This window comes from Girardinichthys multiradiatus, chromosome 18 (genome assembly GCF_021462225.1).
Source record: "Girardinichthys multiradiatus isolate DD_20200921_A chromosome 18, DD_fGirMul_XY1, whole genome shotgun sequence".
In the NCBI taxonomy this organism is placed as follows: domain Eukaryota; kingdom Metazoa; phylum Chordata; class Actinopteri; order Cyprinodontiformes; family Goodeidae; genus Girardinichthys; species Girardinichthys multiradiatus.
This window is the reverse complement of record NC_061810.1, coordinates 5,719,169-5,791,257: the sequence shown is the minus strand read 5'-3', so window position 1 is coordinate 5,791,257 and position 72,089 is coordinate 5,719,169. Positions and strand designations below refer to the sequence as shown.

General features: G+C 41.0%; 2 protein-coding genes across 7 annotated transcripts; both read right to left on the bottom strand.

Annotated features, from left to right (window-relative positions):
• Positions 1-3,462: 3,462 nt before the first annotated feature.
• Positions 3,463-28,842, bottom strand: zbtb44 (zinc finger and BTB domain containing 44). 5 transcript variants are annotated; one of them, XM_047391486.1, is made up of 6 exons: positions 28,756-28,842; positions 23,726-24,824; positions 21,504-21,588; positions 17,456-17,607; positions 14,063-14,363; positions 3,463-9,004 (listed from the first exon to the last, which is right to left on the bottom strand). In XM_047391486.1, the coding sequence occupies exons 2-6, from the start codon at positions 24,786-24,788 to the stop codon at positions 8,599-8,601; spliced, it is 2,007 nt and encodes a 668-aa protein (XP_047247442.1). In that variant the 5' UTR covers positions 24,789-24,824; positions 28,756-28,842; the 3' UTR covers positions 3,463-8,598. The 5 variants fall into 5 exon arrangements, with proteins under 5 accessions (XP_047247442.1, XP_047247441.1, XP_047247445.1 ...); XM_047391485.1 differs by having other exon boundaries at positions 28,533-28,819; XM_047391489.1 differs by lacking the exon at positions 28,756-28,842 and adding an exon at positions 23,036-23,128 and having other exon boundaries at positions 23,726-23,765.
• A 5,263-nt stretch (positions 28,843-34,105) lies between these two features.
• LOC124884317 (A disintegrin and metalloproteinase with thrombospondin motifs 8-like) lies at positions 34,106-69,532 on the bottom strand. 2 transcript variants are annotated; one of them, XM_047392181.1, is made up of 9 exons: positions 68,601-69,532; positions 64,970-65,209; positions 47,100-47,232; positions 46,767-46,934; positions 45,680-45,972; positions 44,091-44,277; positions 37,827-37,999; positions 37,211-37,389; positions 34,106-36,920 (listed from the first exon to the last, which is right to left on the bottom strand). In XM_047392181.1, the coding sequence occupies exons 1-9, from the start codon at positions 69,372-69,374 to the stop codon at positions 36,182-36,184; spliced, it is 2,886 nt and encodes a 961-aa protein (XP_047248137.1). In that variant the 5' UTR covers positions 69,375-69,532; the 3' UTR covers positions 34,106-36,181. The 2 variants fall into 2 exon arrangements, with proteins under 2 accessions (XP_047248137.1, XP_047248138.1); XM_047392182.1 differs by having other exon boundaries at positions 37,211-37,386.
• Between the last annotated feature and the right edge of the window lie 2,557 nt (positions 69,533-72,089).

The window sequence follows — 72,089 nt, the reverse complement described above, 5'->3', positions numbered from 1 at the left end:
GCAAGTGAGACAACATTGGAAATAACTGCAGAACCTGATTTGTGTTTGAACTGTTTTGATCCTGTGAAGCTTCCTGAGTTATCAGAAATATTAGCTTCATCTAAACCTTCAACTTGTATGTTAGACCCAATCCCAACCAAATTATTTAACAAAGTGTTCCTTCTGATTACCAGCTCCATTTTAGATATGATTAATCTATCCTTAGTAAATGGATATGTACCACAAGCTTTTAAGGTTGCTGTAATTAAACCTTTACTTAAGAAACCTTCGCTTGATCGAGATGACTTAAAAAATTACAGACCTATATCCAATCTTCCATTCTTATCTAAAATTCTTGAGAAAATAGTTGCTAATCAAATGTGTGAGCATTTACACAGCAATGACCTGTTTGAAGAGTTTCAGTCAGGCTTCAGAGCTCATCATAGCACTGAAACAGCTCTGCTGAAAGTCACTAATGATGTTCTTATGGCCTCAGATAATGGACTTGTGTCTGTTCTGGTTCTGTTAGATCTCAGTGCTGCATTTGATACAGTCGACCATAATATTCTCTTAGAAAGGATGGAATATTCTGTAGGGATCAGGGGAACAGCGCTAGGCTGGTTTAAATCTTATTTGTCTGAGAGATTCCAGTTTGTTCATGTAAATAATAAATCATCTTTAAACTCCAGGGTTAATTGTGGAGTACCACAGGGTTCAGTACTTGGGCCAATTCTCTTTACTATATACAGGGGTTGGACAATGAAACTGAAACACCTGTCATTTTAGTGTGGGAGGTTTCATGGCTAAATTGGACCAGCCTGGTAGCCAGTCTTCATTGATTGCACATTGCACCAGTAAGAGCAGAGTGTGAAGGTTCAATTAGCAGGGTAAGAGCACAGTTTTGCTCAAAATATTGAAATGCAAACATTATGGGTGACATACCAGAGGACAAATTGTTGGTGCACGTCTTGCTGGCGCATCTGTGACCAAGACAGCAAGTCTTTGTGATGTATCAAGAGCCACGGTATCCAGGGTAATGTCAGCATACCACCAAGAAGGACGAACCACATCCAACAGGATTAACTGTGGACGCAAGAGGAAGCTGTCTGAAAGGGATGTTCGGGTGCTAACCCGGATTGTATCCAAAAAACATAAAACATAAAAAGCCGAAATCACGGCAGAATTAAATGTGCACCTCAACTCAACCTCAACTCTCCTGTTTCCACCAGAACTGTCTGTCGAGAGCTCTACAGGGTCAATATACACGGCCGGGCTGCTATAGCCAATCCTTTGGTCAGTCATGCCAATGCCAAACGTTGGTTTCAATGGGGCAAGGTGCGCAAATCTTGGGCTGTGGACAATGTGAAACATGTATTGTTCTCTGATGAGTCCACCTTTACTGTTTTCCCCACATCCGGGAGAGTTACGGTGTGGCGAAGCCCCAAAGAAGCATACCACCCAGACTGTTGCATGCCCAGAGTGAAGCATGGGGGTGGATCAGAGATGGTTTGGGCTGCCGTATCATGGCATTCCCTTGGCCCAATACTTGTGCTAGATGGGCGCGTCACTGCCAAGGACTACCGAACCATTCTTGAGGACCATGTGCATCCAATGGTTCAAACATTGGATCCTGAAGGCGGTGCAGTGTATTAGGATGACAATGCGCCAATACACACAGCAAGACTGGTGAGGTGAAAGATTGGTTTGATGAACATGAAAGTGAAGTCGAACATCTCCCATGGCCTGCACAGTCACCAGATCTAAATATTATTGAGCCACTTTGGGGTGTTTTGGAGGAGCGAGTCGGGAAATGTTTTCCTCCACCAGTATCACGTAGTGACCTGGCCACTATCCTGCAAGAAGAATGGCTTAAAATCCCTCTGACCACTGTGCAGGACTTGTATATGTCATTCCCAAGACGAATTGACGCTGCATTGGCCGCGAAAGGAGGCCCTACACCATACTAATAAATTATTGGGGTCTAAAACCAGGTGTTTCAGTTTCATTGTCCAACCCTTGTAAACCAGCCTAGAGTGCAGATTATTCCATGTGTGGCCATTTAGCTCAAAGTAACCAAACCTTTCAAAGTTAATGCCAATAGAAACTCCACATTTTAAGCTAGTTTTTAGCTCAAATGCCACCAACAAATAATGGCATGAAGCAAAAATATAAATATAACTTTGACATAAAATTATCTAAAAGCACCATATAAAGGGCTAAAAGAAACAATGAAAAACTTTTGTTACTGACAGCTGTTTTTAGGGCACATAAAATATACATTATTTCCATTTAAATCGATTACCAAAGTAATCTTGTGATTGGTTACAAAGGGGAAATTTCAGATTTTATTTTTATTTTTCAACATGAAAGAACAATTAGTCACATTAAACAGCGCCTAGAAAAAAATCTTCATACCACATAAACATTTTCACATTTAGTCAATTTCCAATCAGAAACTTGTGTGTGACTTTTGGGGTTTTATGTGATAGACTAATAAGAAGCAATGCATAAATGGAGTTCAAACGAAAATTCAGAATGAAAGACTCACCCTCACCGTCTCCATTGTCCAATGACTCTTCTGTGCGTCTCCCGGCCTTTCAATCAGCATCCCGTCCGTCTGATTCTCCATCCAATCAGCTTTCGACGACTTGTTTTTAAAGGACCTTCGGCTGTGTTCCGCCTCGCTTGTCAGCTGAGCTCATCCCTCCTCCACCCTACCTCCACCATCTTCCTTCACATCTACTCTGGCTTCCTCGCTCCTGGCCACCAATCCACCACCAGTGTCGGATCAGGGGGAAGACATATTTAAATCTAAGCCTTACAAATGTTCATCTTAGCATGTCATTCACAGCATTCATGTCTTCCTCCCAGGTCCGAGCACCAAAGATATAATTATGCAATTTCTCATCATTAAAACTTTTCTAATTGCCAACCCTTTTCTTTGTGTCTTTTCAGATTAAATTGTTAAGTGAAAGGGAAATGCTTCATGCCGTCAATGACTCACTGCAATCAGTTGGGTTTTCTTAGATCAATAGTTCCCATTCTTGGACTTTTAGAAATAAAGTCCTGCAAGTTTTAGGTATTTCCCTGTTGTCTGGATTAAAGAAATGGGTGATTACCAGGCTGCTGCAGCCCTTGCTGGCAGCGGACAAGAATCTTAAGGAACATGACTGAGAACCACTGACTTACAAATCTTTTACCAATTTCAGCAGAATAATAAACCAAACTTGACTGCATTGTTAATAGGTCAGATCTAATTAGAATGCATGTATTTGACTTGAATCTGTGCTTATGTTTAGATTTAATTGACTCTATATTTATGTTTGGAAATTGGATGTGTTTTTGTAAAGCGCCTTTTGGGCTGAATTGTAGACCTGTAAGGCTGGTACAAACACACCCCAAAAAGACTTGCAGCTGTAATTGCAGCAAAACAGGGCAACAGTTTGTTTTCTGCTGGACTAAAGAAATCTTCAGGAAAACTCGTTTTTTATTCTGACTCAGGTCGTTTTATTTACATGTTATACTTATACAAAAACAGCTCTTTTTGTAAGAACAACAGGACTGCAAAGCCAGAACAATAGCAAAGATCTGAAACAACCATAAATTCTTTAGTATAGAGTGATCTTGCTGGGTTTTCTCACTGCCAACCATGAAATATGATCCAGTTAAAACACCTAATACAGTCTAGCATGATCTGAAACATCTGTGTACAGGCTCTCCAAACTACTGTTGAGATACGGTATCAAATACACAAAATACATAATCTGCAAGAAAGCAGATTAAAACCAAGTATTCTACTGTATAAAGAATATCCAACATGAGTGTGTATACTGTACATTTATATATTAATATATATACAAACACTGCGGACAGTCACAAAAAGAAGACTATCAAGGCCCCCTCATTCAAACATTAAGTGGCCTATTCACATTTAACAAGAATATCCAAAGATGTCTTAAAACAGCAACTAGAATACAAAAATCACTAAAAATATATGTTATGTGGAGCTTTTACTGGGTCTTCCTATTGTTAAATAAACCCTGTGGACTGGAGCATGTATACAACATCTAGTGTACACTGAAAAGGCATGTCCTATATGTAATCAAGAGATTTTAAAATACTGTACATAAAAAGGGATAATGTACAGAATAGAAGAGGGCATGCTGTCCACATCAGAGCTACGCTGAATGGAAAGTCATAAGGCCTAGAGACTAACCATCTCATCTCAAGACATGCTCTCTGTCACTTCACAGAACGATATCAACATGCAGACTTTTGAAACAAACACTTAGAAGCTGAACAGAACCAGTTGTTTGGTGAGAAAGTCTTGCTCCATGTTTCACAGATCAAAACAGGGGCTCCTACCTGTGTGGCACACCTTCAGTCACATTTGATTGAAACAAAATCCTAAACTCCTTTGTACAATATGCATGTTTAGATATATTTATTTTTCTAACTTACCGTTCCAAAGATAAGATTAAAGTTTGAAACAACACCGGTCCATTTATTGCACACCATCGGTTCACAAAAATATTTTGGGCACTTTTGCGTTTCAACAAACAGCAGCATTTCATTGTAGAAAACAAAAACTCAAAAAACATTAGAATACAGACACCAAGCACAACAGATGAAAAGCATGACATACAAGAGGAGAATACAAAAGTTCTTTTTTACATTGTGACATTGTGCAACTAGAGAAAATAGGTCCATTTACTAAGGCTGGCCTCTTAAATGCACAACATCATACAGTGTTTTAGGGGCCACAACAAGAGGACCCCTGTGCTAAACAGCATGAACTACTTAGAATGATTATCTTTTTTTTCTATCATGTGCAGTAACTGATTGCCATGGCAAATCCCCAATGAGACAGAGAACATTTGGTCCTGTTTTAAAAAGTTTGATTTGTACCCAGATAAAAAGGGCAAATGGCACATTTTTTAAAAAGTGACTGTGAGGATGGCACAAGGTACCGCCAGCCTATAATATAACAGCTGTGACTGGTTTCAGGATGTGTCCAAATAATAGCATTTTGAAGTCAACATCTACAATCAACTCTGTATGTGAGCACCTACGGTATGACCCAAATGTTGACTGTATGGACTAGTTCACTGGGGCGGGAAGTAAAATATTACAAGAAACAGAGTCACTGTGAGTAGCGTTCAACTCATGGATCATCACCATGGGTATCATTATCTTCTCAAGACACAGGCATCACTACATATGTGCAGGACAGCATCCATATCATTACACCACAGAAAAACAGAAATTTGACCCAAACAGCACAGCTATGTAACATAATGGCAGAAATGTGAAGAACAGCCTGCTGCCAAGCTGGGTTCATCAGTTGCTGCTGCTTCATATACGTATGTACTCAGTATTTGCACTCATACGTTAGCAAGTTCTAGTTGCTTCATGAATAGGGACGCACAGGGTCAGAAACTCAAAAATCCAATCTTTTACTGGTCAGTGAACACACCCTACCTAAGTGCTACCAGGCTGCAGTAAAAGCAACACCCTCTGTTGCCGAGGAAAAAAAGACTGAAGAGGAGTCGTCTCTGACGTTGATTCAGGCGAGAGAGAGCAGGAACTCCAGCAGATAACAGAAAGGCTTAACAGAACAGAGCAAAGTTATACCTGCTGTCCTGGAACATGCTCAATTTGGAAATGTTGGCCAATGTTTTTTTTTGTTTTTTTTTATAAAATCCTGTTGAACAGTGAGACACCACCTCTAAAAAAGGCTTGCTTACAGGAGGAGCTGTAGAAAAACAATATTTTAAATGCTGTTCTTATATACAACTCTTCAAAAGAAATAGGAATCTACTAAAATCTGTCTCAGTGGGCTAAAGTTTTACAAAAACTGCAAACCAAAACTCAGACAAACTTCTGCTCGGTGCATTTCTATTCCTAAAGCAATGTCACATCAGTATTACTCCACAGCCTTGGGACAACCAACATCCTCAGGTCTGATCACTTCTTGTTTACAGTAAATGCCCAAACAATCACTTCAGCAGCCTTACATGTGCCAGGTTAGTGCAATCAAATACTGCAACTCCTGCCAAATATCCATTTGCAATGACAAAGGTTAGAATTGCCCTTTTATGCTACATATTATCACAGTCAATGCCTAAAAAAATAATCTGATTACAACCAGAATAGAGAACATCATCACTCTGCTTTTTTTCCATAATGCAAAAAAGTTGACTGATTGAAATTCTCTACTTGAACTTTTAAGACAACATTTGATTGGTGTTCTTAAAGTGTCCAAAATGAAGCTTTGCCAGGTCATACCCTTATTTTGTTCCCAAATATTGCCTTTTCATCCCTTCCAACTTTTATTTCTTACACATAACTAGATATTTTTTACAAATGTACTTAATCATTGCATATCACTATCTTTATTTCTGGTTAGTTACCTTTTTCAAGGAAATGCTGGAAATATATAATCTGAGAAATCCTCAAATCTGATCTATAATTTAACATAGATGTATTTGAAGGTCTGAAGATTTTATATTACACCCCATCTCCACTGTCATTCTGATCCCTGTTTAGACCGCTTTAATCTTGTAAAATATCACATTTTGACCCCTGATCAAACCAAAATTTAAAACCGCTTTAAAACCACATTTACTTATAGCTGGACCATAAGCAGATAACAGTAGCTAACTGGTGCACGGTTGGGACCATAGAAAGTGGCCCCTATTTGAGCACAAAGAAACCATAAATGCAGAAGCATAAAATGACAAAGGGCAGAGTGACCAGCACCAGTAAAATGGTACTGCTTAAAGACATTGTAATGTTTGTGTGAAGCTAAATAAAAACCTCAAAACAGTCATGTTTTACCAAAGTGAAAGCAATACTCCAATGGGCATGCACTATGTTAAAACATTAGCAATGTACCTATTGATAATCAAGCAATTGAAAACCATGTAAAATATCCAAAACTTCAACACAAACTGACAATAAGAAACTAATTCACCAAGCAGGCCGAGCTGCAGCTGGGGTGAAATAATAAATGACCACATTTTTAAGATAATTTGGTAATATAACAACTGCTGTTGTACACAGGCATGGGCCAGTTACTGGTACCAGTAATTATACCAAGGTTTTAAAAAGTTAGCTAACATTTCCATCATACTGCTTCTATGGTTCCTTTAAATGAGACTCCACAGACGACAACATTCAGAGTGAGCAACAGTATGGAATATCACGGAGCAGATGTGCACTGACATTCAGCTGGCTAAAAGAAGGCTAATGCATTTTTCCCTCACTTTTGACTTTAAAAACTACAACTCTTAGGTTACCAGCAGCAAGTCTGGAAAGGATAGAACTGCAGGCTAAAAAGTCAAACAAGTAATATCAGCTCGTTAGACTCGTGTTGATCTGTAAAGAGCAGAAAAACTGACAAACAGCTAAATAACATCCTCCACCATAACCACTACAATTAGTGGCTGTTTATCAAATAAAGGTATGTTTCTCTATGTGTCAAAATTGAACTATGACAATGAATGTTACAGACAAAATATAACGGTAATAATCCGCGTTCTATTATTTCAGCAGTCGTAGGAATAATGGCTGCCTTTCTATCTCAAGAAAACCAACTTGATCATGTCACAGATATTTGGTTTAAATTTTCTGAGTAAATATAACATTTTTACACAAGGTCCTTATCGTAAGAATCTCATACTGGCCCATGCCTTTTTATGAAACAACCTCGAACTGTCCATCCTTTTGTTTAAGTCTGCACTTTTCTGACACTGGATTAGCGTTTTAAAAGAACCAGGGTGGGATTTCCCAACAGCGTTCAGTGACAAATAAAACTGAGGAACAGCTCAAAAAATGTTCACACTGCACAGATACCTTTAGGGAATAATCTGTCAATATAGTTCAAGTTTTAAACATTTAAAAAGGAAATGCACTGTGTTCATACTGGTCATTGAAATGCACATACACACCTTATACATCGTAGAACAACACTCAACATACACAGCATTCATATAGAAGTACAGTACAAACTACTGCAGTAAAGATTAATATTAACATATTATAATTTGCCAATAGCAACGGCACCAGATGAATAACACAGTCTCTGCCTAGCATTAATATTACAAATTTAATACAAGGACTATTTTTAGCTCAGTTTGCAAAGACTTGATTTGTCACTTTTCTTCTTCTACGTGACTTTGCTAAAGTGTGAACTCTCAGGCACTTTCTAAAAGTAGAGCAAGGCTTGGAATGAACGGACCTCCAACTGGCTGACACTTAAACGACTACAACTGGTGTTGCAATCAAGTCATATGGGAAACTAACAAGCTCACTACTAAAACTACTAATAAAAATACTGCGAACTCACAGTTTCAGGTAACTAAAATGCTGAGAAACCCAGACTCTCCAGCCAATTAAATCTAGTGTGAAACTCAAATAAGTGCTGCAGTTTTGCATGTAGAACAATGCCATGAGGTTACCAGCATCTTCAGAAAACACCATTGCACTGCCATGGTTCCACATGATAAGGGTTGCAATGCAGATCTCCAAGTGGGTTCTTTCAGGCATGAAATCAACATATATTCCCATATGACCTGAGTGCAAGATAGGACATGAGGGGCAGGCAGAAGACTTGAATCACTCTAAGGTAATGGAAGCCACCTCCTTAGCCTGAGTGTGCTGCTGCTCCTCTTCAAACACCTCTGGAGAACTGCCTCTGATGCTGTCGTTCATCTTGTTCTCCTCTGTCATGGCTGCCGTCTCGTCGGCGTCTGTCTTATTGGAGGTTGGGGTTTCCAGGGGGTCCAGGGGGTTGGGTGAAAGGAAGCCAGAGGAACTTTCACAGTTCTGTGTGGAAGAGGAGACCTGGGAGATGACTGGCATCTGGACTGAGGAAGAGGACGAGGCAGTAGTGGTGGTGGCGACGTTGGAGGTGCTGCCCGGGTAGACCGGGTGATGTTGGGACTCCTCCAGCTCATATGGAACTCCCAGCGCCTCCTCCTCCTCCTGCACCTGGCTCAGGTAGTCGGGCACGAGGAAATCACTGCAAGGATCAAGAAAACATGTGACTTCGCCATCCTTTCATTTCTAACCTCGATACAACAAATGCAGTTAAAAAAATTCCCACATTAAAACAAAGGAGAATACGATTTGTTTAAAATGAAATCCAGTCCATAATCAGAAGACAACATTTGCAAGACTCCAATTGTTTCCAGAGAACACACTGATTACACTGTTTCACAGTTTTACTGATTAGTACTGTCAGGTCCAGTCTGTACATTTACTCCAAGAAACATGACAGCTGTGGGCATTAACCTAAAGAGATGTGAACCAGGCCTGCACAAATACTTTAAATTATATCAAGTGTGTCATGAATGCACACTTTCCATATTAAATAGTATGTTCAGCCAGTTGACAGATGATAATAATCCCAACAATTAACCCCAACCACACAAGTCAGATATTTGGGTTTACAAACACCAGCAGTCACAGTTTATGGCTATTATAACAGGATTACTAATCTTTATTACCATGGTTTTTTACCCTAATAGCAATTTCAATATTGCCCTTCTCTACTTTGGTCCTATCATCACAATATTCCCCCAATAATGTGCAGAGATAATGGGACTAAACTTTTAATGAATTAGTAATTATCTATCATCAATTACCAACACATGAGGTTTTGGAGATTGTCAGAAAGCAGAAGGAATACTTTTTAAGTTCCCTTTTTCTTTGGCCAAAATTCATTAGACAATGTTGCCTTTCTTTAAAATCCAAAACTCACGAGACAGCGTGTGGCATGCTGGTACAGCAGAGGCTATTAGTGGCAGAGCTGGGGACCTTTGCTGCATGTCTTCCTCTCCTTCTCTCCCTTTGCCTGATTACTGTGGATAAAAAGCCACCATCTGAAGAATCCCAAAACAAAACAAAAAAAACCAAAAAAAACAAAGCCACCTTGGTCTTCACCAGCACCCGTTTACTGGTTTTTGCTTTCATTGTGACAAGAAGCTGAAGACACCAAAATGCAAGCATCAGAAATTAATCTGAAAACCTGCGTTTGTTCAGTTTGAGGACAACAGCTGTGGTCGTTTGACAAACAAACTTTGTGTCATTGTTCTTATGTTTGGAATGAAATTCAACAGAGACCATTTAAAGGCAGCTGGTGTCCCATTGGAAAACACGTAAAACTGTGGTCCATGGCACATGTGGAATATGTTTACACTGTGGTAAACCGGGACTTAAATGCTGCTGCACACATGGAGGCATGAGAACTGCTTCATCAGCCCATGTGACGTTTTACCAACTCCCCTTTTCCATTAGTAGCTAATCTATTTGGGTTGGGCCGGGTCAGTTGAACATGCTTTGATTCATTTTCTATTACAATTGAGCACTCATCTCAATGGTGGAGGAATCGTTAATAGAACCGGAGAGGGAAGCCATGTACTAGTATCAAATGAAAGGATACGAACTGGAGAACGTGTGAGGGTAAGCTAACGCTACCCAATGCTAGCTTGCTACTGCTCATATGCACAATAAGAAAAGCGTAAAACAATTTAACAGTTGAAGATATTGGGGACTGAATTATGCTGTGACTAGTGACACCTCCCCCTAAGCAATCAGTGACCGACTGTCTTCTGACATCACGTTTTCAGTGCATCTCGGAATGGTGAAACCACAAGCAAGCAGGTATTGAAAATAGAAACAAGTCCACATAACCTATACTAATGGAAAAGCTGGCAGCGCAAGTCGACCCACATCGAACCGCTCTTAGTAGGGACTAGTGGAAAAGGGGCATTACTGTACTCCAGTTTGCACATAATGTCTGGTTCAAGACGCTACATCCATTCGTTGGTTCCACAGTTTTGGGACTTTTTAATCAAAATGCATCCATCTAACATTTATAAACTCTTATTTACTTGGATTTCATTAGATTCCATGAATATGCAGTCAGCTGTAAAACGCAGCAATAAGCATCGCATCATAATCTGATGCATATAAATTTACACTCTGACTCGCATCGCTTGTCTAGATCAAGCAGCTTCAATCCCTAGTTTTAAAACAGAAACTCCTGAATGTATTTGCACATACCTACACACACTTATTAGAATTCAACCCTGAAGCTTTACATGTACACCTGTTCACATGTTGTACAACTGTCCGTTCTGGCTTAGAACACACCTGAGACTGGTCTGACTATCAGCATCTCCAGGGCGATAAACACATCATTTTTTATGTGAACACTGAGAATGGGAGTTAAGAGTCTGATTGAGCAGCCAGAGAATTTTCCACACTTATGATCTCAGACACAGACCTACTATAAAACATTTGAGCAGTCAATGGTCCATATGAGTCGATTAAGAAGTGGAAAAGAAGAGTGTGTGTGTGGGGGGGTTGACTCCATAAAGACGTGTTCTGACTTTGATGAGGATTTGGGAGTTAAGCTGTAGGTTATGGAATGGATAAACTATTCCTGTGGAAACAAACTAATAGGACAAAAGGAGGAAAATTGTGTTGCACAGAGTTCAGAGTTTAAATTAGTTCCGAACAGTCTGAAATAATTTTATTCCCCAAAACCCTCTCAGTGACGACATAAAAATGAAAAGCTTATATTTTGGGGAAAATATATCAGTTCATTTGCTTGAGACTTAAATACAGGATTTACAACCCACTTGTGCTGGTGAATAGATATAAATTTAGTTTATATAGAACATACAGTCATCCGGCTGGTTCAAGCAATTAGTAAATACTAACAAAACGGGGAAAGCTGGAGGCCTGGCTAATTCCAAAAGATGATAAAACCAGATCCTGTAAATCTCGGTTAACACATTTAGTTTGTCTAAGTTAAACCTGCTGTTTGAAAATGTAAATTTCTTATTGTAATGGTTTTGTTCTGGACTTTCTAGGGTAGGAGGAGTACGGCGAGTTGTGGCAGAACCTGAGACCAGTATCTTCAAGTCAATGGAAAACCTCTCCAACAAAATCTATTTTATAAAACCTGAGCTGCACTTGTACTTCCCTCTTCTGTGTTTTATTATTGTAATGAATCAGTGATTTTTAATAGAAGCCAGTAACAAGAGCTGTTGTTTATATGACCTACTTTTTATTGACGTTCATCAGTTTGTGTTTTTGACAGTCACCTGATAGTTTGACCACAACAGTTTTTTGGGGATTTTTTGTCATAGACAAACACAAAACGGAATATAACTGTGAGAGGAAGGTAAGACGTGGTTTTCTAACATGTTTATAAATTAAAATCTGAAAAGCGTGGTGTGCTTGTGTATACAGCCGTCATGAGTCAATTCTTTGTAGAACCACTTTTTCCTGCATTTACAGCTGAAAGTCTTTTGGGGAATGCGTTCATCTGCTTATTCTTTTTTACATAAATCGCTCAAGTTTAGTCAGATTAAACGGAAGTGTCAGTAAACAAATATTTTCAACTCTTACCACAACTTCTTCATACGATTTTAGGTCTGTACTTTGACTAGGTCATCCTTATGCTAAACTAGGGCTACACGATATCATGAAACTGCAATATTATTGCTGAATATTGCCATGAAGATATCAATCATGTTTACTGTTCCCCAGCATTTTCTGTGAGCTTCAGCATTTCAGCCACTAAAAACATACACACAGTGTCCATCAGGGGCAGTTACAGACAAACTCGCCAAACAATGAATGGAACCTGACATAGTATTTCCTATCACATACTGCATTCAACTAGTTCTAGGCGATTGGTATTTTGCAACCCCCAACTTTGTCACGTCAACTGCAAAGGTAGCTCTGGCTGTATATTTAAGGCCGTTCTCCTTCTGGAAGATGAACCTCCACCCCAGTCTTAAGTTTTTCAAATCGTCTAACAGCCCACCTGTGCTGTGGATCTCTGCAGCTCTTCCAGAGTTACCATGGGTGTCTTTTAAGCTTCTCTGATCAAGGCTGACCTTGTCCAGCCTGTAAGTGGAAGTGGGCGGCCCTAATTTAGTAGGTTTGCAGCTGTGTCATGCTCTTTCTATGATGATGGATTGATCAGAGATCTGACAGACATTCAAAGCTTGGAATATTGTTTGAGAACCTAACTCTGCTTTGACATTTTCTACATCTTTCTCTCTGACCTGTCTGCTGTGTTCCTTGGTCTCCAGGAAGCCGTTTGTTCACTAATTTTCTCTGAAAACTTTTCAGTCCTTCACAGAACAGCTGGATTTATATTGAGATTAGATGGCCCGTTTACTAAACAGGCGATGTCAGAAGGAAACTGGTTGCACTGGATTTTATTTGGGAGTATCAAACCTAAGCAAAGTGGACTCAGAAGATATTTATGCAACACTTGCCAGATATTTATTTGCAAAAATGTGAAAATCGTGTGTTGGTTTTTCTCCACTACATAATTGTGCACCACATTGTGTTGATCTACCACATACAATCCCATATTAAATACATAGTTTTGTGGTCGCTAGCGCTTACCTTTTCTCTCTGTGAATCCCTCATTTTTAACGGCCCCAACTTTTAGATTTTATAGCTTTTTACTTTAATTAGCTGATTTCTTAATCTATATAAATGTACTGCTTCTAAGGTTGACCCGAAACATTTCTTTGTTTGGTTACCAAGTTCTTTATTAGCAACTGTGTAAAACTGTGTGAAATTCAAAAACCTTGATCTGAGAGTGATCCATGAGAGCATTAGGAGAGCTTGTCCGTACCAGTTACAGTATGAGATTGGCAATAATGTATCATTTATGTTACACTTGGAAAACAATTCTCAGTATAATAATTAAGTCACTTTGCAAGAAGAAAGATAAATACTAAATTATTAACTGTCGTAAATAATTTTAGCCACCACAGCTATTTATGACGTAAATTGTATTGTTTCTCCAATATGAAATCAAAAGGTCTTTTTTCCTGGACGTAAAACTAATATTGAACAAGAGTCATGAAACCTCCACAGTTAAAGCAAATACTGCAAATCACCTGTCAATATCTCAGAAACACAACCAACGTGAGGACAACGGTCCAAAGAACTTCAGACATCAGAATGTAAACTGGAGTTATTTTCTGAAGCAGGTGAGATCTGAGTAAATGAGGGGGGCCAGCGCCCCCAGACTCCTCACCTGCTCTGGAAGTAGTTTGCTAGCTCGGATGCCTCATGGTTCAGACTCCTCAGGTGTACAATTAAATTGCCAGAGTTGGTGAACATGGCGCCGCATGTTTTGCACTCATAAATCCGCGGCTTGCGGATTATGTGTCGGGAGACCCTCATGTGGTGCTTATATTCACCGAAGGACGTGAATGTGGCGCTACAAATCTGGCACCGGAAACAGCGTTTACCTTCGTGCTTCAGCCGATGCATCTTTAGGGAGTAGGCCCGTGTGAACTTTTTCCCACAGCGGTCACACTGGAAAGGTTTAATGCCTGGAGGAACAGGACAAAACGTGATGGAACCAAACCAAAGTCAAACAAAGATTTATTTTAAATCTGCCCGTCCTGAAAAGAAATACAACACAACTAAGTTTAAATGTCTTAACCCAACTCCTTCAGAAAAGTTCTTCAGTTAAAAGTTAATTTTCTTTTCTTTTCCTTTTGGAACTTACGGGCCTTTCTTTTTCACATTTTTATGAAAGCAGGCAGATGCTGTAAACATCGGCTAAAAACATACAAAGCGGAAACATGCCCCGAACTTAATAAAAATCTTTAGATTTTATGTGAACTTTTTTTCATTATCAGACAAAACATCTCAATGAACACATGCTATATTTTCTAAATGAAACTGTTAAATATTTTATTAAGACACATCTTTCAGTGCACTGAAGCTTCAAAAGTTTTACAGTGCTATGAAAAGGTATTTGCCCCCGTAAGGATTTCCTGTTTAGGCTTATTTATCCAACTCAAACATTTAATATCAGATACAAAAAACCCAGGTAAATAAAAAATAAATATTATATTATAAAGGAAGCTAAAGCTACCCATACATATGTGAAAGGTTAACTGTCCTCTAAGCCTAATTACTGATTGTGCCGACCTTGGCGGCAATAACTGCCATGGAGTTTGTAATAACTGGTAATGAGTCTTTTACATTGCTGTGGAGAGATTTAAGCCCACTCTTCTCCTTTTTGGTCAGCACTGGTTTTCACTTCTCCATGTATGCCATTTTTGCCCAGTTCTTTCTCGTTAAATCATGAACACTGACCTTAGCTGAGGTAAGTCAGGCATGCAGAGCTTTACAGATGTTGTTCTGGGGTTTTTTTGACCTCCAGGATGAGTTGTTGATGTGCTCTTGAATTGATTTTGGTAGCTCCATTCCTCCTGGGAAGGATCAGCACAGTTCCATGCTATCTCCAGTTGTGGATTATGGGTCTTTGTCTGGTTCACTGGAGTCCCAAAGCCTTAGAAATGGCTTTGTTACCCTTCCAGACCGACAGGTTTTTATTTCTCATCTGTTCTGATCTTGATGTGGTCAGACATGATGTATCTACGCGATTTCTTGACTCTAAAGGTCAGGCAGTGATCAGGACTGGGTGCGGCTTCCGACTGAAACTCAGGTTTCCAAAAGTGAAGTTAATCTCAGATAATTAATGATTTAACAAGTGAGGGAGGGGAGGGTGGTACTTTTCACACAGTGCCAAGTTGATTTGAATAGCCTTTTTATCTTAAGAAATGAAAGTCATTTGATGGTTCTGAAGGCTTCCGGTTTATAATACAATATGTGGAAAAGAATAATGGTATGTTTAGTGTTCTCTATCCACTACTGGTTCCAACACATCAAAATCTCAGCAAATCTTTGGCCGTGACCTAATGTTGCCGCTGCAGCAGTAGTACCAGCTGAAGTTACAGGTCCTTCTCCAAATATTAGCATATTGTGATAAAGTTCATTATTTTCCATAATGTCATGATGAAAATTTAACATTCATATATTTTAGATTCATTGCACACTAACTGAAATATTTCAGGTCTTTTATTGTCTTAATACGGATGATTTTGGCATACAGCTCATGAAAACCCAAAATTCCTATCTCACAAAATTAGCATATCATTAAAAGGGTCTCTAAACGAGCTATGAACCTAATCATCTGAATCAACGAGTTAACTCTAAACACCTGCAAAAGATTCCTGAGGCCTTTAAAACTCCCAGCCTGGTTCATCACTCAAAACCCCAATCATGGGTAAGACTGCCGACCTGACTGCTGTCCAGAAGGCCACTATTGACACCCTCAAGCAAGAGGGTAAGACACAGAAAGACATTTCTGAACGAATAGGCTGTTCCCAGAGTGCTGTATCAAGGTACCTCAGTGGGAAGTCTGTGGGAAGGAAAAAGTGTGGCAGAAAACGCTGCACAACGAGAAGAGGTGACCGGACCCTGAGGAAGATTGTGGAGAAGGGCCGATTCCAGACCTTGGAGGACCTGCGGAAGCAGTGGACTCAGTCTGGAGTAGAAACATCCAGAGCCACCGTGCACAGGCGTGTGCAGGAAATGGGCTACAGGTGCCGCATTCCCCAGGTCAAGCCACTTTTGAACCAGAAACAGCGGCAGAAGTGCCTGACCTGGGCTACAGAGAAGCAGCACTGGACTGTTGCTCAGTGGTCCAAAGTACTTTTTTCGGATGAAAGCAAATTCTGCATGTCATTCGGAAATCAAGGTGCCAGAGTCTGGAGGAAGACTGGGGAGAAGGAAATGCCAAAATGCCAGAAGTCCAGTGTCAAGTACCCACAGTCAGTGATGGTCTGGGGTGCCGTGTCAGCTGCTGGTGTTGGTCCACTGTGTTTTATCAAGGGCAGGGTCAATGCAGCTAGCTATCAGGAGATTTTGGAGCACTTCATGCTTCCATCTGCTGAAAAGCTTTATGGAGATGAAGATTTAATTTTTCAGCACGACCTGGCACCTGCTCACAGTGCCAAAACCACTGGTAAATGGTTTACTGACCATGGTATCACTGTGCTCAATTGGCCTGCCAACTCTCCTGACCTGAACCCCATAGAGAATCTGTGGGATATTGTGAAGAGAACGTTGAGAGACTCAAGACCCAACACTCTGGATGAGCTAAAGGCCGCTATCGAAGCATCCTGGGCCTCCATAAGACCTCAGCAGTGCCACAGGCTGATTGCCTCCATGCCACGCCGCATTGAAGCAGTAATTTCTGCAAAAGGATTCCCGACCAAGTATTGAGTGCATAACTGTACATGATTATTTGAAGGTTGATGTTTTTTGTATTAAAAACACTTTTCTTTTATTGGTCGGATGAAATATGCTAATTTTGTGAGATAGGAATTTTGGGTTTTCATGAGTTGTATGCCAAAATCATCCGTATTAAGACAATAAAAGACCTGAAATATTTCAGTTAGTGTGCAATGAATCTAAAATATATGAATGTTAAATTTTCATCATGACATTATGGAAAATAATGAACTTTATCACAATATGCTAATATTTGGAGAAGGACCTGTATATGGGACATACAGTCATACCTTCTAACAAACACATGTAGGTTTTATTTTTCAGTTCCACCTACCGGAGTGTATGAGCATGTGCTGTTTCAGGTTTTGAATGCGTGTGAATCGGACTCCGCAGGTTGGACATTGAAAAGGCCGGTCGGGCCCGTTGGTGCCGGGTCGAGCCGATGGGCTTATATAGAGGTGGTATGGATACTGAATACCTTCCAGTCTGAAACAGATAGAAGGAATACCAGAGATAAGCACTATTTGATGGACACATATATCATTCTGTGTACACACGTTTACGTCATCATGGTCATGAAGGTCATATTCAGTTTTGGCTTCTAGGGATTTATTTGATCTTTGTAAAGTGGACAACTTTAATGATCTTTAATAACAAGAATTAGGTGCACACATTTAAAGTTGTTGTTGATGTTCTTCCAGTTATGCTTACAGACTTAAGTAAATCCATACACCCCCACTAAGACCTGGTTAAATGTCACAAAGCAAGATGTACCTTGTATCTTTTTGTAGCCTTCAGCAGACATCTAAACCTATTTTCACAGAATATTTCACCATTCCTTTAGGCAAACTTGTAAACATTGTGAAATTGATTGGTTTCTTGTCACTTTAAGAATTCATTTTTAAGCATCAGTTTTCAATAAGACTGAGATCTTAAGAAGCTTAATGTTAGTCGCCTTTTCCCACTGTCCTGCTGGCGAAGCCAAAGGTGTCCAAGCCAAAACTTTCTAGCTGCTGTTTTGAAGTGAAGTTGAAAAATAAGGAGATAGCCTCCCTCTTATTACATCCACCATATGCAATTCGCCAGTACCACTAGGAGGAAAACAACCCCACAGCATGATGCAACCCAGTTGGTACAGTGTGTGAAGACCTCACCTCAACCGTCCTAAACATACATCTCGTCATTGGGGTCAAACAGCTCAATCTTCATCTCATTTAACCATAAAAAAAACTTTCCTCCTCCAGGCTGAATCTAAAAGGGTTCATTTTGAAGCAGCAGTTCCTGCTCACAGCAAGATGATGTAAAACTATGCTCTATCCAGCTACTGTGGAAAGGGACGTTGCTTTTATTAGCAGTTTCCGGTTGGTGGTTGGCTTGAACCTTGGTGGCACCTGGACATCCTAACCGATTTCCTGTCATCTGAGGGTGACAGTTTGGATCTTGTTAAAGGTCTCTGCAAAGTCTTTGCAAATCCAAATAAGTTGCAGTTATGTGTGAATCTGCAGTTGTTTAGAATTGGCCCCACAATGCTCCTAGTGGGCACAACACAGTCAGGCGTACTCGACTCTAACTGATGTCTGCGCAAAGCTCAATTTTTAGGGCCGCGTACACGGCATCACACAATTAACTGCTCGGCGGGAAAAAGTCTCCACATCAAACTGTTTTATATGTGACACACTGCTTCAAGCAACCAGTCCCGAGTACGCAGTGTTACTGCCACTCTCTGCGGCGCACTGACAGGTGGATTTGCCTTTATCGTCCCTAGTCTGGTATAAAGCTACGAGGCAAATTATTCTGCCTCCCGTCTGATGACACCATGGCAGAAAGTGTGGGTAATGTAGGACAACACAAATGTAGGAAATTGGTATGCTCAACTATGAAACCTCAAACATCCGTGGACAGTCCACACTGCTGCATTTAACTTGCACAAGTATACAGTTCTTCATCTGATCTTCAGCAAGTTCCTTGAAATTTACAATTTTTCTGAGTTTACCTCAACCCAATGAGAGCTGTCAACTAGGTTGGCAAAAAGCACTTGTTGGGGTAGCAGAATCAGAGCCAGGGACTTAAAAAAGCTCGACAAGCTGATAAAGAAGGCTGGTTCTGTTCTGGGGACTCCTCAAGAACTTCTGGAGATTGTTGTACAAAGAAGGATTTTTCATAAAATGAAGAACATTATGGAGAACCCTGAGCATCCTCTTCATCAGACTGTCCTACAACAACAGAATGTCTTCAGTCAGAGGCTTCGAGATCCACTGTAAGACAGACCACTACAGGAGATCCTTCCTGCCCACAGCCATCAGCATCTACAACGGCTCTTTGAGGAAACCTGCGTAGTATAAGGTACATCATTGAATTTCCTCTTGGGATTAATAAAGCATTTTTTTAAGTGAACTGAATGGCTCAAATGATTTGATTAAAAACAAATCCTCAAGGCAAAATTCCTGTTCAACTGCTTTATTTTTTTTCTGCACGAGGTCACTTGTCTCACAGCGGAGGTTATTGCTGTTTGCACATCATGCTCATTTTTATGTCAACTGTGATTAAGAGATGGGAGATAATAAGACGAAACCCTGGGGGGAAAGACCAAAAACTTTACAGGTGCAAACTTCCACCACACTAAACTGAGTTAGCTTAGCATAACAGCACAACGTCAACAATAACTTTGTAGACGTATTTCTGTTGTTCATTCATTACTAACCTTTATATATACACGTGAGGCCTATGAGACACAAGGTCTCATTTTCAGATGAGACTTGTATAAACTATAATACAATATAAAATCCTTGTTTTTGCAGTCTAATATCATACAATAATATAGATAGATGAATTATTCAAACATACTCAGTTTTGTCAAAATCGGTTTTTAATTTGACCCATTCTTATCTGGCCCAACTGTGTGACATCTCTGGCAGCAGCGCTGCAGAAACAGAGAAACTCAGCCGCTCCCCTACCTGCTGCTGGAAGCTTTAATCTCTGCTAGCATGGCGAGTACAGCCAGAAATAAAACATATGCTACCCTCTTTAGCCGACAAGCCAAAAACAAAAGCGTTGTTGGGAGGTACCTTTGTTGTGAGTAAGACAGACTAGGAAAAAAACAAAAACAAATGCATGCACTGTTGCTACAAACTAATACTACTACATTGTTAATTGAGAGCAGCTTTAAAAAGGTCAGTAAACTCCTGTATCTGCAACAGTGTAGTAAACCTCCCGGATGACAAAGGCTAACACTATGATGCGATTCCCAGGTGTTCCACAACAAATCATTTTATGCAAGAAAATGTTGATCAGCTGACGGCTCAGTTGGCTACTAAAATAACAGCTGTGCTGGAGCCAGACTGAAACTGACAAATTGAGCAGAAAGAATTAAGAACCTGTAGCAACCCAACCTGCTACCGACCAGAAGAACGGAAATTATACATGGCTACTACTGAATACATTTGCATGGACCAGATCCTTGTTAAAACTTTAGAAATTATGCTTTCTATGCATTAGTTCCATGTTTGTTTTGAAAAACTATTTATTTTGGTAGAGAATAATCCTTTATTTATCCCTCAGTATTAACATTTATTTGTATCAGCATCAAACTGACAGGCAGATGGATGCATACAGTGTTTCTCTAAAAATCAGCTATTATAATTAAATACAATAATTACATGACTGAATCAAAGGTACATCCTTCCATAAAGGATATTAACACTTATACTAAATGATATCTGGTCTGCTGTTTTGCCAGCCAGGGAATTGACACGGCTAAAACTGTTCCTTCCTTATTCGTCTTTCCCTAATTAAAGAAGTTAAACACTGTCATATTATAATTAATCATGTTTTTTTTTCTTAACTACAAAGAACCCTGCTCCTTGAAAACCTGTTGGCACAGTATCGAAACTGGCATTGAATATTTTTCTTAGTATCGTGACAACCCTATTACTTGACTACTAAAATTTACTAAAATATCTTTTTATGCTATAAAAACAAAGTAGCAGCTAAAGCCATTAATGATGAGGAATCCACACAGTTACAAGTTTCTTCTCCTAATTCTTCCCAAATGACGTCAAGCCTTACACTGTTTAAAAAATACTTGACTCTAAGTGGTAGGTGACGATGACAACATGCGTCAGTTGTATTATGTCTGACGTTGATGATCCTCTTGACTATAAGTCAGTTCTCATAAAATAAATCACACATCTCAAGATTTTGACAAAATAAAAAGGGAAAAAAAATCACCAACATTTAGATTACAGTGCATCATCTCAACAGGCCTAGATTTATTACCTAAAGAGGCATGATCCAGATATGCTGTAATGAGGTTCCTGTCTATATGTTCTTTATGACTTGTTCACTGCAAGTTCAGACAAAGGCTTTAAAGCAAGTCATGATACCTCTCATCATCCTCTGCGTGTCCTCCAGCATTAGAGGTGCTTTGCATTGAAGGCAAGCTTTCTGACACTCCTTCATCCATTGATCCTGAGAAGAGAAAGAAACAAAATGAATCATGGATCATGGCTAAATTGCATGAATAAATCTTAAAGCACATAATATCAGATGGGAATAGGTCAGATTGGTCTATGCATTTGGTTGTGAACTCCTTTTTAACTGAGTCTGCTTATTAACAATGCACTCAGCTACCTTAACATTTAGGAAAACATATGAATAAAGTTTCCAGTTTCATTTATTATTTATGACAAGACAGAAAATCCTTTCAAATACTGCCGGGTCAATTTACCAAAATAAATTCCCAGTGAGACCAGAACAAATAAAGCTGTGGGTGGGTAGGCAGCTCTGGAAGCAGGCTAAGACAGGTCAGATTAGATGTTTTAAAAATAAACTTTGTTTTAAACTCCCTCAGGATGCAGCATCTATTACAACAGTGACAGATTTTGTCAGAAACTGCAACACAAAAGTGATTATTATATTTGAACTATTTATTGATAAAAAGCCTAAAGCTCCAATGAATTGTAAAGCAGGAATGTGGTGCCTAAGTTTATTGCGGATGTTGTCTTATCCACACAGGTAATAATTACATTTTTGGCCTTAAGTGAGTTCCAACTCATACAAAAACCCTTGTAGCCATTAAACCAACCTCGACATAAAGCTGGGTAAAAACACTTTTCAGAAATGATAGAGCAGTTTTTTACATTTTCTAAAGCTCAGACCTGGTTTTAAACATAGCCCATACGCTTTCAAAAAGGTTGAGGTCGGAGCTTTGGGAAGGCTAAAAGCCTGCTTTACACATTCCAAAACTAATTCTGATGCATGTTATGGATCTTGGTCACGTTGGAACGTCCATCTGTCCAAGTTTTAACCGTCTAGTACTTTCTGTAGGTAGAAGAATTTGGAGGGAAATTCTCTGCCCTCATTATTGCATGCAACCTGGACAAGGAGCCAGTAAAGACTGGTGGTAAAACAGACCCTAAGCATGATGATGCCACCACCATGCCTGACAGATGGTACAGTAGGGCTGCAACTAACGATTATTTTGCTAATCGGTTAATCTGTTGACTATTTTTTTCAATTAATAGGAAAACAAAAAGGTGCTTAATAGATTTCTTTTTACAGAATTTCAACCAGGTGAAGCTAAAACTATGCCAGGAGTTCTGGATAGAGCATATTTACAGACAAAGAAGGTTTTTCATTTTAAATGCAAAATGTATATTATTATTATTATTTGTACAGGTTTGTCTTAATTACTGCTCTGAGTGGGTTGCTCTTTCAGCAAATGGCCCGTTTTAGAGTCTGTATACTCCAGTTAACGATTATTGAATTGCTAAATTAGTTGATGATTATTTCAAGAATCTATTAATCAAGATTAATCAGATTAATAGTTTCAGGCCTATGGTAAAGTATTTTAGGTTTGAAAGAATCACCTTGACTCCTCCAAACATACATCTTAACATGCCATTATGGAGCTTACACTTCTCTCTTAGTTGTCACCCTTCTCAGTCCATGCTGAAGTGGACAGTGTCATTGGAGTTCCAGCATCTTCCAGTTAATGATTTACCTTCATCTGAGGGTGACAGTTTAGATCTGATGAGTGAAACTTCAACACAGTTGGGTTTTCCTGGATGATGTAGTATAATGGACCCAAAACGGGGTTTAAAACAGACAAAGTAGGCTAGCCTCTGGAATGACCTTTAACCTTATTGAAAATGTGTTGACTATCAGGCCTGTGGCAGGAAGCCAACCATTTTAAATGAACTCTACAGCTTCTAATAAAAAAAATATCCAGCCAGAATTATGTCAGAAGCTTGTTGATGGCTACAAAAAATGTGTGATATTGCTGCTACTTTGTTCAAATATTAGTGGGGGTGCATGTATATATTTGCATCTATATGTAGGATTCTGACCCTTTAAGGTGTAGAGAAATAGCTACAATAAATTTAAATTGCACCCCGGTCTTCTTTTGAAATTTATTGAAGCCGTTTGTTATATGATCTGGCCACCCAAAAAAGTTAGTTTAAATCCATCTTTAAAAGCTCCCAGTGATTATGGCAGTCATGCAGATGATGCCTGCATATAAACTTCTAAAGGGCACTGTAAATAGATTAGTGGAACAATAACAGTATTCAACATTTAAAGGAGTTTCTAAGTACTATAGTCACACCTATAGAAGAGGACTGTGGACTGATAAGCAGTTCTTCCTGGACCTGTTCACTCCCTGGTACCGTCTGCTGGTCACTCATTGAGCTCTGAGAGGCGCTGACTGGCTGGGATGATGCCTCCTGAACCTCCTCATCACTGAGACGCTCTACCTTTACCCTCACATCTTCCTCCTCTGTTGCCACCGGTGAGGATGCTACCTTGGAGCTCTCACATGTCAGGAAGTCACTGAGCCGCCGAGCGACCACGCCTTCTGAGGTCCCTGGGGCGCCCTGCTCCAAACAGCGGGGGCTCTCTGGCAGCTTGGATTTGTCTGAGTGAAACCTGCGGTCAATTCCAAAAGGGAAAGTCCAAGGAAAGGCCAGGGAAGACTCCACAGGCTGGGCTGGGCCATCTGAGAATGATGGGGACGGGTTGGTGATCTGAGGGGAGGTGGTAACCATCTGTGTAGTGCATTTGAGAGGACTCTCTGGTGACGCCATTGTGACAAAGCTTTTCCGTTTCCGTCGTGATTCACGGCAGATAGGAACGTTTCTCTCCATCACGCTGCAGTCAGATGATACAGGGGACACACTGCCGTCCAACGGTGTCAGGGCACAGTTTGACGAGGCACTCTCAGGTGCTGCTTCATGTGGTTTATCTGCTGCTAGGTTGTTGCTGTTGTTGTTGGTTGAGCTCCATAGAATACTTGACTTCATAAACTCTGAACACGTGCTAGCCACAGCAAACATCTGCATGTAACTTGCAGCTGCCAGGACATCGATGATATTCTCTGTGCTGATGGAAAGGGTAGAGGTGTAGGCATATTCCAAAAGTGGGGCAAACCCACTAACTGTCACATGATGAAGGTCCAAAACAAACTTTTCCTCCTCCTCTGGTCGGCCCACGAGCTTGGAGCGGAAGAATTCACTGCAGCAGGCCAAGACCACTTTGTGTGCCAGGAAGAGCTTGTCTTGGACCCGGATAGTCACGTCACACAAGTGACCCTCATTGCGCAAAGCATTTAGCTTGTCGAGCATCTCCTGGCTGTGGGAGGTTGAGCTGTGGGTGAAGGTTTTCACCCCCATTTTGGAGTCCACCTTACTGTGTACAGAAAGTCTATCCTGCAACAAAATGGCAAAAACAGATGACTTTAGATTGCAAAATGGAAGGCTTGCACCTCAACAGTCTGAGATGCATCGTTCACTGAAAAAATGTCCTGAAATTAAATGAATTTAATCTTTTTTATTTGGGGACGTACAAACTATTTGTGGTGACCGAGATCAGACATTTACTATTTGACTAGTTCACCAGAGGGAACAATCCCTTTTTTGAGACATGCACCGTGAAAACACCAGGGGTCTCGTGTACAAAAGTGTGCACAGCTTTCATAATAAAAGTTGGCGGTAGGAAGAAATTCTGAGACTTGTGGTGCACCAAAAAATTCAGATATACAAAACCGTGCGCAGACATGTCACCGCACACATAGCCTTCATACATCCCAATTTGCAGTAAATTGGGCACAGCTGCACACGGCACTTTGACCGCCCGGTCCCCGCCCATAAATACATATGCAAACTAGTATAAATAGCCGGAAGGCACCCACCACGTGTCCAAATAACCATGGCAACAGTGCTGTGGCAGTCCCAGGGAGACGTACACACCATGCCGAATCTTTGTAGTGAATTACAGCAAACCAACATCTACTTCAACTAGATCAGCGACTCAAACCTGACTGGAAATAAAATGTCTGTCGGCTCGAACCCGTTTAGTTCTACAATGTCTGCATCAAATCCAAACAGAGCTGTCTAAGCTGCTGCACTGAGCTCAATTACTGCAGTGAACTGTGATTTTTGATTCCCAGAACGTGGATGTCACTTATCCAAGCTCTGACACATCCCATAACAACAGTCTTCAGTGTGGAAGTTAATGCTAAGTTAAGCAGATTTGCGCTTCCCATTTTTAGCATCACATCCGTAATCATGATGTATATGATTTGTAAAATCCTGTTTAATTGCACAGCTGTGTAACACTGACTGCTCTCTCTTAAACACATGGTGAAACATTTCCTCTGGTTTTTTTTAATAAACTATTAATGATAGATTACAGCTGCTTATGTAGTAACAATAAATGAAAGCAAAATAAAATTATCTGACACAGCAGTGAATCAGAGCTTTAGTCTCTCCAATATTAAGTTGGACACAGCTTATTTATTTTGAGGGGATCTTGGAAAAAAAAAAATGTATATTTTGTGATATGGCATATTTCCACATTTGAAGGTGTGCAAGGAAGAAAAAAATAGCAGTAATCACCTGTAGTTCCTGTTAGTGTACTTACATGTACTGATTTCACTGTATTTGTCGATTTATAGTGATGCAATGAGCAGCAACTTTGCATACTGATTCTGTTTGAATTTTTAGGATATTTTTTATTTTACAACAAATATCTAGTGAACTCAAACTAATTCTATCCATCTATCTATCTATAGACAGATAAAATAGTTTGACAGAGATATATGAATCAACCAAAATAAGAATTACAACTTTACAACTGTAGTTGGTGCATCTGTATTTGTTTGTGAAAAAGGTGTGCACAGAGGGAAATACAAAGGTGTTCTCTGAGGGGAAGCAGCATTAGGAGGCAGGCTCCCCAGCCTGAAAAAAGGCTGGGGAGCTTGGAGAACAAAATGCTAAGTTATGTAAGAACAATCAAAGCAGATGCTCAGCGAAGCGAGCCAGACCCATGTGGAGGCCGGTGTGCTACAGGACGCTCAGCAGCTGGCTGTGAGACATGTGGACTCTCTGAGGCATGAGATTTTCCATCAGGCAAAAGCTCAAGCGAGGGGGCTCTCGCAGGGAGAGAGCGCCAGCCACCACACACACAGAGCAGAGGAAAATACTCTGTGTTGGTCCTGTAGAGGCAAAGTCAATTACAGAACAGGGCTGCAGCGGTACAGCAAGACAGAGTCTTGTATAAACCAGCAAACAGAACTAACAGAAAACAGCTTTTGTCAAGAAAAGGCTCTTTCACAGGCTGGGGTGGTTTCTTTCTGAAAACTATGCAATATCTAAACTCTTCCAGGCAAACTTTGATTTTCTTTTACTTGTGTGTTATCTTCTCTTTTCTTAGCAGGTATTGCTAACTATGTCCTTCCATGTTTGTTTATGTTGCAGTCTTTCCTGCTCAAGCCGACCCAGTGAAGGCAGATGTCTGCCCCACGTAAGCCCGGTTCTGTTCAAAGAAAGCTGTCCTGTCTGCTGGCCCCCGTTGCCCTGGGCATGCTTAAGTAACAATTGGATGCATTATGTTGATTTTGTTTGTTGGACTTATTTTAAAAAAAAAAGTATTTTATTGACACAAACATGACCAAGCGAACAAAAACAGGCCAGCCCCAGAGGACGGCCAGTGTGGCGCCAGTCTCGGAGTTAAAAGTGAACATACAATCAGCTGTAGCCTAGTAAACAATCAGTTCAAACTTGCATCAGAGCAGATCTGTAAACAACACGCAACCTGAAATATCACCACGACCAAATTCCTAAAGACACAGGAGAAAGTAACTACTGCTTCAGCAAGTCTATTTCTGCCTACTTGGTCATAAATGTTTTATAATAAAAGAAAATGACAAAATACAGATCGGAGTGAAAACCAAAGAATCTCAGATGGCACAAAAACATACTGGTTAAAATAAACTACAAATAATCAACAGAGACTTTCAGCCTTCAGTGTCCTTGATCTTTAGCAACTTGTATCATCTGAGGTTTAACTTGATCAGCCATGATAGCTGACCAGCTGATTGCTATAAGTCAAATATCCAAACTTTTTAAACAAGTGAATGCACCATTTGTAAGGCTAATGGTAGCAATTACAACAACACTCTTCCAAGTGGAGGTTATAGCTTTTAGAAGAGAAAGCACAGCTAGCTGGTGTCAGTATCAGTGAACTGTGACCGATTTATGATCTTCGGCTTTTGTGAAGTGATTTGCTTTTAAGAGCTATAATTACCTGAGTTTAAATATTTTTGGCCTATCTGGTGTGCCGGTGGTTATAGAGAGTTCATGCATTTGAACTCTCTTGGCCAATAGTCAATTTGAGAAGTTAACCCTAGATCTTAAGCTTAAATTAAACGTGAACATTCTTGGCCATTTCAGCTAGTCTTTGTTTTGATGTCTTACATTAGAAATGACGAGAACATCTCAACAACGGGTGATTTTAATCTTAAAATGTTTTTTGCTGAAAAAAGTAGGTGGGGCCCTGGGCTTGAACCCATTGCAGTTTTTATTAGGAGCCCCAGGAACACGTTAAAGACACGTTAAGGAAAGCTGGCGGCAGCTGCAGGTGTGCAGGGCAGGAAGGGGGGATTAGATGCTCAACACATACTTGGTCTAATAATAAAGGGTAGCAACCATTGACTCACGAACTGAAACTGAAGTGTCAGGTCAAACTAGAACTCAACAGCTTTTCTGAATCCCCCTACCAAAATAAAACAGCTGGCTTCCGTGATTAGTTCTACTTATTCGATTTCTGGTGTTTATTAAGTCCTAATGTAAGAAGAATTACGACAAACAAATGCACAACGCTAAGTTATTTCATCCTTAGTTACAAACAATGACATTACCCTATTTCGAAGCCACCTGTTTCCGCTTTGACGGTGTCCAACCGTTTGTTTTGATGCTACAGCTAACAGCCGTTAGCTACTATGCTAACACTATCTGACCAAATATAACGGTTGGTTAGCTCAGGTCATCCTCGCAAAGCAAACGCAACTAAGAAGCCAGAAAGCGTTTCACATGGGTTCTCCTTATCGGGAAATTACTGTAAAAAAGCGAATTTACCTTCGGGGTACAGGCCTGGGAAAACAGCCGGGGCCTCTGGATGCTGATGGCTCAGCTGAGAAAAAGCAGTCGGAGACAGCGGTGCGCCCTGCTGCTGCGCCGCTTCACCCGCTCACATTCCCCACTCCTATGAGGCAGTTGTTCGCCTGCCAGCCGCCTCAGCTCACAGTTTAACTACCGCTCCAACAGATTCACATCACAACAAAAAGGTCCTAAAATTTACCGAGGTGCTGTTTCCATTCCTTTGTGGTCCCCACTGTCCTCTCTGTGCTGTATTTTTACCCCCACAATGCAACGCGCATCCCTCAATGTGTCGTACTGGAAGAAACAGGAAGTGTCACATTTGGTGACACATGCGTCACCTCGGAAACCTCAAATTCCACTTCATTCCTAGTCAGAAAGGTCTCTGCATGGGCCCAGATCGGAAGATGAGTTGAACGTTTTGTAACACCGTCTTCCTTTCGACACAGTTACCATTTGTTTTTTTCAGTATTTTCCTAACCTGTAATTCAGAAACGGCGGTAAATGTCGTAAAGAAAACCAAAATACCGCAAAATAAACGTAAATACATGTAAGCGTTACATTTCATTAAAATGCTGCTCTTGTTCCGATGTTTCCATAATCTTGAAGAAAGCACAGACAGACTTTATTATTCACACCCCTTGAACCTTTGTTGTATTACAGCATAATGACGTGGAGCAATCCTGGAGGACAACCTGTAAGAGACTGCAAAAGATTTGGGAAGACGTTAACCTTCCTGCAGGAAAACGACATTAACATACAGACGGATCTATATTGGAAAAATATAGATCAAATATATTTTTGTTTTGGAATGGGCCTCTCAAAGTCTAGATCTAAACACTACTGAGAATCTGTGGCAAGGCTTGAATACTGACTGAGCTTGAGCTAAACTGCAAAAAACATGAGCACAAATTTAAGTCTTGAGATGTGCAAACTTGGTAGACATCCACCAAAATACCGTGTTTGTAACAAAAGGTGGTTCTACAAAGTAATGGTTAAGCATCACACGTTTCATGTTATTGATAATGAAGCCTCTGTAAGTTTATACATACATTTTTTTTCAGTAAGACAGGGAACATTGCTTGAGAGAAACATTTGGTTTACATATTCCCATCTTGGAAGTTTGAAGAAGAAGATTCTGAGATTCTGAATGCATTGTTAAAAGCCTGGAGTTTGTTTGTTTTTGGGTTTTTTTGGCTTTTCTGTAACCATACCACAAGTGAGCTGTGTAGAAACGACACTATTCTTTAAAACCCCGAGAGGTCATCAGTGATTGTTTAAAGCATTGTGAGTAACAAATGGCCAGTATAGGCCTACGATTGTGTGTTTGCAATTGGTGCTACAAAGACACAAAGGATATACTTGCGTTCATGTTAACATCTGTTAACAGTCAAATTTCTCCATTGGACATTGGACACATAGAGCTAGACCCTATTCATCCACATGTTCACATACAGGTCCTTCTCAAAAAATTAGCATATTGTGATAAAGTTCATTATTTTCCATAATGTCATGATGAAAATTTAACATTCATATATTTTAGATTCATTGCACACTAACTGGAATATTTCAGGTCTTTCATTGTCTTAATACGGATGATTTTGGCATACAGCTCATGAAAACCCAAAATTCCTATCTCACAAAATTAGCATATTTCATCCGACCAATAAAAGAAAAGTGTTTTTAATACAAAAAACGTCAACCTTCAAATCATGTACAGTTATGCACTCAATACTTGGTCGGGAATCCTTTTGCAGAAATGACTGCTTCAATGCGGCGTGGCATGGAGGCAATCAGCCTGTGGCACTGCTGAGGTCTTATGGAGGCCCAGGATGCTTCGATAGTGGCCTTTAGCTCATCCAGAGTGTTGGGTCTTGAGTCTCTCAACGTTCTCTTCACAATATCCCACAGATTCTCTATGGGGTTCAGGTCAGGAGAGTTGGCAGGCCAATTGAGCACAGTGATACCATGGTCAGTAAACCATTTACCAGTGGTTTTGGCACTGTGAGCAGGTGCCAGGTCGTGCTGAAAAATGAAATCTTCATCTCCATAAAGCTTTTCAGCAGATGGAAGCATGAAGTGCTCCAAAATCTCCTGATAGCTAGCTGCATTGACCCTGCCCTTGATAAAACACAGTGGACCAACACCAGCAGCTGACACGGCACCCCAGACCATCACTGACTGTGGGTACTTGACACTGGACTTCTGGCATTTTGGCATTTCCTTCTCCCCAGTCTTCCTCTGGACTCTGGCACCTTGATTTCCGAATGACATGCAGAATTTGCTTTCATCCGAAAAAAGTACTTTGGACCACTGAGCAACAGTCCAGTGCTGCTTCTCTGTAGCCCAGGACTGGGGAATGCGGCACCTGTAGCCCATTTCCTGCACACGCCTGTGCACGGTGGCTCTGGATGTTTCTACTCCAGACTCAGTCCACTGGTTCCGCAGGTCCCCCAAGGTCTGGAATCGGCCCTTCTCCACAATCTTCCTCAGGGTCCGGTCACCTCTTCTCGTTGTGCAGCGTTTTCTGCAACACTTTTTCCTTCCCACAGACTTCCCACTGAGGTGCCTTAATACAGCACTCTGGGAACAGCCTATTCGTTCAGAAATTTCTTTCTGTGTCTTACCCTCTTGCTTGAGGGTGTCAATAGTGGCCTTCTGGACAGCAGTCAGGTCGGCAGTCTTACCCATGATTGGTGTTTTGAGTGATGAACCAGGCTGGGAGTTTTAAAGGCCTCAGGAATCTTTTGCAGGTGTTTAGAGTTAACTCGTTGATTCAGATGATTAGGTTCATAGCTCGTTTAGAGACCCTTTTAATGATATGCTAATTTTGTGAGATAGGAATTTGGGGTTTTCATGAGCTGTATGCCAAAATCATCCGTATTAAGACAATGAAAGACCTGAAATATTTCAGTTAGTGTGCAATGAATCTAAAATATGTGAATGTTAAATTTTCATCATTACATTATAGAAAATAATGAACTTTATCACAATATGCTAATTTTTTGAGAAGGACCTGTACACTGCCCAGGGTATTGCAATAAAAAATCAAATGTACTCTCTCCTCAATATTTCACTGATAAAAGATAACCCCGTCTATGGCTGTCAGTCAGACACTGTCTAAACGTTTTGGCAAGATATCCTGATACTGTGTTGACTGTCTGACCTTCCCCATCCGAGTCACCCCTGGTCTCATATTGCTTCACCATACACTCCTATCCAGAGCCCAAGGTAACTAAGTTTCTCACTGGTTCTCCAAAAAAAATACAACTTACCGTACACTTTATCTCACTGGAAGAAACAGTAAGTGTCACATTTGGTATCGCCACGGAAAGCCAATCTCTTCCAGAATGATCTCTGCATGGGACCAGATGGAACCTTCTTCCTTTTAACACAATGACAATCTGGCAATGAAAATCTGGTGCATTTTCACCACATTTTAGGTGTATTTTTTTTATCCAACAATTTCATAGTATTTCTTATCTTGAAGATGTGTTATAATAATGTTGCTTTTAAGTGTTTTTCATAATCATAATTAAGGCTGACTTCGAAAGGTGCCTTTAAAAAAATTGTTTAGGGTTAGGGCTTGGGTAATTATCAATGCTAGATTGTTTTTTGCAAACTGTCTTTAAAACTTGATTTACAAATAATCAGTGAGGGCACAATTAATTAAATTAACCCTACATCAGAGCATGCTTGACTTGAGAATCAAATTGGTCAGATCACACTTGGGATAAAGTGCTAATTAAAAAAGTTCTAATTTAATTGTTTTAACATTTATTTTTCTATAGTAATTTATTAAAGCTGTCCTTAGCTTCTAAAATAATATTGGGTGGTTTATGAACAGTGTATATAACCAGAGAGAACAGATATGGGCAAGTCTGAGTGGGTCCTAAATGTTATTTTCCCAGTTTTATTTAATTGTGCCAAAATAACGGCACGTTTACTGAGCTATTTGGTAAGCAAATAAAAGTGGAAAAAATTTGATTTTTTCTATGGTTTCTTTACATGTTTTTGAAGGTAACTATTGTAAATAAGCAGAGTGTTATTTGTAACTTATTTGCTCTTTTGTTGCAATGTCTCATGGAGAGACAATAGATTTAAGAAGCAGAGCCAAGTTTAATGCTGTATTTCCGAGCAAAATGGTATTATTTATTACAACCTCATATGCTGGACATGAAATGTTTTCCCAGTTCAAACAAAAGCATCAGAAGTTATTAAATTAGCTTTAAATTTTGATTCAGAAAGGATAACTTTTAAACTACAAAGGTTTTCTTTACTAAGGGTACAGCTGGGTGTGATGGTCAAGACATCCTGCGTGAATTCAAGTGCCCTTGGGGGTCAGCAGGGAGCCATAATAATAACACCAAGGTGTGTTTACGTCTCTGGCTGAGCCTGGTGTGGGTCAAAACCATATGACCAAGTGCTTCCATGTCTGGAATGAAGTGATGGTCCCTTTTCTTCATTCTACTGTAATGACGTGTCACAATTCATTGCTTCATTCTAAGGAATCTGGGTTACTAACATCAACTTGAGTTTCTCTTCTCCAAGTCTAAAGTTAAGTTAATGAATTCAATTTTACTACCTTCAGCCTTCTAATAAATCCAGTTAAACCTTATTCTGGTGTTGAATGTACAATTGAGTCCAAACCAAACCTGTGACAGAAAAGGACGTACAAAATGTCTGAGATCTGATTTAGCTTGAATAGAACTCCTTTTTTGTCAGTGTACAGTATCTCTTTAATCCCAAGGCAAAGTATTATTACTGTAGTCAACAACAGGATTTTCAAATGAATGAATATACATATTTAATATTAGACATCAACAACCTTCATTCTAAGTAATAAAGCCTGAGTGGGCAAAAGCACTAAAGAATGATGGTGACTCAAACGAAAGGATATTGTGGCGAATTTGATCCTTGTAAGTAAGTCACTGTTGTTTCCTATTGAACTGTGATACTTCCTTCCTCATAAAAATTGCTTGGGTTTCAATTCATACCTTACATTCAGCTGATAAGTTATTTTGTTTTCCAGGGTTTGTTCTGAAACCAACAGATAAATCTGCCTCACACAGCCTTTAAAAGCTCGCAACCTTTGATGTAAACCATTCATTTGTAAATCTACTTGTTTTTCTGCTGGAAGTTTAACCTTCATCCCAGTCTCAAGTCTTTTGTTCCACGATTAACTTTTATTTAGCTCAATCCATCTTCCCATCATCTCAGACCTGCTTCCCTGTCCCTCCTAAAGAAAAACATCCCCAAAGCACGACGCTGCCTACCACCATGTTTCACCATATGAATAGTGTTTCATTGGAAAAATTGTAAGTAATCTGATGGTGTTTTTCGGTGTTTACACTGTCAACCAAAAATAATTTTATTTGTAAAAAAAAAACTATGCTCTCCTTTGTGTTGGTCTATCACATAAAATCCCAACAAGATACATTGAAGTGGCTTAAGGTGATAAAATCTATAAGGTTCAAAGGGGTTATATACTTTTCCAATACTCTTGTAGAGTATTGCATAAGGGTTTCCTTTGGTCATATAGTGAGAGGAGCTATTTGTTGACATAAATGTGTTTATTTGACCATTTTATTACCAAACAAAAATTAACAAAATTCAAAGATAGCATCTGCCATGTTAATTACATAATCAAAGTAAAAACTTTACAAAAATAAATAGCTTAGAAAGCTGTAACAATACTTAAGTGTTGTCCTTCACTGAAGGAATATCAGCCTAATAATACATTTCTTATATTATACTGTAAGTTAACAAAAGGAATGAATACACCAATTATACGTACAGGAGTCAGAAATCGATGAGTTTTTCTATATGATATATTAACAAATAACCACAAAGATTAAAATTGAATAAAATTAGCTGAACTTTTTATAATCAACAAAGATAGTATATCTATCATTTAACCATATTAAACAGAAAGAACAATTTGTTGCAATAAATATCATACTGCTGCTGAAACTACAAGACAAAGGATGGTTTAATAAATGTAAAATAAAAATAATAAAATTTCACCTGATGTTCAGTTAAATTCTTACTTTCATAAGTTGAACCCACATGGCTTTGGACTAAATTGGTGAAGGTTCAGAATGAATGAAAGAACTGCAAGAACATCAGAGACATGATCCACAATTTAATAACTTGTGGGTAAAAAATGTCTTGTCTTTTTTAGTGAATGTCTAGTGGAGCTGCATTTAATGTGAAGCCAGGCCCTAATAATGAACTGTGATTTTTTTGTTTCACTGACTTCACTTCTTTCATACATATTATTTGTGTAGCTAGCATACAGCTTATAGCTCAACGCTTCAAACTCTCAGAACAAAACAGAGAACAAGCTTTAACAGCTGCTCGTCCACCCCTTTTCCCATTTTGTACCTTTGTAGTTTTGGTCATTTTGTACCAATTGTGTAAATGTGTACCAACCATGGGGGGCGCTTAGTACAACGGAAAATTTAAATAATGTTACTCATAGTGTACTGTATTGATGTGTGGTTATATGACTGCCTTAAAGTATGTCTCCAGCAGTAGTTTATTTCTTTAATGGTTGACGAGTGGTCATAATCTGTCATACTTCATAAGAGACAATTGGGCTAAATTGGGGTAAGAACGAAGATAAAATAAAATAGGGTCAGTTACAAAGTTTTCAGAAGATTATACATAATTACATTAAACATTAGAATTCAGTATTTTATGACTATTGCCAAACAAAATGCAGATGCAGTGGTTTAAGTGCATGGATATGAATTATAAATAAAAAGGAATGAAATACTAAAGCATAGGTGTATAAATTAGCGAAGGGGTGAAGAGACCCAGAGCTGTTTTTAACACATCACATGTAAACAGAAAATGAAGCAATCAGAGATGAACACTTTTCTCCAAAGCCTAAAAGCCTCATGCTTCAACCGTACATACCTACCTGGAAAGTAGGCAAATAGCTTGATTAAACCTCTCCACAATATTAGGCTCTGTGAAGGATGAATGGAGGTATACATTCTCTGTTGGCTTTTGACAGCAGGTTTCATGCTAATGTTCTGGGCCAACTTAAAGTGGCATCTAACTCTAGAAGACAAATGGCAAATAATGCCAAAATTATTCTTAAAGTTAATTCTTCCTTTTTACATCTCATTTTAGAGACAGCACACACCACGTCTTGAACTAGCATTTACACATAGCATCACTTTTACACCCTGAGGTAGATTTTCATTGTTTCTAATTTTAATATGTCAACAAAAGACTATTTTTGCATAGATAAAAGCCTCTCATGTCAATTATTTTAACCGTCTGTTAACATGGACAGATTATAGGATAGTGCGTCCTGGGATATAGACATATAAAAGTCCATCTAACCCCCTTCAGTCATAGATGCATCACCTGCCATGCAGGTTAACCAGAACTGACTTGGCTTTAGAGTTTAATTGTTTAACATTTCTTTTTAGTTGAAAGTTGAAGACTTTTCTCTAAGTCTTCTTGGATTTCTCTGCAATCAAGTTTGCAACATCCAATATCTGTAGCTGTTTTAGCCAAAATGTCTGCTCTTGGTGCTCCTAATCACTGTTCTATCCTGGATGTGTTTGTGCACTCCCTCTAACAAGAACAGTTTATTGTAATCATGTTTTTCACAAGCAGTCGTTGTTGTTACATTCCCCAGAGACTGGCTCTGGGATTTTATTTAGATCACACATATCTGGTTCTACAGTCTTGCCAGTGTAGTCTATGCAGAACACGCTGCGGCGACGCTCGCCCTGGCCGCAAGTTCGCGAGCAGGCAGACCAAGGACCCATCTGCCAAATGGGACATGGTAGATCTCCACAAGGCCTGATGTCTGTGGGCTTCAGCTCTTTGTCACACTGGCTGGAGACAAAACCGTCACTGTCTCTGCATTCAATACTCCTTCTGGACCATCCAGAGCCACAACTCTTGGAACACTCGGACCACTCTCCAGACACCCAGTCAGGGGCATCACTGATCACATGTAAAGACAAGTATAACCCCTTCTTCTCTTTAGATTTGTTAAATGTCACATCCTTTGGGATGAAAAAGGTATATTTGATTTTAGGGGGGTTGTTATCCACTCCTGTGGCCAGGATCTGAATTGTTATGGCTTCCTTCAGCTGGCTAAAACTCTGGATCCTTTCTAATGTAGTGGAAGAGCCGCTGTACTTCAGCACTGCTCCCAGTACGGGTATGTCTTGCTCCACTGTCGATACAGAGAAGTTACCATTGAGGATGTAAGCCCCACTCTCTCTCTTCACAGCCAGATAGTTCCCATCATGCTTGATCCCTCGATGGCTCCTCTGCTTGATGTCAATGTTGGTAGCACCAACGGGTATTGTGACAATATCGCTGTAGCCATAGCTTGTAGAAAGAAGAAAAAACATTTAGATAACGCACACACTAGCTGAATTTCTGGTTCATCAAAGTACAGATGCTAAGAATTTACAACACCCCCCCCCCCCCCCCCCCCCCGTCTTTCTAAAATGACACAAATGATGAAAGCTATGTTTTTAGTTTTTGTATGTATTGATAATCGCTTTGTGTTGTTTTCACAAGGTAATAGCTAGTTTAAATGCTTTGAATCCCTTTGAATGTTTCCAAGTTCTGTTAATTTTCATGATTAATGAGTTAGTTTGTCATTATGGTCTTACGTTGCTTTGTTGTAGGAGCCTGTTATCTTTCTGCAACTGAGCCCATTTCCTCCGCACTCTCCACACTTATCCACCCTCTTGTTGGATCCAATGACCTGGTCACAGCCTGCTTTCACACACTGGCCTTGAACGCACACTGATGTGGTGTCGGGGCCGCAGGTTGTCCCGTCAATCACCTGCTGGGACACAAAAAAGAGTTGTACAGGTATCATTATAGATGTAATGGAACAGCAACATTTAAATGAAAGTGCATTTTAAAGTCATCAGTGGATTGAGGTCAAAATCCAAGTTTAGACCATGACAGTTAAAGGGTACACAGAAGAGCAGAATGCTAATCAAAGAATGACTGAATTAGTATTGATTTGTCCAAAAACAAAATTTTGCAAATGACCCAAAACCTTCTCCTAGCAATAAAATGAATAGTTAGTTTTTTCAGCTAGGGGCTTTATTGCAGGTCAGATCTATCATGTAAAATAAATCACAAATAAAAAAAACCATCTAATAGCAAAGTATAAAAAAAAACAAAAAACATGTGCACTATTATTTCAGTCATCACCCTAAATTTTACCTAATTTATATTACACTTGTGTTGTGCTGTTCAATGGAGATACTGTACCTTTGATTCAAACACTTTAAATTCACTGCTGCCCCGGGCCCTGCAGAACAGCTTACAGCGGTCTCGGGGGGAAACTCCAGCATACTTTGGGATCCATTGTTTCATGTTCCCATTGTGGTCCAAGTAATTAGGGCTATTGTATTTCTCGCACTGCTCTTCTCTGAAACTTTTACCTACACATGGAACGTAGAACAGAACATTAATATGATATTATATTACTATAATATAATGTAATATTGCTAGAATCACATCACCTCATTTTTAGACCAGGCAATGCAAAGTAAAAGATTACGCTTTGATCTCAGTACATTTAGATTGATGTACATAACATTTTATAGCCCTTAAAACCAAAAGTATACATGGATGCATACAAGATTTGGAGACAAAGCTAACTGTTTCCAAGAGAGAGCACAGATGCATGCCCCTAGCCAAAATCAAATAAATATGCTGCCAGTGAAATACATACAGAAATGATGAGCTGAAACAATTGTGAAAAAATTGTGTCTGTTGTGGGCGGCATGGTGGTAAAGTTGGTAGCGGTGTTGCTTTGCCGCAAAAAGGTCCTGGCTTCAATTCCTGGCCTGGGGTCTTTCTGCATGTTCTCTCCGCTAAAGCGTAGGTTCTCTCTGGCTTCCTCCCACAGTTCAAAAACATGATTATTAGGTATGTTGGTCTCTCTAAATTGCCCTTAGGTGTGAAGTGGTGTGTACATGATTGTTTGTCCTGTGTGTCTCTGTGTTGCCCTGCGATGAACTGCCAACCTGTTCAGGATGAACCCTGCCTCACCCGTAGACTGCTGGAGATAGGCATCAGTTCCCCCTGACCCTGTACAGAAGAAATTGGTATAGAAGATGGATGGATGGCTGTGTCTGTTCAGACAGCAGTGAATTCCAACATGAGAACATTGTACCACTTGTGAAACAAGGTGGTGGTAGGATCATGATTTGACCCTGTTTTGTTGCATTTGGACCAACACATTTTATTTTAATGTTGTTCTATTGAAATATAGTTTAACAGGTACATATCGTGTTTTTTGTGCTACTGTGTATACATTTGAATCTCTAAAATTAGTATAAAAAAGCAAAGAGGCAGATCTTTAATTTAGATGAATCTTTGGCATAAGCATTGTAGTCATTAACGTTCTGTACTCTCTTTATGTTGTTTTTTTTTCTCTAAGGAGGGAACCTTGGTTCAGTACTCCTGTCTTGCCATTGACATCAATATACACTTTTGTTTTCTTCCCCAGAAAAGCACTTCGGGACCGGAGCCTCAGTGTTTTCCTCTGCGCCTAATTACTGTTCTGTCAAACCCCAGAAGGCTTTGGCAGATGAGTCATCATCCGGATCCTTGTTCTGGTCAAAGTTTATTCTTGTTAAAAGGAAGCAATCCCTCTTCAGTAGGCAGCCTGTTTGCTCAGGATCAGGGATTGATGCAAAGCCAATGAACCAAGATATACTAGAGTTGAGTTCTTTTTCTCTTTTCCTAACTTATTCCAGCTCCATTGACTTGCACTGCTTTTCATCCATAACTGAATGGATTAAGGGTGAGGAAAAGGTAAGTATTTTGGAATTATGTCATTTAGGCATGTAAGTGTTAGCTTTGTTTGCTGTTTTTAAGCCTGAGTAAAACTGGCTGCACAGAAAACTATGTTAAAGACGGATTTGACATCTTCTGTCTTCTATTTCTCTGAAAAGACGTCACAATATGTGATTTTATATAGTATACATTTATCGGTTCACCGGCACTAAGCTAATTTGTCTCCTTACTTCACCTGGTTCACGCTCCATAAATACAAACCTGTTCAGTTACTCATCGCGGAAACATTTTCAAATCATGTCACCTTGTTTTTCGGATCATGCCATGCTTGTCTCGCCTGCCTGTTACTGTTTTGTTCCTGCCTCCTCCTGTGAGTGAGTTTTTGTTTTTCCACAATTAAATCTTTTCACCTACCGTCATGGTGCTTGCTTGTCTGCATTCCGGGGTCCTTCGTTGCACTAAACCTGACAGAATGTTTCCGCCAAAGTTGGACCTCACAGACGGTAGGCAAGAGAGCTCCTCTGATCACTGGCTTCAGCAGCAGATGAAGAAGGCAATGAGTCATCTCCCATCCGATCTGGAGGTTGTGCCCTCTCCACTTCTGCTGGAGGAGATGGAGCTCGCACCTGCTGGTCCTGGGTCTGGCCGCGGTGCCATGGATCTCTTTCCGTTCCTGTCTCGGGAGGCGGAGAACACGCCATGCCGTTCTGCAGGGCTGTCAGTGCCGCAGTCGGCTTATGGCGGATCCAGGTTGGCGATTCCATGTCCAGGGAGAGGTCCCCTTAGTTGCCGTTCATCTTCTCCTCCCCTTCATACGGCAGTAAAGCCCTCTTCCTCCTCCCGCCGGCATGGAGCACCTTCCTGTGTTTCAGCCGGTGAGGAGGAGTCTCCCATGGCTGCTGCTACCACGCCTGGAGTGGTAAATCCCTTGCTCGTGGGAAGAGGGAAGCCTCGGCTCAAGTCATTGGGGTCCAGGGGATGCCTCGACTCAAGTCATCAGGGGTCCCGGCGACGCCTCGGCTCAAGTCATCGGGGTCCTGGCGACGCCTCGGCTCAAGTCATCGCGGGTCTCGGCGATGCCTCAGCTCCTGCTCATGTCACTGAAGGTCTTGGCTATACCTCAGCTCCTGCGCTCGCCACTGAGGGTCTCGGTGACTCCTCAGCTCCTGCGCATGCCACTGAGGGTCTCGGCGATGCCTCAGCTCCTGCGCACGCCACAGAGGGTCTTGGCGACACCTCAGCTTCTGCTCCTAGTCTGCAGGCCTTCCAGGGGTTCAGTGAGGAACTGGTCCTTGTCCTAGTTCCTGAACCCTGTGATGAAGGTTTCGAGGAGGAAGCGCCGCCGGATCCTGTCTCTGAGGGGTTCAAAGAGCAGCTTGTGCTCTTTCTGGCCTCTGAACCCAGAGACAAGGGGTTCGAGGAGGAAGCGCCACTGGATTCTGTCTCTGAGGGGTTCAAGGTACAGCTTGTTCTCGTTCTGGCCTCCGAGGGGCCCCCAGACGCTGCATCGGTTTCCGAGGGTCCCGTCGGTTCTGCTTCTGCCTCTGAGGGTTCGCCAGGCTCTGCTTCAGCCTCTGAGGGTTCACCAGGTAATGTTCCAGAGGAGCCCGTGGGCGGGCTGCCTCCACGTCCTGGTCCTGAGCACCTTCTATGTTTCCTCTGGGGGGTGTTCATGGAACTGAAGCCTGACTTCTGGGCACCACCTGGCTCCAAGCCTCAAGAGTTCCTTGAGGGGTTCAAGGATGAACCGCCTCCCATTCAAGTTCCAGAGTTCAGAGAGGGGTTCAAGGATGAACCGCCTTCCATCTAGTTCCAGAGTTCAGAGAGGGGTTCAAGGATGAACCGCCTTCCATCCGAGTTCCTGAGTTCAGAGAGGGGTTCAAGGATGAACCGCCTCCCGTCCAAGTTCAAGAGTTCAGAGAGGGGTTCAAGGATGAACCGCATCCCGTCCAAGTTCCAGAGTTCAGAGAGGGGTTCAAGGATGAACCGCCTCCAGTCCAAGTTCCTGAGTTCAGAGAGGGGTTCAAGGATGAACCGCCTGTACTGCCTGTGGCAGAGGTGTCCGTGGATTGACTGCCTATGACCATAGCTCCAGGGCCCAGTGACTGTGTTCCAGGCCAGATTGACTGTTTCAGGCCTGACTGACAATGCTCCTGAGCTGACTTACTGTGCTCCCGAGCTGACATACTGTGCTCCTGAGCCTACTGATGCTGTTCCAGGTCAGATTGACTTTGTTGCAGGCCTGACTGACGTTTTGCCTAAGGCACCCAACTTATCGTCTGACTATGAGGTGCCTGACTCCACGCCTGACTATAAGGCGCCTGAGTCCACACCTGACTATGAGGCGCCTGATTCTAAGCCTGACTCTAAGCCGGACCTCCTGGTCGCCCGCCTGAATTTTGTGCCTGCTTGGGACGACATTATGGTCGCCCGCCTGAATTTTGTGCCTGCTCGGGATGACGTCATGGTCGCCCGCCTGAACTTTGTGTTTTTGTTTCTATTTATTTTTCTATTAGTTTGTGTCCTTGAATTTGTTTTGCTCCTGTCACGTTGTGTTCTGTCTGTCAATTAATTTTATTCGGTTCACCTGCACTAAGCTAATCTTTCTCCGTGCTTCACCTGGTTCATGCTCTATAAATACACACCTGTTCAGTTACTCATCGCGGAAACATTTTCAAATCATGTCACCTTGTTTTTCGGATCATGTCTCGCCTGCCTGTTACTGTTTTGTTCCTGCCTCCTCCTGTGAGTGTGTTTTTGTTTTTCCACAATTAAATCTTTTCACCTACCGTCATGCTGCCTGCTTGTCTGCATTCCAGGGTCCTCCGTTGCACTAAACCTGACAGAATGCATAGAGTCAGACCTCCAACCTTCATGTGGGTTTAGATTAGCTCATGAAAAGTGCTGAGAGAGCTTCTCAATCTGGCAATCTAGTGGACAGCTCTGGGTTTTGTTTCTGCCAGCAGAACAGCACTTACCTGACAGCATTGTGTCAACTGTAAAATTTGTTGCTGTATCAAGTGTAATGCTACAGTTTTTTGGACAATTTCAAGCTCACAACTCTGTGGGAACCATTTGAGGACGGCCCCTTTCTGTCCCAGCATGACCATTGGTACATATACACATAGAAGAGTGAGTTTGGTGTGCTGTACCTGACTGGCTTACACAGAGTCCTGGTCTCAACCTGAATGAACGCCTCTGGATGAATTAGAGCAGAGACTGCGAGCCAGGACTAGTGTCTGACCTCATAAATGAAGTGGGTTAAAAGAAATCCTATAAATCCACGCAAAAACTTTGTGGACACCCTTCCAAGAAGAGTTGAAGCTGTTTTAGCTGTAAATGGTGGGCCAAAATCATATTCAACCCTACAGATTTAGAATGGAAAAATCACTCAAGTTTACTTCTGAGTGAAGGCAGACGAGGGAATATTTCTGGCAATACAGATCTTTTCTCAAATTAATTATTATTCTTGTTCATTTTCTAAAGACGTAAAAAAAAAATGAGTTCCATAAGAAGAATAAAGTGTTTTAGCTATAAAACTAATGTGTTAATGAGGGTAAAGACACGCTGTTGTAATAATTGACTTCATAAAATGTGTTTATACAGACGTAGACGTTTATACATCTTATACATATCAGTATTACTTGTATATGTAAATCAATAAAGATATTTTAGTCAGATATGGCTGCAAATCCACCTTCCAACATCCCTGAATAGTAAAAAGTAAACATGAAAAATAAAAGAATTTGTTCATATTTTCTGACATTATTTCATTGGGATTCCATGTGAGAGGCACAACACAAAATGTACATAATTATATTATTATTATATATCAGTATATATTATTATATTATGCACCTTTTTCCTTGCTGGTATAGCTTGGGTTTGCATTAACTTTACCAGATCAAGAAAAGGGCTTAGTTTTAGGCTTGACAAGATTTTCAAGAGTCACAACTTCAGTGGAATATATGCCATACTGTTATTAAAACTAGAGGAGGTTACTTAAGTCTTTACATAATAATTATGTTATTTAGTTGCATAGTAAACCAATAAAACTACGATCCTTTGTTGTACAAATTTGATCTTGCTTTTAAACTTGCCTGTAGTAGAAATCCAGTTATTCTGTGAAGATATGCAATTTTAGCACATATATATGCTACTTCATATTGGTCTGTGATAAAACCCTAAACAAAATACAAAATGACCCTGGTCGTGTGTGTGTGTTCCTGTTTTTGTGGCTGAGTAAGGACCATTTTTCGCATTTCACCGTAAAAGTGAGGACTGTTTGTTGTAAAGTGAGGACATTTTCATGGTCCTCACTTGCTATTTTGCAAGGAGTTAGGTTTAGAACTAAGGTGTGAATTGAGTTAAGGTTAGGCCTAGGGTTATGTATGTACTGGTAATGGTTAGGTTTAGGGGTAGGGTCTGGGTTAGGCCATAGAAAGGGTTGGAAATCAATGGAAATCAATGAAAGTCAATGACAGTTAATGGAATGTCCTCACAAGAAGAAAGTGTGTGGTCCTTTAAATTTTATGTAACTTCTCTTTAGTAACCTGCAACTTGCTTGTGAATAAATGGTGCTATTGCTGAGTATCACTTAAAGCAGCTTCCCAGGGTAAATTTGAACTGGCCCAAACGTGTGCTCACAGCTTTCTTTTGATATATGTCCAAGGGAGCAATGAGCTCTTTACTTCTCTTGGTGTCTTTTAAAGTTAAATTGATATTCACCTTCACTGGTGTCACACGGCTCTCTGTTGCAGGACTGGTACCGAACCCTCTGTCCCTCACAGTACTTCCCTCCATTCTGAGGCACAGGGTCAATGCACTCCCTGTAGGAAAACTCCACCCCACCTCCACATGTCCTGGAGCACTGCTGCCATGGTCCCCATGAGCCCCAGCTGCCATCCACAACCATCTGTGGTTAAACACAGAAAAAGAGAAGAAGCAGTCAGAGTGGTTGGTTAGAGCTCAGAGCCAAAAGCTGCGCAGCCTTAACCACAGTCTGGGCTTCTGGGTTTGAGGCTGCTTAGTGTGTTAAGAGTGTTGAGATTCAGGGCTAAATTTGTGTTGAAGTATGGCACGCGCCCCTTGTCTCTGTCTGCCCACATTCTTGCCACATTTGTCACTCACTGCTGGTGGAAGCTGCCATGCTTTGAGACTTTGTGTAGCAACTGAGCGTGTTTCTGTTAGCATGGTGTGGGATCAGCTTTCCTTTGTGGAAGTTTTATGAGTTTTGATCAGCCAATATCCCAGCTGCCAACAGATCTGGATCCATACAGAGTTGTGTGCATATATGATACCAGGCCAATCAAGTTAAAATGGAACAGTGAGATTGGAACATGCAGCATGAACAAAATGTAAAAGGTACCAAGAAACCTTTTGAAGCCATGCCATTATGTGCTTGGTAAATATTTGATCCTCCCTGAGGTATATTCTGAATATCTGTCATGGATCCCAGTGCAAACCACACAAATCACTGTGTTTGTGTCTTAATGTCACCAGCTGGATTCATACGTTCTGTTTTAAACTACAATCGGTGTTTATAAATGGTCTTTCCAATGCCAGCAGGTTTTGGCACAACATGGACATTTCTAAACTCTGGTCGGTATTTATAAACAGAACTATTATTATGCACATTGTTTCAAACAGTATTTACAAACACTACCTGTTGATGTAAGCCCTGACAGTGTTAAGAAATGAAGCTTCAAAGTGTTAGTGTAGAATCAGCTGCAAAAGAAATAGCAGCTCTGTTCTCTGCTTTGTCTGTGCTACACTTTTTGACAGCTGACAATAAAACAAAAGAAAGATGAAAGACAGGCTGTATAAGTGAGTCTATGTTCTTAGCAGATTAAAAGAATAACTAACTTTGTAGTTTTAAATGTGGTTTCAACAACTTGGTTGATCATTGGGGCCTTTTGTGGGGTAATAAAATTCGAGTTGCACATTTATTTGGATATTTAATGGTTTCACGCATGATAGAGGGCCTGTTGCATTTGGGGTGAGAGACAACCCATGTCTGTATTGTTAAGTATCTATTAAGATTTGGTTTGTTTCTTTTACTATTTTAGAAAGTAGAAAACAATTTCACCAGGAGACAGAGACAACATAGAGGGAGAGGACTGATCATAAAGGAATGACAAACAGATTTCCTAACACCTTTCTTGGAGAGACAGTTGACCAACAGAATCTATAGTAACAATGATCACAGGGGTGCAGCAATAATTATAAAACAATTCAAAAACAAACGTCTTAACTTTGTGAGGATATTTCTGGCCAACGTCTGAAATTTCTGATAATTGTCAAACATATGATCATACCTGTGGCTGCATTACTTCTTCTGTCGTTTTGCACACTCCGTGTTGACAGGTCCCATTGGACCTGCAGGGAGTACCATCGGCCCAGGTTAGGCTGCCAGTCTTGGTGGAACACTGTGTTGTACTGTCCTCTCGGCACCACAGCTGGCTGCAGATATCACTGTCTGACATGTTGGGGCAGTGGACAAACTCCTCTCCAAAAATCTGCTGGCACTGTTGATCCAGGCTGTATAGGGTGCCGGGCAATTCCCCTGGCAGGGGAATGGGGCTCTCCGGAACATCCAGGAGGCAGTCTCCTGAGGTTAGAGAATACAACAGCGCTGGATTACATTCAGGGTAATGGAGATTATCAGCTTTATGTTGCTGTGGCAGTTGTAAATGTGCAACTCTCTCCGTGTGGTATGACACCATTAGGTAAAAATTCAGGGCAAGTTCGCTCCTGAAATCAATTGTTCAAACTTAACAGATGCAACATACTTTGCTAGCTTATTACTCTGAATCTTGAAACTTTTGCTGGCTAATTTGAAAGTAAAAGATTCCATCATTCCTCCAATTAAGTTTTTTACATCTTTTGAGTGAAGTTGATTATCACATCACCATTTAAGAATGAACACTCCAAACCACATGATTTTTTTTACTGGTGATGTGTTCCAATATATAAAGAACAGATTTTTCAGAGCCAGCTGTTGCATTTGGCTGTAGAGGTGGAGAACAGGAAGGAGTCCATACCATGACTCAGTGGAAAGGAAGGTTCACCGATTGGTCTAGTAAGAATACAAACAATCCAAAACATATGACATGGGATAGGAGAGGGAGAAATGGAGATGGAGCCATAGTGAAAAAAGCCTAAAAGCAAGAGGAAGGAGAAGAGGATGTGGAAATCTAGAGCAAGATAAACTATCACCACAACTTATAATTTGAGGGAAGCAGCATGTTTGAGCAGGAAAGACATCATTCATGATAGAAGAACAATCTGCTTAGTATATCCCTGAATCAGCCCCATAACAAAGCCACAGTGCCCTGGCTGATCTCCAGATTGGCAGGAGGTTTACCGCTCTGAGGCAAAAGCCTGAAACACAGCATCACTCACCGTGGCCGTTGTCAAAGAACTCAGTGATGTAGAGAGCGCTGCAGGGAGACCAAGGTGCTGATTTGTTTAGGCTGACAAACAAAGGAGCCATGAGGTAATGTCCTCCCAGATCTCCAAACAGCTTCTCACACGTCTTGGAGTCATCATGGGGCATACTCAGCACGTGGCCTGCAGGAACACAGAACCAGGGGCAAAAATATATTCAGGATCTGGAGGCATTCAAAACTGTCGTTATGAGTGGCTGAAACACCTAAAATCTCTACATAACAAAACTTTTCTATTTTAACACGGTACTTTTCTCATAAATTTTGTTGACACTAAGTGAAGGCTGACCAAGCTCGTGTGCAGCAGTGAAGGAGGCTTGCAGGCCGTTGTCCTCAATAACTGAGCAGCTTCTCTTGGGATCACACATTGTCCCGACATCTGCCACACCCAGCGTGTCACAGCTCTTCTGTCCACAGATGTCCTGCAATGATAAAACAGGAACTCTCAGATCCAATTAAGAGGAAGTAATTAGAAAAACTGCTCCAAACAACTGTAATTATCCTTATACATTTTTTTTCCTAAACAGTAGTGTTGTATATATTCTCTTTTTAATAAATAACTGTAGCTGCATAAACCAGCTCTTACATACACTATGTGTTCCAAATGTGTTAGATAGTGTTTTACAAAAGTATTCATAACCTTAAAACTTTATATTTTGTAAGATTACAATAAAAAACTAATGTGTTTTATTTGGATTTTATTTGATAGACCAACAAAGGGCATAATTGTAAGGTGAAAGGAAAATTTAAGGGACTTTTTTTTTTTTTTTTTAAGTGTGGTGTGCATTTGCATGGTGCCCCGCTGATCAATCATTTCTATCACTTTGAATCACTTTATGCTGTATTTACAGTTGCAGAACTTTTTAGGTATGTCTCAGCACTCTTTGCACATCTACAGACTGGACGTTCTGTCTAATTTTGGATGGATAGTGTCTGTGAACATCACTTTTCAAGTCTTGCCAAAGATTTTCAATTAGACTTAGATCTGGACTTTGACTGGGCCATTCTAACACATGAATATGCTTTGATTTAAACAATTTCATTGTTGCTCTGGCTGCATGTTTAGTCATTGTCCTGCTGGAATGTGAACATTGCCCAAATCTCAAGTCTTTTTTAGCCTGAAGTCTTTAGCTGTGGATCTGGACAGCATGGTTTTCCACATAACCCGACAGACCTAATTCAGGGCACCTTAAACTTTGGTGGTAACACATAAAACCTCTAGAACGGGCTACAATGTGCAAGCACAAGCACAGTTCCACAATTTTTCCAGTTGCCACATTTAGGACAGGTATGTATATGAGATTAAATTGCAGGATTAGCATTCTCATGCTTACATGCATACAGGCTGCACTGTTCTCTAACTGCTAGGAAACACAACTCTAGATCTGGGCTCTTCTCTGACTGTGCCAGGGACTGTGTTTAGGCAAAACCTCATAAGAAGGACTCATAGCAGGTTTTGAAAGCTACTGATGATTTGAAAGCTACCTCTGCAAGCTTCAGATAGATTCATTTGCAACTTTTGAGTAAAATGGAGGCACAACTTTGGACGTATTTTAAGGTAAAGGAGAAGATGCTGCTAAAGCTGGTGAGAGACCGTCATTATCTACAGCCCAAATAATTTACTGCAACACATACAGCTCAAAAGGAAATTCCACCAAATACTAAGAAAATGCATGTGAACTTCAGAATTTCGAGAAAATTTGAAAGATTAAATATTATTCATGATATTTAGCAAATATAAATAATTTTGATAATCCTAATTGATCTAAAACAGGGAAGGTTTAGGCTGATTTAGAAAGTGAGACAGTAGAACACACACACACACACTCTTGTTTTGCTATATGTAGTGTAGAGGGTGACACGGGAGTGGATTTTCTCTCCTGTCCCATCCCGCTCCCACAGAAAAATGTCTTGTCCCGTCCCAATCCCAGGCCAGCATAACAAAAAAATCCTGTCCCATCCCACTCCTGGTAAATTGACTCCCACTCCCATCCCGCTCCCATTTAGAATGACTCCCACTCCTGTGCCACTCCATTTTTGTTTTTTTCATTTAGTCTTTTGGCAATTTCTTTGAAGGACCAGTTAGGTCCCTGTTTTTGTAGCTGTAGTAAAGGCCAGTTAAAGTAAAAAGAATGATAATGAAGAAATAATAAAATATCAAACAAGGAAACAGACCATGCCTATCTTAGTGGAATAAACAAAATGTACATAGTTGTATTTTACTCATTTATTAAGTGATTGTTTCCTTTGAACAATGACATCACTTTTATGTTTCAAACTGCTGAAACGAAAGAAAAATGCACCTAGCAAGAGAACTATACTTGTTGAACAAAATGCCAAAAAGGCATTACCTTCACAATTTAGAAACTGTACCTCAATGGTTCACAGCCCTGGTCCTCAGGGACCCCTTCCCTGCAAGCTTTAGATGTGTGTCTGCTCCAGAACACCTGATTTAAATTCTGACATGACCTCCTATACAGGCATCAAGAATGGAGGGTCAAACTGGACAAAATTAATACAATAAAATCATCATTAAATAAATAAATGTTGTGAATGTCCCATAAGTGAAGTAAATGTAACATGAAAGAAATGTAACATTAAATGTGCCATTAAATTAAAAGGTACCATTTATTTATTTAACACATCATTAGAAACAATAAATGTACCATTATATCATCAGAATCAGAATCAGAAAAGCTTTATTGCCAAGTACGTTTTTGGACATACAAGGAATTTGTTTTGGCGTAGTCGGTGCAATACAGTACAAATTAAACAGTATAAACATATCTACAATATAATATAAATATATGTGCACAGTTTTAAGTGAGTGAGAGTAAATATAGAGCAGTATAAGATGCAAGAGCAATACAACAGTGCAAGTGATCATTGTGCAAGTATGGCAGTGCAAGTAAAGCAGGAGTCCATGCTGAGCGTTAATGTAACACATAGTTACAGGTTACAGGTGTCCTGTCAGCAAAAAAAAAAGGGGGGGGGGGGGGGGGGGGGGGGGTAGTGTCAGGGTGGTTTCCGGGCTTTGTTAACCAGGCTGGTGACAGATGGGAAAAAACTGTTCTTGTGGCATGCCAGAGGGGAGAGTCTCAAAGAGTCTGTGACCGGGGTGGGAGGGATCAGCCAGAATCTTCCCTGCCCGCTTCAGGGTCCTGGAGGTGTACAGTTCCTGGAGCGACAGTAGACTGCAGCCAATCACCTTCTCAGCAGACCGAATGACACGCTGCAGCCTGCCCTTATCCTTGGCTGTAGCAGCGGCGTACCAGATGGTGATGGAGGAGGTGAGGATGGACTCAATGATGGCTGTGTAGAAGTGCACCATCATAGTCTTTGGCAGGTTGAATTTCTTCAGCTGCCGCAGGAAGAACATCCTCTGCTGGGCTTTCTTGATGAGGGAGCTGATGTTTGGCTCCCACTTGAGATCCTGGGAGATGATGGTTCCCAGGAAGCGGAAAGATTCCACAGTGTCAATTGTGGAGTCACAGAGGGTGATGGGGGCAGGTGGGGCTGGGTTCTGCCTGAAGTCCACAACCATCTCCACTGTCTTTAGAGCGTCCATGAAATGGACTATTATGCAATTAAATGTGCCACTGAATAATTATGTATAATTTTAAAGATGACATGACGTAATTAGTGGTAAACTTAATATTTAATGATGTATTAAAATAAATTGTACATTTAATGGTACATTCAATTTTTTTTCTATTTCACAACGTATTTATTTAATATCTTCCCTTAATGAAGCCTTTCTACGGAGCCCGCAAGGGGACATGGGGGAATTTTTTCTTTTTTGCGTCCCCAAGCAATACTTTTTGTGTTCTCTCGCAATACTTTGTGGGATAGTTTCCAAACCAGATAACTGCAAAAATGGAACAAACACTACACCCGTTTTTGAGATTTATTGAGTTTTATTTTGAAATCGGCCTTAAATAAAATGATCTTCAATCAGACTTAAAGACAGTCATTATCCACAAGCTGTCAAACTACTGAACTCTGGACAATAATACTGCACGAAACCACATCTGTGACATTTTATTTGCTTATTGCTGCTGCATGACGTGTAAATGTTTTTTTTGCATGCCATTAATGCTTTTGTTTTTATCGTGATTTGAATGATTCTTCTTATCCTAAGCATTTAATCGCATTGTTGACTGCAAATACAAATAAACCATACCAATGGCATATCAGTGTTGTTTGGTTTGTGCGCAGTTTGTCATCTGTGCTGCTGTTCCAAAATGCCGAACGCGAAAGTATTGCGTGGGGACGCAAGAAAAAAGAAATTCCCCCATGTCTCCTCGCGGGCTCCATACCTTTCCCCTCTTGTCGGGATCTGGAAGTGTGTCTGTTTTTTGCTTGCTGCTAACCTTATTCATCCAGCAGATGGTGTCGGAGCTACAGGAGGAATGTGGACAGGTGTTTTCCATCTTCTGATTGCTGTGAACGCTACTTAAGCCGTGACTGCCTGCAACTCGTCGCCTGAGTGTTGAGCCTATGTGGTAACCAGTTCAAGCCAGCTTTCTGGTTTTTTGATCGGTCTGTTTTCGGTCTTTTCTGACGCATGTGTTTTTGCCTTAGGTATCTGTTTCCTGTGTGTGCGACAATCCTCCAATCATTCGTCTAGCGCTTGGAGCTTTTGGATTCCCTGTCTGGATTCTGCGTGCTCTCCAGGACCGAGCAATCTTCAGTCTTTCACTGGACCTATGCAACTCAACGACAAGCTTACTCCTCCTGCAGACCTGTCCACCCTCCAACGCAACTTCAGCTTCATCTTCCTCTCCCTCCTCACAGAAAGTACGAGTGGTGTGAACTATGCTTCCAGTTTCCTTAACTCCGACTCCCATGGCGGATCCCGTCTCCCTCTAGTAAGAACAATAATCATTATTTATGATATATATATTACTATTATTATATTACCGTCACTGTTTCTTACCTGCTCTTTCCCCTCGCACAGTTGGAGAGACCAGACTCCTGTCACTTCCCTGTAGGATTTAGGAGATAATAAACTTCTTTTCACCGTGAGATTTCTCTACTGTGAGTTATTTCTGTTTGTGGGTCAGATCAGTGTCAAAAATTATGTCAGAACACTCAAGCCAGACAGACCCAGCAGAAAGGCTCAGTAGAACGTTGTCTGAACATTCTCACCAGATTCACTCACACGATTCAGCTCTCCGCTCACTTTCTGAACAGATCCAACAGAATAATCAGCAACTAGGTCATATTGTTTCTTTACTCCAGCATTCTTTAAATCTTCAGACCTCCGAGTCCTCTGAGGGTGCTGTAGCAGCTCCTAATTCTCAACGTCTTCCACACTCTTGTGATGTCACTTCCCCTATTCCGGAAACATTCTCCGGTGACATTGATCACTGTAAGGGCTTTTTGTTGCAATGTACTCTCGTCTTTAACCGTTCTCCTGATAGTTTTCCCCATGATGATGCTAAGATTTCTTATATACTTGGATTACTTACTGGAAGGGCCTTACGTTGGGCAGAGGCTTGTTTTCCTAATTGTAATCAGTTTGGCAGCTCTTTTGATGACTTCATCCTTGAGTTTAAGCTGTCTTTCTCCTCTGAGACTGACCAGACTAGCGTCTCTCGCCAGTTATGGGCTTTGAATCAGAGGAACAGACCTGTCTCTGAATTAGCCTTAGAGTTTCGTAGTCTAGCAGCTGCCTCTGGCTGGAATGATAGTGCCCTTAGAACAGCATTTTTTCAGTCCTTAGATAAGCCTCTGAACGATGAATTAGCCTTGATTGATGAGCCTAAGACCCTTAATGGGCTTATTATGTTAGCTACACGGATTGACAATCGTATGCGTGAGAGAAGGAGAGCTCGTTCTGAGCGTTTCATGGTTCGTTCTTCGCTTCCTGTAAACACACAACCCAATGCTAGATCTCTTCCTCAAGTAGTTCTGCCTGAACCTGAACCCATGCAGGTTGGCCGCACTCACCTGACCCCTGAGGAGAGACAACGGCGTAGACAGGGTAACCAGTGTTTTTACTGTGGCTCATCTAATCACCTTATTGCTGCTTGTCCAACCTGTCCCACCCAGCCAAAAGACAGGGTCCGTTAGTTTTTTCGGGGGAGCTAATGGACCAGTTTAATGATTGTGAAGCCACTAGATTTTCCCTACCAGCCACCTTAATTGGTAGTCAGCAGACTAGGAATTTATTAGCACTCGTTGATTCCGGCAGTGAGCAGAACTTAATCTACTGTTGGTAGAACAGGCCCAGATTGAGATTGAGCCTCTAGATATGCCACGATTAGTTTCAGCCTTAATGGACGGAGGTTGCATAGGATTACTCACAAGACTATACCTATTGAACTGGTTCTCTCCGGAAATCATAGGGAGATGATTTCTTTTTATGCATTTCCGGTTTCTCAAATTTCTTTAGTTCTTGGTTTTCCTTGGCTGTAAAGACACAACCCTCATTTAAACTGGTCCGAGCTCCGCATTGAAGCCTGGTCTAATTACTGTCACTCCAATTGCCTTCAGTCGGCCCTACCTGTTAGGAACTCCTCTGAGTCTAGTCCTCTTAGTGATGACATTCCCGACCTTTCCAGGGTCCCCGCAGTGTACCATGATTTAAAACTAGCCTTCAGCAAGAGTAGGGCTCTCACTCTGCCCCCCCATAGGCCCTATGACTGTGCTATTGACCTCCTTCCTGGGGCTCCGCTCCCCACCAGTAGGTTGTATCCCATTTCTGGACCTGAACGACAGGCCTTGGAGGATTACATTAATGACTCCCTAGCTGCTGGTATTATATGTCCCTCTTCCTCCCCTGTGGGCTCTGGGTTTTTTTTTTGTTGGAAAGAAGGATGGTTCCCTTCGTCCTTGTATTGATTATCGGGGTTTGAACCAAATTACAGTTAAGAATAGGTACCCTCTTCCTTTACTTTCCTCTGCGTTCGAACCTGTTCAGGGTTCTACTGTCTTTACCAAGCTTGACCTTAGGAGTGCTTATCATTTAGTTAGAATCCGCCAGGGGGACGAGTGGAAGACAGCCTTTCAGACTCCTCTGGGTCATTTTGAGTATTTAGTCATGCCTTTTGGACTTTGCAACGCCCCAGCAGTCTTCCAGTCTCTGATTAATGATGTTTTAAGAGATTTTTTAAACATCTTTGTTTTTGTGTACCTCGACGATATTCTGATCTACTCCAGAAACCTTGAAGAACACCATCATCACGTTCGACTAGTCCTTCAGCGGCTGCTGGAGAACCGATTATTCATTAAGGCTGAGAAGTGTGAGTTTCGCCAGTCCTCTGTTACCTTCCTGGGCCTCATCTTAGAGGGTGGACAGGTTCGTTCTGATCCTGATAAGATCAAGGCAGTCCTTGAGTGGCCGATTCCCGAGACAAGAAAACAACTACAACGCTTCCTGGGGTTTGCTAATTTTTACAGGAGGTTTATACGGAATTACAGTCAGACCGCAGCACCTCTGACTGCTCTGACCTCCACTAAATTGCACTACACCTGGACCCCGGAGGCAGATTCAGCTTTTCAGGGTCTAAAGATGAAGTTTTCCCAGGCACCAATCCTTATCTAACCTGACACGACCAGACAGTTTACCATGGAGGTTGATGCTTCTGATTTAGGGGTTGGAGCAGTTCTGTCCCAGACCGCTGCATCTGATGGAAAATTACATCCTTGTGCTTTTTTTTTCCCGTAGACTAAATGATGCGGAGCGCAATTATGATGTAGGAGACAAGGAACTTTTAGCCATTAAGTTGGCTCTGGAGGAGTGGTGTCATTGGCTTGAGGGAGCCTGTCTTCCTGCCATTGTGTGGACTGATCATAAGAATCTAGCCTTCTTACAATCTGCTAAGCGACTAAATCCCCGCCAGTCCCGCTGGTCCTTATTCTTCTCCCGCTTCAATCTGGCCATTTCCTATCGCCCCGGTTCTAAGAATACTAAATCTGAGCTGAACAGAAACCTGTCTCCATTCTGCCTCCTAGTTGGACGGTGGGTTCTCTTAGGTGGGAGATTGAGGACTTTGTTACCCGCGCTCAGCGGGAGGAACCTGACCCAGGCACAGGTCCACGAGACAAGATTTTTGTTCCCACCATTGCCTGTTCTCGTGTTATTCATTGGCACCATTCTGCTAAATTTTCTGCCCATCCTGGTACTAGTAGAACTGTGGCCCTTATTTCTAGAAGATTCTGGTGGCCTACTGTCCACAAGGACGTGAAGGAATACGTTCACGCCTGTATTGTCTGCACTCGAAATAAACATAGTAACCAACCACCATCTGGCCTTTTACAGCCCCTAAGCATCCCTTGTCGTCCTTGGTCTTATCTTGCCTTAGACTTTGTTACTGGCCTCCCTACCTCTCAAGGAATGACTACCATTTTGACTATTGTGGACCGATTCTCCAAAGCCTGCCATCTGATCCCACTGAAGAAATTGCCTACTGCTTTTCAGACCGCCCAGCTGTTGATCAAACATGTCATCCGGCTCCATGGCATTCCTCAGGACATTCTGTCCGATTGAGGTCCTCAGTTCACTTCCCAAGTTTGGAAACAGTTTGCCTTAGCCCTTGGAGCTAAAGTTTCCTTGACTTCTGGATTTCATCCCCAGTCTGATGGCCAGGTGGAACAAATGAACCAACAACTTGAATCCACTCTCCGTTGCCTTTCGTCCTCCAATCCTACTGACTGGTGTAAACACTTACCTTGGGTTGAGTATGCTATTAATGCTCACAAGTCCTCTGCTACTGGCTTTTCTCCTTTTGAGGTTTCAGTTGGCTACCAGCCTCCCATTTTTCCTGCCGACCAAAGTGAAGTTTCTGTCTCCTCTGTTCCTCCGTTACGAGGGCATCTGGAATTCCACTGTCCGGGCCCTTCAGCTGAGCTCAACAAACGGTTTGCTGACCGAAGACGCCGGCCGGCCCCTGTTTACCGCCCGGGGCAACGAGTCTGGTTATCCTCCCGAGACATTCCTCTTAAATCTATTTCTAAGAAACCTTCTCCTCATTTTATTGGACCCTATGTGATTTACTCCATTGTCAGACCCACTGCAGTCCGTCTTCGACTGCCTCCTAGTCTTCTCATCCACCCCACTTTTCATGTCTCCCAGGTTAACCCTGGACTCCCGTCGACGAGGTTGTGGTTGGCAGTACCTCGTCGATTGGGAGGGATTACGGTCCTGAAGATCGCACTTGGTGCCTCGATCCTTCCTTTGTGATCCTTCTCTTATTTCGGATTTTCGTGCTTCCTTGCCTTCAACTTCCTCTGGACCGCCAGGCGGCGGTCATTGAGGGGGGGGGGGGGGGGTGTGGTAGGGATCTGGAAGTCTGTCGGTTTTTTGCTTGCTGCTAACCTTATTCGTCCAGCAGATGGTGTCAGAGCTACAGGAGGAATGTGGACAGGTGTTTTCCATCTTCTGATTGCTGTGAATGCTACTTAAGCCGTGGCTGCCTGCAACTCGTCGCCTGAGTGTTGAGCCTACGTGGTAACCAGCTCAAGCCAGCTTTCTGGTTTTTTGATCGGTCTGTTTTCGGTCTTTTCTGACGCATGTGTTTTTGCCTTAGGTATCTGTTTCCTGTGTGTGCGACAATCCTCCAATCGTTTGTCTAGCGCTTGGAGCTTTTGGATTCCCTGTCTGGATTCTGCGTGCTCTCAAGGACCGAGCAATCTTCAGCAGTCTTTCACTGGACCTATGCAACTCAACGACAAGCTTACTCCTCCTGCAGACCTGTCCACCCTCCAACGCAACTTCAGATTCATCTTCCTCTCAATCCTCACAGAACGTACGAGTGCTGTGAACTCTGCTTCCAGTTTCCTTAACTCCGACTCCCCTGGCGGATCCTGTCTCCCTCTAGTAAGAACAATAATCATTATTTATGATATATATATATATATTACCGTCACTGTTTCTTACCTGCTCTTTCCCCTCGCACAGTTGGAGAGACCAGACTCCTGTCACTTCCCTGTAGGATTTTAGGAGATAATAAACTTCTTTTCACCGTGAGATTTCTCTACTGTGAGTTCTTTCTGTATGTGGGTCAGATCAGTGTCAAAAATGATGTCACCTCTACTGTGGCAAAGGCTCTTAAATCTTTAGTGCACATGCAGCAAGTTTGTTTGTCAGATGAGACTGGACACATGATGGTACTTTTGGTTTGACGAATGAAAAGATGCAGGGCTCAATTCAGAATTTGCCTTACAAGTGTGCCTTAATCACTGGTGTATTTGATTATGACTAAACACGTTTTACAAGCAGCATACTGCGTGTTAACACTGCTTCATTCAACTCTCCTGAAGTTCGTTAATATTTGCGATTTTCCTGTCAGGTCTATGAGTTTAATAGATAAGTCCATACTTCTAACTTTAGGTTGCAAATCCAATTTTACCATGTCCAGTTCTCCACCTGCGTTTGCTCCCTCCATTCTGAATGCAGGTGGAAAACATCGATCAGAAGCACTGTTGGCTTGTGGGTCGTGTAGTTCGTTTGACTCGCATTATAGTATAGACTTCTCGGAAAAAAAACTATACAATGGCGGCGTTGATCAAAGTTTTTTTTTTCTTAAAGTTTATAACAAAGTCTCAGTTTTACATTTCCAAAGACAATTGATCCTAGTTTATTTTCCTCCTATTGGTTATCTCCCACTCCCCTCTGCTCCCGTTCATTTTTTATCCTGTACCGTCCCAATCAAATGATCTTTACTGATGCTGTCTCCCATCTCGCGTGTAGTGAGGACCATGACTCCCATTGCCTTCCATTGATTTTCAGTCATTTTCAGCCCTTTCTATGCCCTAACCCTGACAATAACCATAAACCTAACCATTACCAGTGCATGCCTAACCCTAAACTCAATTCACACCTTAGTCCTAAACCAAACCGTTAGCAAAATAGGTCGTGAGGACCAGCAAAATGTCCTCACTTTGGTGCAAATTGTCCCCAATTTGATGGTGATATCGAAAAATTGGTTCTCACTGATGCCAAAACAGGAACACATACACAAACACGCACATCTATGTTTTACTATCTTTATGAGGACTTTTCAGTTACTTCCATTGACTTCCATTCATTTCCCTTGATTTCTAGGGCCTAACCCTGACCATAAACCCTAACCAGTTTATACCTAACCCTAACCATAACTCCATTCATACCCTAGTCCTAAACCTGACACCTGTCCCAAGAACGGAATTTGGAAAAGTGAGGACCAGGTAAATGTCCTCACTTTGCGATAAAAATACAATAAATGGTTCTTACTCAGCAAGAAGTACAAGAACACACACACACACACACACTATATTTTGTTATCATTAAAAGGAGTTTGTATTGACTTCCATTTATTTTCCTTTCATTTCTATAGCTTAATCCTGACCCTAACCCTAAACATTATCATTACATCAAAGGTGCGATATGTCCTTTACTTAAAGTTAGTCATTAAAGACAAATTTCTTCTTCCAGTTTGACAGTTTCTTTTACATCACACTCAGTCACTGCAATGCTCCTTCAATAATTCTACAAAATGTAATAACTCAGTGGAATACACACTATTTATGGAGTTTCGTCTATGCTATTACCGTATTTGCTTGTCTTGATATAAACATGCTGGGATAGAAGACTGCTGGATGTTTAAACCATCACCTTTTTAGCATTTGTCATGATAAGCTTTTATTAACCTTCCTATTACCTTCAAATTTACTAACATCTTTTATATTTGAGGTCAATTTGACCCCAGCAAGTTAAACCTCCAAAAGTGATCAAAATTAAAACAGTTTCCCAAATGTATGTGTCAGGTACTTCATGTTTGTTTCTTTGCTACTCAAATAAGCCTCTAAACAACCTCGAATGCTGAAAAACAAACACGATTGCAGCTAGCTTCTCATGTTCTCGTCGGCCCTGCCTTGTCTCTTTGTCATCAATGCGTAAAACACAGGAGCAAACATGAAATATATTTAGAGACCTGGAAGCTTGAAATATTGCTCTTCCAGTGTCAGCAGCCCAAACACTTGCTAGTGCTTTGCCTTTTGACTTATACTCTGCAGCCAAAATGAGTGACCCAATGTAGGCCTGCAGGTGAGTTCCATCCACTTCTTTCCAACTATCCCCATACACACGCCTACGGTCTAAATTTGTCATCTCAAGTAAATCCTTCTTAATTGATGGTGTCTTGAACAGCTCAAATGCTGATTTTAGGTCTTGAACATGGTTCACAGGATATCTGGTTGGTCTGGAACAATTTTAATGACATTAGCAGCACTAATTCTACCCTCTTTTGGAAGTGGGGAGACAGACCACAATCACTTTCCATTTTTGGAAAGCAGAGTGTTTGTTGGAAGTTGAGAGAGTACAGGAGGTTCAACACTGGTTCATTGTCATCATGGGAGGATGACTCACTATCAGGGTCCTCCTCAATGTTATCCTCTATCTCAGACACATTCTCCTCTATGTCACCTTTGTGGTCAAAGACTTGTCAACACCTAATTTACAGAAAACCTGTTCATAGAAGTCATTTTCAGCTGAGAAGAGAGCAGAATGGGAGAGAACACGGAACACCAAAAAGATGGTTCAAAAGGTTGCTGTTCAAGCTTTCATATGTTAGCTCCACCTCTAAGTTGTGTGAAGTATCAATATCTATACAGAAACATTATTTTCCCACTCCCACAGCATGGGAAATATCAAACTTCTCGCAGTGTTTCCCCTTCTTCATGTCGTGTGAACTATCAGTGGTTTACGCACTGCTATAGATAGGGTTAGGGCCCTCCCTCAAGTTTTTTTAACATTAGAAAATATTAATTTTAAAGTTACCCGTATGTCCCAATTAAATTAGGAAAAGTCACTAAACATGAAGCCAAAAAAAAGATGTCAAATATTTATTTAAAGATGTTAAACATTAATGTGGTCAAACTGACCCTAAATATAAAAGGAGTGTTAAATGTACAATCTGTTGTTTAATAAAGATACTAAATATCATCAGTATGAGCTCTCCAGAGCTTTAATTTGGAAAAATGAACATTGTGGGGCAGCAGAAATCTTTTCCAACATGAGAGAATCCTGGCTTTGTGTCAATGGCCTCACCTCACCCCCAACCATGAGGCAGAATTCTGGGATTCAAAAGACATCTGGACTTAAAGCTGCAGACAGTTAAAATGTAGCCCAGAATGCATTGGTACACAGTGTTCCACAATAGCAGCAATCACACTTGTTAGCAAAGTAACAGACACAAAACTAGATCTATATGTCAAACACCATGCCATAGTAGAAGTACACTTGCAAGCAGTAATTGTGGGAAAAATGCACAAGAAAAAAGATTGTCACGAAATGAAACGCACTCTAACTGTTAGAGTTTAACAACAGCAAATAGAATTTCCTTCTGACAGATGCTTGGCACACATTCACAGCCTTGAGCCAGCCAGACATTCAAGCCCTGATCCTTAAAACATCTTCATCATGGCAGGGGCTGATTTGTGGTGACACTAAAGTTATCTCGTCCATGAGGAGCCTTCTGTCCTGTATAGTTCAAAGCATATTTCCACTGAAATGGAAAACAATCATAAATTAGGTTTGCTTAAATGATGATTTCCCCTGATTGAAAGCTGCGTCAACAAGTCCAACACAAGACGGAGAAAAGCCATGTGTTCTGTTCATCATTTGCTTGATCCAGGGTCAAGATTTACATTTTAGTGTCAGGCAGTAAGCAAATAAATGCCAGGCCTGTCATCAAACCAGCCTCAACACTAGAACGCAGATCTATAAAACTTTCATAATAGCTGAGTTATTTACCCAATGTATTGTTAGCATCCTCATACCAGATGGAAGCTGCCAGCTGAAAAACTGATCTATCACAACTCAAACCTTCAGGATTTCCTCTTGAAGCACCCATAAAGCATAATTTGTTTGGGTCTGTGTTGATATTCCCCCTGCTTGGAATGGATTACAGCTTTTCCATTTCTGCAATCTGTTTTCTGCATCTTTAATTGACTCAAAGGGCTGAAAGGACTTTCCTTTTTATTGTCATTCAATCTCCACTTTTTTATAATCCCACGACACACGGAATAGGAAATGACAAATATTTCTCCAAGAAAAGGATTCTTTTAATAAGATAGCAACTAAATTTGGTAATTATTACACCATAGAACCTACAATTTTCCAGTGAAGTGAGAAATATGTACAATAGTTGGGACTCCATTCCGTAAGAATGACCATTAGAATCATTAATGAACAGTTTATACAGAAAATGATTACCGTCATGGAATTTTATCTGGATCAATTGGAATTCTTTGGAGTGAATACAAACATTACAGTGAATTAAATAAATGTAACTGGATCTGATCTGGGCTTACTTGTTTTTATGTAATGTGCTTTAAAACAACTTTTGTTGTAATTTGGTACCATTATAGAAATAAAGTTCATTAAACTGAACTAAATTGAAAACTTATGTTGGAAATTAGATTAGCAGGCTAAGAACCAAATGATTAATTACAGAAATGCCTTGTGGTACAGAGAATTTTCTTTTGGTAAAACATTCATGCTCCACCCTTTAGCAGGCTTTGACACTGATACTCTGAGACAGATCCTTTCCTTAGTTATAAAAGTAGTAACTGCCACTCAGCTTCCCCTAAAACCCTAATGTATTGCGTATATGTGTAGTTATTCTATTTATTCATTTAGCAGCCTTAAAAAAAAGGTTGCCATCTACAAATATCCATCCGTTTACATATTCCTTAACTTGTCTACAGCAAGTCTATGAGAATAGTTTTTGCTTCTCCTCAGACAACTTCAGACACCCACGGGACCTTTTATGGTGTTTGGTCCAGCTTGTCCACAGGCCAAAGATGACTGGTTTGGCCCTCACCTTCTGTTCCATGTTTACAGTGTAGCAAGCTGGGATAATTTATGAAGGATGTTTACACCCACCACACCCATGTTGGAAAAAAGAAGGGGGGGCGTACATGTAAATATAGACATAGACACATACAGTAACTACACTTTTTGTTTTTACATAAGAGTGTCACTACAGGTCTTAAGTAAGACCCATACAGTTGCTCTTAAATCTGGCCTTTGCATTTATGTCTCAACATTACAAAATGACACTTGGCTCAGTTGTTATGACGGGTTCCAGCTTTCATCACAGAGTACTGAGCTTCAGTCAAATGGTGAAATATGACTATTTAGAGATTAATCAGAACTTAATTTTGGAGGGAAGCCTGGTAGTGCCCTTTTGATTTTTGTTCTCCACATGGCTAAAGGCCCCCAGTCAGTGAGCCAATAAACAGCACAATTTCTAACAAAAAATGATAATTTTTCTCCAAGGCTACTTTTAACCCTCCTGCAGTCCTGACTAAGCACTAGTACAGAGTTAGGCAGACGTCACGGAAGGCACCAGAAAGAACTGCTTGCAGGGTTGCTCTGACCCCCGCAGGACCAAAAATCTAGGGCATTGATCAGAAATGTTATGTGGAAGGGTTCCCTGCAGCCCAACGTGTGGGAAAACCACGAAAGAGACGGGAAAACACAAGTAGCGCACACAGGGTCCGTGCGACCCCTCCAGGACTGCGGGAATGCTACTTTCACAAAAAATGGGCTGTATGGTTAGGTTTCTGTTTTCTATCATCCTCTGTAAACTAGCCAAGATTCACATGATTCTAAAAATAAATCATATTTAAAAACATGCCGCGCACGCTACATCTGCTAAGTATTAAAATGACACATATGGTCAGACTTTTACCAGTTACTACACCGTGAAGTACTGGCTAGCATTAATAATGACCTTTAGACTTACTCAGGGTTATTTCTATTAGGCTTTATCAGTTTGGTAACAAGCTGACACAACCTTGACAAAGGTTTTTGGTTCAGATCACTAGCCAAACCCACACCTGATTTCTGCCAAACCTGTAAAATCAAGAAATCACTTAAATTAAACCTGTCCTGCCTTGATCTAACATAATTCAATTACACATACAAAAGGTCAATGACAGTATGGAAAGGGTTATAAAGTCATTTATACCACTTCATGACTCAAGCAAACCAGAGTGAGAACTACTACCCCAATGGAGAAAACATGGAATAGTGGAGAACCTTCCCAAGAGTGGCTGGCCTAAAAAAATGACTCCAAAAGGAGGTCACAAAAAACCCAGAACAACATCTAAAGCTCTGCATGACTAACTTGCTTCAGTTAAGGTCAGTGACAAGGATTCAACAGTTGGAAAGAGACTGGGCAAAAATGGCCAGGAAGAGTTTCAACGCAAAAACAGATAGTGTGAAAAAAGATCACAAAGTCCTGTCTCACATTTGCCAAAAAAATATCTTGATGATTCCAAAGACTTTTGGGAAAATATTCTGTTGACCGACGAGAAATTAGAGGAACTATTGTTTATTTGTAGAACTTTTAACAACTTAAACACTAACTTATTAGCTTTCTTAAAGTTTGTATCAATTTATTTGTACAGCATTATAACAATAATAAATAAACCAAACATTAACCATTTAATATCATCTGGCTGAATTATATAACTTCCACTCTTTCGACAAAGTCAGCGGGAGTTTCAAAATGTGCTGGAAGTCAGACGTTTTCCCCCGGTATAGCGAGCCTTGACTGCCCGGACCGCCTGGTGAGGCGAGCCAGCTACAAACACGTCAGAGCACTTTTGCAATTAGGCGATATCTTAGCAAACCAAGCAGATATTTCAGATTCACACAGCTATATTGTCACCTAAAAACACTGTATAAGTTAATTTTGCTTCACAGAAAGTGCAATATATCAAACTTTATTCACAGCTTTTGTCTCTTCTCTGCAATTACTACTTTCATTTAAACAATCCACTTTGTCTGAAATGAATCGTGGGATAGGGTGGACCACAAAGAATACACCAGACCCATCCTTCAAAAACGGGTAAAAGAAACTACGTATTTATAGGAGGCTTTGAATATGGGCAGCCTTTGTTACATCGCTGTGACTTAAACGTCCTACAAATGTGGCCTTTGGAGGATGCAGCCTCTGAATTGGTTCACAACAGATTGTGATTGGTCACAGACTTTGATGTAACACCAGTACCGTCACTTCAGCTGCACGTCACTTCTGTTGTGCCTTTTGTATTTTGCCTAAGACCTCTGTGTCACTGTAAAAATGAGCATCCTGCTGACAGTACAACATAGTGGTAGTAGTGTGACGATCTGGGGGTGCTTTGGTTCTTTGGAAACTGTACAACTTGCCCTCTACCAGAAACTCCTGAAGTAAAATCAGTTATCTTTATATGAAACACATAAGCAAGTCCTGGGGCTAAATAGTGGAAGTGAGGGAGTGGCCTAGTCAAAGATTAAAATTTTATTAAATTGCTGTCTCAGGACCTTAAACAGGCCTTAAACCCTCCAACATGACTGAATTAAAATCAATCTTTACATAATATGGGGCCACAATTCTTCCACAGTGATGTAAAACGTATTTTCAGTTGTCACAGACACTTGACCAGATAGTAGTCTTTGCCGCCAAGGGTCTCACAACCAGTTATTAGTTTTAGGGAGAAATGACTTTTTCACATAAGGCCAGGTTGCAAAATCTGCCTTTTGTATTCACTCTACTTGTCTTTCTCTGATATTAAAATATGCTTGAACCAAAACATTTAAATGTGACAAAAAAAACCAAAAAAAAAACCAGACAAATTCTGCAAGGGGGCAAATCATTTTTCAGAGCACTTTATAGAATGGGTATCAGACAGAATAAGACTAGGCATTATAAGTGTAGTTAAGTGTAAGTTATGTGTCACCTTCCAGAGCGACAGAAGGCCACCAGACACAGAACATACCTCATGGGTGCATTAGACTGCATTACCAATTGCCCTGTAATCACCTAATATGACTCCCTGGCCTCATTGCAATCACAGAAAGCATCTCTACTGAGTGCAGGTGATGCTGGTTATTGCCTCTACAAGGAGATCTTAGCTCACTGATTTGAATCGTAGCTGGGTAACCACAATGCTCTACTCATAATTTGTCACTAATGGCTTCTGAGGCCTGGTAGTTACAGTATGTTCCAGTTCCTGTTCCAGTTCCAATTAAATGATGTGCAAATCAGACCTCATCTGATTTTGTCACAGTACCCCAGGTTTCCCTTGGTCTACAAGTTAAAACATCTTGGGCCTATTGCCAGACCTAAAACCCTGTGCTCATCACAAAAACACAGCAGACTAGCACCCAGCCCTCACCTCTCTAGTAAACAGCATTGCCGTATCGTAGTGCTCTGGATGCCTCTGACTTGGCGGGTTGAAGAGCTGCTGCCAGGAGCAGAAGTTCCGCAAAGCCACGCCTCCGTTGCTGGATATCTTCGGTCCAACCTCTTCATCCTCCACCACCAACATCTTGACCACCACTATGTTCACTGAGTTCTTAATGCTGGGGTGCTTGTACAGCTGGGCTGCCATGGACATTAGGGTGAGGACGTAGTGCTGCAAAGAGAAAATAAAGACATTAAAAAAGTTTGAAAGGGGAATAGCTGACATGTTAGCTAGGGTCAGCTTCAGTGGGACCAGCTAGTTGATTAATTCTGTTTATTAAAACTATAATGTTGCATTACAGATTAGTTTAGAGGTAAATAATGATTTAGGCACAATTTCTGGCTTACCAGTTATGTTGTAAAAGAGTTAAATAGGTTTACATTGCATTGCACAACATATCCTATATTTAAGTTAAATGCAAACATTTTAGAGACAAATATGACTTCTTTGTGCTTGTTTTTTTTGATACAATAAGTTAATGTTATGTTATTAATGTTAATGTTATGTTAATGACATAATGCCCCCATCTACTGAGCTTAGAGCTACAAGGCTGATATACGTTTCTCTCAGTTAGTTTAATAGCTAATTTTAATATTACATTGTCATGGTTTGTCTTTTTGGTTCTAATGGTAGAAAAACCTCTTGATCCAAACAAAGTTGGAATAATGGCTCATATGTGATTGGTCATTGGACAAATCAGACTCTGACGCTGGAACATTTCTCCTGATTGGTTTTAAAACTGGGAAAACTGAGCCAAACTGCTTTGCATGCCTTCTCACGCCATGTCTGGAACATGTTTTTAGAAACCAGAGGTCTCATTATTTGTTTATTGACTGGGATTGTGTAAGTTGAGGCAGAAATGGTTTTTTAGACAGGACAAAACTGTGCCATGATGTACAAGCCCACTGACCACTTTTCAAGGTCCCACATAAAAACTTTTCCACATCTGCACAAATGCCCACCTAGCTACAGGTGTTGATGTGTTTTAAATTTCAAATGTGTATTTGTATTGGAAAATCGCTGGTATAACATTTAGTCCATCTGATCCTGGTGTGTGGTTGCCTAAGAAAGCTTGGCAGCGAGGACTGTTCTAAATGCAAACAGACTGAGCTCTCCTGGATTTAAGAAAGTCTTCTGATTTAGTTTTGCTTAAAGGCAACAGAAACAGGAAGTTCATGTTACATCATCCCTTTGGACTTTTTCACATTTTGCCACGTAAACTTATTTTTGGGGGATTTTATAAAACAATCCAACACAAAGTGGCTCATAATTTTGAAGTGGAAATAAAATGGTGCAAGGTTTTAATTTGTTTTTGTATGAATACAAAATATGAAAAGTGTGGCATGCATTTGTACTCAGCCTCATTTACTCTGACACCCCTAAAAAAAATCCATGGCAACCAATAACTTTTAGAAGTCCTAGTTGGTAAATAGAGTCCACAAGTGTGTAATTTAATTTCACACAGCAAACAAAGATTTTTTTTCTGGACCTACATGCAAAATGCATGCAGCACAAAAATAAAGCTGCAAATCTTCATGAACACACCAGTCCCAGAGTAAAACATGGTAATGGCAGCAGTATGCTGTTGGGATGCTACAATTTTCTCACTGTTGGATAAAATAAAGGATATTTGTATTCAGCAGACGCTCTCCATCTGGTGTGACTGAGCATGGGCTGTTTTGCAAAGAAAAGTGAGGAAAACTTTCAACATGTAGATGTGTAAAGAGGGTGAAACATTGTATAAAGAGGGTGCAGAGCATAGAGGAAGAGTTGCACAGCTCCACCCTCGGAATTGAGCAAGCTGCACTTCGGTCAAAGATGAAACTTGTTGAACTTTAACTGCACTATGATGGATAATTATGCAGCCAACAGAGACAGAGTACCTATCAAACTTTCCAGAGTGAGGAGAAAGCAGCTGGTCAATGTGGAAGCAGAGTTCTTGCAAAATATCCACAGTGTTCTCAGATCTCAGCCCTATTTTCTGTGTTTTTTCTCTTCCCCTCTCTCACTATACCAAGTTTAGTTCTATTGTTGGTTTTAGCACAAGAAAAAAGATGCAGCATTGCAGATAAACATAGCCATTGTCTGCTTGTTATTATAGAAACTCAGCCTCTTCTGCCCTGTACTATGTTCCCCGTATACTGTGGATGAACAGAGCACAGTGCCATCGGTGTTGTTTTCAGTTTAGTTCCACAGGGTTCCCCACAGACTCTCACTTCAAGCTCAGCGTGGAAGCACCTCAAAGCTGATAGAGTCATACCCCAAATAAATTACAGCTGTTATTGCAGAGAATGGTGGCTCTACAAAGTCTTGATTCAAGGGGGGCAGAATACATGCACACTGCACATTTCAGATCTTTATTTAAAAAACGTAGAAAACCATGTATCATTTTCCTTCCACCTCACAGTTATGCACTACGTGGTCTGTCACAAAGAATTAAATTCAACTCACTGGGTTAAGTTGCTGTAACACGAAGAAATGTTGGAAAACTTAAAGACATATCAATACTTTTGCAAGGAAGTCTGTATTCATAGTAAATATTGGCTGATTCATGCAGCATGGACCAAGTGAAGACGCCTTTAATACATTTCTTACGCACTGAAAAGAAAATAGTATTCTAGAAATTGCGCAAACCCCATGAATCTTTTAGGATGGTGAAGCATTGCCGCCAAAACACGACAAAGCCCAAAGGAATGTGCTCCAGCATTTCTTGCATTTCTGTTGCCTGACTGTTTCTCCCAGCCAGTGGAGATCAGCAGCCCAATGATTTCCTCTCAGCCTCCCTCAGTGCCAAAAGCACGTTTTATGAAGCAGCAGAGTAAAACAAAAGGATGTCTGGTGATTTCTACTAGCAGTGAATTCAGGTTTAACAGACAGCTTGGGAAACCAAGGGGATGTTCATCTGCCAGGAAAGTTAGTGTGAATGTTGACTAAAGTCAGGCTCCACAGTGAGGTTAAGGTTTGTGTTTCATGACATCAGTTTGAGACAGTAATTCATACATTTATTACATCTTTGTGGAAATGGATAATTCTTTGTCTTAATTTATCCTCACTAAAGTGCCTGCAAGCTGCACAAAAAGCAGGGGTTGATTTGTCAGGACAGAATCAATGGGATCATATCACACCTGTTTTGGCCTCCCTTCACTGTTTTTCAGTCCATTTCAGATCTCAATCCACATTTTTCTGCTTTTTTGACGATACTAAACGGTAAGGCATTATCTTACCTGTCTGGATTTCTGAACGTTGACACACTGGGTGCTGTTGGACATTCCCAGATTCTGTCAGAACCAGAGATGACTGTAACTTATTTGTGGACATTTTAAATAATTGTTGAAAACCAATTTCTTTATATTTTAGTTAAGGTTGAGTATCTTGGTTTTCATCATAAGTTAATTTGGTTTGTTTAATTGTTTTTAATTTAGGTTTTTGTCAAATGTTTTCCTGAAGTGCGTTATATTGATAACTGAATTATCTTTTGCCATGTAAATGTCAGATGGTATTCGGAAAGCGCAACCTAAACGTCGGACTTGTTAGAGAAGAGAGTGATCTCATGTCCCCTGACCTTTATTTCATCTCCATAGAAGTGGGTCATGGATGAGTCTGCTACGGCTAGGGTTTCTATGAAGCGTGGCTCTGAAACGAAGCGTCTCCGGCGAGCTTCCCCCCGTGCGTCATTGCCGCCGCGCGTAAAACTTTCCGCTCCGCGCGTCTCCACAGAACCATCAAACAGGAGGGGAACTCCGCGGAACTCAGCGAGTATCCTCCTCCTGATCACATGCAGCTGTTCGGCAGAGTCCGGCCCCTGGCTGCCGCGGAGTCTGGGCTCGATCAGATACTCATTTCCCTCCGTGATGAAGGAGCCAAAGATGCCCGTACACAGACTGATCGCTACGAGCGAGTTCTCATCCTGATCCACGTTACCGGAGAAAAAGCAGCTCTGCAGGTGTCCTTCGCTCTCTTCTGTCCGGTTTATGGAGGCCCGGAAGTCGGAGCGCAGGCCGGCGTGGGCACCTGAGGCGCTGCGCAAAGCGCCCACGTCTCTGGCTCTGACGCGCTGGATGGTGAAGGAAGGCGACAGAAAGCTGGAGTCTGGGATGAGGTTCAGAGTCAGGTCCCTACCGAACGCTCTGAGAGTAAATATTGGGTTCTCCTCACTTCTTTTCCAGAAGCGCCCGCTGATTCTGCCGTTAATCCGAACAGGTACAACATCCTCCGATTCAAACTGCGAAGCAAGTGCTGCATTGACAAAGCAGAGGAGCAAAGATACGAAACACGCCGTGATGCACATCTTCTGACACAAGTAGCTAAGGTTGGCAAGGAAAAAATACAACTTCATATGTAAGAAGTGGTGCGTCCTCTGCAGTCCAGAGAATAATATCCTTCCCTAAAATCCCAGTTAATCGAGTTTAATAACTGTCCGAGGAAGTCTTTCTGTATTCCTCTGTGCAGCACTGCAGTCTGGGCATATCAGGGGTATTTATACGTTCTGCTCTTCCCTCGGACATGAAGGGGGTTTATTTATGATATCCCTGCTTGCTGGAAGTTCTCCTCCCACCAGCACTTCACGAGAAACTCGCGGAAAAAAACGGATCCAATGAGAGCAGGCCGACTCTCCGCCCTGCGGAGGGGGCCTGACAACTGCGCTCCTATTATTAACCAGCCCTGCTTTGTGGCAGCGGCTGGACGTCTATATAGAAGGCTACTCATAACTGGAAGTCCGCCACGGGAGTTATTTTGGAGGCGTGTGAGAGTGGCATGTCCTCCATACACAAATACAACACACACACACACACACACACACACATACATACATATATACACACCAGTGGCGATTGCCCTAAGACTGCAAGGGAAGCTCAGCTTCCCCTACAATATCAATAAATAAGTGATCAAATATATACTGTTATGTGTTCATGTCATTGACTAAATATGCGCTACAACGCGCTCAACTTTTGTTCAGAATCAGCTTCTTATCACTGGTAACAACGTGGCTTTCCTCTCACTCATTCCCGCAGCTTCATAGTGCTTTAAACAGTGAGTTCAATAGCGAAGCAAAATGCTGGGCTTTGTCCCGCCCATCAGACGCTCAGCGTCTCTGGGGGTCTATGGGGCAGTGGGCTGGCCCGGACGCTGAGCTTCTGCATGATGATTGGATGATCTGTCTGAGGCTGAATCCCTTTTTGATTGACAGCGAAATGAGCGAATCAGCGATCTTGAAATTGAGCTTCCCCTCCTTGAAAGACCAGCATCCGTCACTGATACACACAGTTCCCTTCACAAGGGCGATCTGCTTTATTCTCAGCACAACAAACCACCACTGAAAAAAACAAACATTTTTTTTGTAGGTGTTAAATTTGAACAATTAAAATGATTATATTACATTATTAGTTATCTGCCTTTCTTTTCAGTGATGTAGGAAGACACCATGCGACAGGACAGTTACAGTCCGTCTTACTGTTCATTTGACACTGTAGCAAACCCAATATGATCACCAGTTCGGGCATTTTCTACAGCATGAGTGCCACAACTTACACACACCAAGTATCCAGCACATGTTACCCAACGCAAGAGAATAGAAGCAACTGCAACACAAAAATAACGTTAGTGACCCAATATGTGCTGGCTTCAATAACCTGAAATGTCACATGCTTGAAACTGGAAGAAAAATTGACGCCTTGCCTTTCTTTCCGGTAAATTCAACTAGTAATTATCTAAACTCAGGGGCACCTATAGAGCAGTGAAATTTTATTCTGATGATAAACTGATCCCTAAATTGGAATAAATAAATAAGAAAAATAATACCACGAGAAGGTGATGCCATGGCTAAAGTAACGTACCGCATCATGTCACAGCAGGACATTAGGAATTCCACACTTCTGATCCCAGCACACATGTACTATTCAGAAAGAATATTCAAGATTTGATGTTCCACAAAATCCCCATCATTTTCTCACATTTTGACCCCGTTTGACTCCATGTGCTCAATTTACCAGCATACATAGCAAGATAGTAAACATTGTGACAGAAGAGTAACAAAAATTGCTGGCATAAAGTGTGTCACTGTTCAGCGCTTTACAATAAAATAGAAATCAGTTCAAGGATACTTGGTTCTACCTGTGCTTCAAAATGTTTGGAAAAGTTCAATAACATTGTAACAGGAGAAACAGTGCACATTTAGAGCACATGGAGCATACAATACACAACAAAGCCAGGGTAGCCAGAGTCGCCAGCGGCGGGTGCATTGTAGTCTAGCTTTTGCTTTGACATTGCACCCATTGAGGACTTTTTAACCTGCTATATTCAGACAGTTTAGACCCAGTCTCCTGTCTCAAAGCACAAAGAGGCAACTCAGCAGTCCCTCCCAGTTGCATTCACAGCAGATGTTCATCCTGTCCAGACTGTCAATTAATCACATGTGCACAGGCTGATCAAACAAAAAATAAATAAATAAAGTAATTGAAGCAGAATGTTTCTTTTGGGTCGCTTTTGCATATCCCAAGCCCAGGTAAAGGAGGAGGATACAAAATATGACATTTAAAAACAGGAATTAACCAAAGAAGGTTTATTTGTAGTTCTAAATATATGACTGTTCTTATTGACATGCCACTTTGGTAGAGCAGATTTGACAGGCTTTATTTACTTACATGTCTCCTACCTGCATGGGAAAGTCTGGAAGGCATTTTTCCATGAATATTTCCTCCGTAAGAGGAGGAGCAGAAACATGTGAACCATGGTACTGTAGAGGATTTCCTCAGAAGCGTTTCTCCTGTGTATCAAGAGCAAAGTCCTGCTCCTACCAGCATTATGTAAAAAACCACCATTAGAACTAAGTGCATGTCAATCACACATATTTTAAAATCCACATCACACCTCCATCAAGGGCAGTGTTATACTTAAAACAGTAGATGGTGGAAGAGGACAACAATAGACTCTGCTCAATTGGCCGCATTGCATTCTGTCACCTATTGGTGTCGCTTTTATCCTGCAATCTGGTTTTACTTTTTTAATCATTGCCATCCAAATTTTGGCCATAGGTTTCGAGACTGTCTAA

Coding starts and splice junctions, on each gene's coding strand:
- zbtb44 (XM_047391486.1), bottom strand. CDS start 24,788: ATGGGGGTGAAAACCTTCACCCACAGCTCAACCTCCCACAGCCAGGAG. Junction 21,589..23,725: donor TCCACAGTCCTCTTCTATAG/GTGTGACTATAG, acceptor TTCTCTTCTCAG/GATCAATGGATGAAGGAGTG. Junction 14,364..17,455: donor GCACATGCTCATACACTCCG/GTAGGTGGAACT, acceptor CTGTTCCTCCAG/GCATTAAACCTTTCCAGTGT.
- LOC124884317 (XM_047392181.1), bottom strand. CDS start 69,374: ATGAAGTTGTATTTTTTCCTTGCCAACCTTAGCTACTTGTGTCAGAAG. Junction 47,233..64,969: donor CAATGCTGTTTACTAGAGAG/GTGAGGGCTGGG, acceptor TTATCATTGCAG/GACATCTGTGGACAGAAGAG. Junction 45,973..46,766: donor GTTCTTTGACAACGGCCACG/GTGAGTGATGCT, acceptor CTCTAACCTCAG/GAGACTGCCTCCTGGATGTT.